Consider the following 72,089-nt stretch of genomic DNA (forward strand, 5'->3'; position numbering starts at 1 on the left):
GCACAGCATTCCCTGCTGCCACTTAGCGGCCACAATGCGGTAGTGAAGGCAGGACGCAGCGCATACGCAGTAAAGCCGTACGACACAAAGTGGGAACATATGTGCAGTACAGCCGTCTGGCACAAGGGAGCGTGTGGGTAGTACTGCCGTACGGCAGAAGGGGTCAGCCATGCAGAGCACCGCCGTGCGGCCCAGTGCTCACCGCTGCCCCCTAGTGACCAAAACACGATGCTGCGGGCAGGATGCAATGCATGCGCAACAGGGCAGTGGGGCTGGGGGGGTGGCCATGCGCAGTACCTCCGCTGTCCACCAGGGAGCGCCCCTGCGCAGCCCCGCCATAGGGCACCAAGCTCACTGCTGCCCCCTGGTGGTCAGAAGGCCGTACTGCAGAAGCCGGAGGATGCGCATGCACGCTGCAGCCCAAGGGCCCTGGGGAGGAGGGGGCGCCCATGTGCAGTACCACTGCTGGGCGTCAGGGGACGCCCCTGCAAAGCCCTGCTGTAGGGCAGCAGGCAGCAGGCACCAGGTTCACTGCTGTCCTCTGGCGCCCAGAAGGCCGTACGGAAGAGGCCAGACTTTGCGCGTGTGTGCTGAAGCCCCAGGACCCCGGGGGGGTGGGTAGAGCATGCTCAGTACTGCCACCAGGCTGCAGGGGGTACCCCTGCGCAGCCCTGCCACAGGGCACTGGCCAGACTGCTGCCCCCTGGCAGTCAGAAGGCAGGTATGGTGGCAGGTATGCACAGTACTGCCACGGGGCACCAGGGGACGCCAAGCGCAGCCCCGCTGAAGGGCACCGGGCTCACTGCCACCACCTGGCAGCTAGAATGTGGTACTGCAGGCCGGAGGCCAGGCATGTGTGGTGTAGCACCAGGGCAGCAAGAGGGGGGAGCCCATGCACAGCACTGCAGCACGGCACCAAGGGGCACCCATGTGCTACCCTGCCACACAGCCCCAGGGTAAAGGCTGGCTCCTGGCAGCCAGAATGTGGTATGGCTGGTCAGAGGCCGGGCGTCTGTAGTGCAGCCCTAGGGCAGCAGGGGTGCGCCCATGCGCAGTACTGCTGTAGGGCGCCAGGAGGCACCCCTGTGCAGCCCCACCGCACAGCCCCGGGCTCACCGCTACCCCCTGGTAACCAGAATCTGGTACTGAAGGATGCAGCAACACAGAGCACTGGGTAGTGGCGCCCATGTGTAGTACTGCTGTAGGGCACCAGGTGGCAAGCAATTCCCTAAGAGCTTTAAAAAGAGCCACAGTTTTCCCTCCTGGTCCTTTGGGCGTGGAAGTAATCTCGGGACATATGGAAATTTTTGAGGCTAGTGTTGTGCCAAATAAGGAAGTGTGGTTTTGAAGCTGAAGGGGCCTGAAAAGCCCACAGCCCAAAGATTTATGGGGCCATGCAAGCAGATCCCAAAGAGCTTTAGAACAAGCCACAGTTTTCCCTCCTGGCTCTTTCGGCATGGGAGCAATCTCCAGACATATGGAAATTCTGGAGGCCGGCCCTGGCGGAACTGAGAAAGGGTGGTTTTGAGGCTGGAGGCGCTAGGAAAGCCCGCAGCTCCAAGGTCTGTGGGGCCATGCAAGCTGTTCCCAAAGAGCTTTTGGAAAAAAATGGAGGAGGACAATTATGAAAATCCACAGGATACAAGAAATATATGCAAGAAATTAAAATTTATTGTGGGAGACAGATAGAGTGAAAGGTTGCAAGTTTTATTTAAAACTAACAGGGATCAAGAAACATAAGCAAGAATTAGAAATAATGAGATGGAAAGTAAGAAATAAAGTTTGAAAAGATATCGGGTACAAGAGAGAGAGTCAAGCATGAAAACAACAAGGACAGGGAGCGTAGCAGAAGTCATCTGTGGTGGATTGACCTTGGCTGGCCCCTTCATACCCACCCAGCCACTCTATCGCGGCCCTTCCTCAACAAGGCAAGGGGAGAAATTAAAATCAAAAAGCTTGTAGGTTGAGACAAAGACAAAGAGATCTCTTGTCGCCATAAGAGCAACAGACTCAATTTGGGGAAATTAATTTAATTTATTGTCAATCAAACAATGTGAAATATAAACGAGTTTAAAAAACACCTTCCCACCCCCCCTCTCTTTTTTTCCGGGATCATCTTCAGTCACAACTTCTCTGCTTCCTACCCCTGGACGACATGTGGTGACAGGGACTCGGCGTGGTGGTCAGTTCACCTCGTATTGTCTCTGCTGCCCCTTCCTCCTCGCACTCTTTTTCTGCTCCAATGGGGGGGCCTCCACGGGTTGCAGGGACTTTCTGCTCTGCTCTCGGCCAGCGTTGCTGATGGGCTCGGCTTTGACCAGCGGCAGGTCCCTCTCTGCGCTGGCCGTGCCTAACGTGGCGAGAGTTTCAGGTGTCTTCTCCCCCAGCCCACCCCTGCAGCCCCTGCCCCCGCAACTCATCTAACAAAACCTTGTCACTTAAACTCAATACAACAGCGATCGGCTACAGGGCAGAGAAGGTGGAGGTGAGAAACAGGGAAAGAGAGCCACAGGGGAAAGAAAACAGCAACGGGCTACAGACCAGACAGGAGGACGCAACAGGGAGCCAGACAGAGAAAGAACCATGAAGGCAAAAATTATCGATGGGACAGATCTTTTAATATGATAACATGGTTTATATAACAGAGTAGATACAGGGTTTTATTTTGAACTTTTATATACACACACTCGTATTTTTCAATATGTATAAAAATGAGAAATTGTTCTTTATTTCAATGCCTCATGCCCATATAGGCAGGTTTTATTACTTTTTTAAACACACATTCCCCGCATGAATTTTCAGGCATTTTGCGGCTGTGCACTCCGTTTTTGAAAGCGCACGCACCATTGCCCCAGGAAAAAACCATACAGACAGATAGTTATAGCACAGCCTTTTACTTGACCACATTTTAGTAGATGACGTGAAATTGCAGCCCGCCTTCACAGTAACCCCCTTGCTGTCACTGTGGTGCAGGGGATAAGCAGAATACAGTTTTCTTGTCCTCTTTCTGTGGCTATGTGCATAACACAGCTGACACACTTGCAAGAAGCAGTGTTGTCTTAATAGCCTAACTTAGCCTTGAAAAGAATCTTTCCTTCTTCTTTCATCTGCCTTTGGTTCCCGTAGGCCCTCACAATGAAGGTTTCAATCAATTGCTGTTAACATAAATTTGAATTCAAATATTTGTGCTATTCATGGTGAAATGCCCATTCCGCTAACTACTTGTCCGTGTCATGGCTCTCTGAATCAAAACGAATAAACGACTTGACCAAGTATTTTGCACAGCCCCAGGTCATAAAGAGCAGCCCACTGGAGCACTGACCATATGCCATATGCACAGCAGATCTCGTCCAGGGCTTCAGCAGACAGAAAAATAGTTTCTGCCAATGCAAGACTTGATCCGGCTTTAGAAGCCTTTCAGAGTGTCATCTAAGTGGGAGGCAGAGAGGTAGATAAGTGTATCCAAGTAAGATGATTCTTGTGATCCAGAGAGTGAAGCGCAGGCTGCTTGCAGATGCATTAGCCAATCATTCTGAATGTTTTTGTCCTCTTTCCTGAGTAGTGTGGGGAAATTTGGTGTTGTACTTAACTCCCATTACCCACCTCATTGCGGGTATTTAAAAAACAGGCAGCGGTGATGCTGAGGGATATGGTTCCATGGCAGAGTTTCCAGCTTTAGGTTGATAGTTGGACTTGATGATCTGAAAGGTCTTTCCAAATCTGGGCAACTCCATGACTCTGTGATATCTCAGTAATGGGACCCCCTCATTTCTCTGTCACCACAGCTCCTTGTTCCCCTCCACTCCCTGGACTTAAAGGTCGTGGACGGTGGAGAAGCCACGGGACTAATTTGTAGAGAGCAGACAGGCCTATGTGCTCCCACAGTCACCAGATAAAGCGCTGCTTCATAAGACCCAGTGGTGTTTCTTATGGTCTCATGTTATCTGACAGAAAGCTTTCAGCTCTTCTCAGGCTCTTTGCTGTGCCTGAGCGATGCATTACCCTAGAGCCTGCTGATGTTATACTTTGACCTTTTTTCTAGCCAATGTAACGCAAAAAGATATTCCGCTTCCGCTTGCCCACCTTTCTGCTCTGTGGTTGTACAAGTCTCTCGATTGTCCTTGCGCTGTTCTTTCTGTATCGGCGCTTTGTAACTTGCCCTCCTGACTTCTTCAGCCTTCTCTGTCACATGCCACTTTTCCCACTGCAGAAGTCACCTTCAACGCTATGAAGCTCTTCTTATGTGTACCATTCCGTCACAGCTCCAAAAGTCGCGTTAGAGCAAAAGTGGACAATCGCACACTGCAGTCCGTCCTTGTGGGCTCTGTCAGCATGGCAAGTACTCACTCTGGAGTGAAAAGCTCTGACCACCAAACATTCACCAACGGGTGCTTAATTCTCTGGTTTGCAACTGACTGCCTGTGTTAAGCCTTGTTCGGGATAAAAGGATAGCAAAGACACTGTTCAGTCACGGGACTCACAGGGACCAGAGGGAGTTTCAGACCTCTCTCTGAGAGGTCTCTGAGGGAGACCTGAGGCATGTTAGGAGAAGATCAGGTTCCACCGCAGACACTATGTTGAGAAAAATCTTCTGGTCCTAGGCCTTCACGGGGCACGGAGAAACACTTTGTATCTGCATAATGACTGGACTTAAGCTAGATGTTTATAAAGCACTCACGCTTCTCTTAGATGGCTTAGAACAGAGAAAGAACTTTATAGCATGGTCCCACTCTAAAATACGCCAAAGAGAGAATGAGCTCAGCTTTTCGACTTCAACAATGCACACTGCCTATCTGCTGGCATGGCTTTAGCTCCTGTTAAGTGGCCACTTATACAGTGGATTTTATGCACCACGGAGCAATGGCAAACGTTGGGCATCACTTACAACAGGAATGATGGGCAAGACAGTACCAGAACGAGTTCCCCAAATGCTTTGCATCCGCCTTCTGCATAACTGATGCTTCAAACTACATTATACAACCTAACGCCATGCTACACTGAAGGCAATGCACAGACTCCACGCCTAGAGCTCTTACTCTGTCTCAGGCACTGTAAACTGGAAAAGTGTATGTGCAAAAAAAACCCCAAGTGTTATGGCCAGATGGTCCTAACATGAAATACAGCAGAAGTCCAGTTAGGAGTCAACTGAGGGGATAAGCCCACACTCCACGGCATGCACTCATGGCACGAAGCAGTTCCTAGCACATTCTCATCTGGGGTTCAGGTGTACATGACGTACCATCTGAAACAGGAGGCCAAACAGGCTGGTTCAAAAGTTCTCCAAAGGCCAGCAGAAGAAGGAACTTTTTGCTTGGCAGAGCAGGGGTCACACCCTTCACTTCCCTCCTGTCTCTTCTCAGCCACCAGCAGCCATCCCGACAACATCCTCTCTTCACGCAAGATGAGACCAATGTATACGTACTCTTTAGGGAAAGGTAACCTGCATGCACTTATAATAAATTTACATAATATAATTATACGGTGTTATTTAAATAATGTAATAAATTAATCATAAAGTAATTGTATAACATATAAGCATCACAGATAATATGAAATGTATATCAAGTACGTATAACAAACAATATGTAATACATCATAACAAAGTTATAATTTAGGTTAATTTATAAAATGGTATCAAAGCAAGTTATCATACCAAAGCTTTGCATTGAAAATAAATAATTTCCTTACAATTGCTCAAGCAAAAAATTGCTACGGAGGGGGATAAACACTGGAAGTCTGCGGAAATTTTGGGGCAGAAGTTAGCAAGGCTCATTGTCAGGCCTTTAAACTAGATATGGCGTGGGGGAAGGGGAGACAACTGGGCCCATCAGTAATAAACCCAAAGGGGGCATGCCAGGGCTTGAAGGATGGTGGCCTAGCGAGGGCTCTCACTCTGACATTTCATTGGAGAGAAGGGATAGACACTTAGAAATCATGGAAGCACCTGAGAGGGGTCTGGTGGGAAATGGGGCCCACACCCACAAAAAGGTGCTGGAGTCATTAGCACATCTGAAGTGCATCTATACCAATGCACGCAGTATGCACAAGAAACAGGGGGAGCTTGAAGCCATGATGCACCAGGGAAACTATGACATAGTGGCTATCACAGAAACGTGGTGGGATGCCTCACATGACTGGAGTGCCACAATCGATGGCTACAAGCTCTTCAGGAGGGACAGACAGGAAAGGAGAGGTGGAGGAGTGGCCCTGTATATTAGAGAATGCTATGAGAGCTCAGAAATCGAGTATAGTGATGACGGGGTGGAGAGTGTTTGGATTAGGTTAAGGGCCGATAAAGCTGCTATCGCTGTGGGAGTCTGCTATAGACCTCCCAACCAAAGCAGTGAGGTGGACGAAGCTTTCTATAAGCAGCTGGGGGAAATCTCGTGATCACTTGCCATTGTTCTTGTGGGGGACTTTGACCTCCCGGATATCTGCTGGGAATACAACACAGCTGAGAGGGAACAATCCAGGAGGCGCCTGGAATGTGTGGAAGATAACTTCCTCACACAGCTGGTAAGTGAGCCGACCAGGGAAGGTGCCCTCCTGGACCTGCTTCTTGTGAAGAGGGAAGAACTTGTAGGGGAAGTAAAGGTTGGTGGCCATCTAGGGCACAGTGATCATGAGATGATCGAATTTCTGATTCTTGGGGAAACAAGGAGAAGGGTTAGTAAAACTGCCACCTTAGACTTCCGGAGGGCAAATTTTGACCTGTTCAGAAGACTGCTGGACAAAGTCCCTTGGGAGGGACAGGCTGTGGACATTGTCTACCTAGACTTTTGAAAAGCATTTGACACTGTCCCCCATCGAATTCTCATGGAAAAACTGGTGGTTCATGGCCTGGATGAGCATACGATCTGCTGGATCAAGCACTGGCTGGATGGGCGGTCCCAAAGAGTGGTGGTCAATGGAGTCAAATCCAGCTGGTGGCCGGTCACAAGTGGTGTCCCTTGGGGCTCGGTGTTGGGACTGTTTCTGTTCAACATCTTTATTGATGACCTTGATAAGGACAGAGAGTGTATCACCAGCAAGTTTGCAGATGACACGATGCTAAGCGGGAGTGTTGATCTACATGAGGATAGGGAGGCTCTACAGAGAGACTTGGATAGATTGGACCGATGGGCCAATGCTAACGGTATGAGCTGCAACAAGGCCAAGTGCCAGGTCCTGCATTTGGGCCACAACAACCCCGTGCATCACTAATGGCTTGGGGAAGTGTGGCTGGAGAGCTGCCTGGCAGAAAAGGACCTGGGGGTTCTAATTGACAAGGGGCTGAACATGAGCCAGCAGTGTGCCCAGGTGGCTAAGAGGGCCAATGGCATCCTGGCTTGTATTAGAAATAGTGTGACCAGCAGAAGGAGGGAGGTGATTGTCCCCCTGTACTCAGCACTGGTGAGGCCACACCTTGAGTATTGTGTCCAGTTCTGGGCACCTCAATACGAGAGAGATATCGAGGTGCTGGAGCGAGGGCAGAGGAGGGCAACGAAGCTGGTGAAGAGCCTGGAGAATAAATCTGATGAGGAGCAATTGAAGGAGCTGGGAGTGTTTAGTTTGAGGAAGAGGAGGCTGAGGGGAGACCGCATCGCTCTCTACAACTACTTGAAAGGCCATTGTAGAGAGGTTGGTGCTGGTCTCTTCTCACAGGTAATTAGCGATAGAACAAGAGGGAATGGCTTCAAGCTGCAACAGGGTAGGTTTAGGCTGGACTTAAGGAACAAATTCTTCACAGAAAGAGTGGTTAGACACTGGAATAGGCTGCCCAGGGAGGTGGTGGAGTCACCATCCCTGGATGTGTTTAAGACTCATTTAGATGTGGTGTTAAGGGATATGGTGTAAGGGAGAACTTTGTAGAGTGGAGATGATGGTTGGACTCGATGATCCCAAGGGTCTTTTCCAACCTAAATGATTCTATGGTTCTATGAAGTGCTGGAGCGTGTCCAGAGGAGAGCCACCAAGCTGGTGAGGGGTCTGGAGACCAGGTCATATGAGGAGAGGCTGAGGGAGCTGGGCATGTTTAGCTTGGAGAAGAGGAGGCTGAGGGGAGACCTCATTGCCCTCTACAACTACCTGAAAGGATGCTGTAGAGAGGTGGGTGTTGGCCTCTCCTCCCAGGTGAATAATGACAGGACCAGAGGAAATGGTGTGAAGTTGCAGCAGGGGAGGTTTAGGTTAGCTATTAGGAGGAATTACTTTACTGAAAGAGTGGTCAGGCACTGGAACAGCCTGCTCAGGGAGGTTGTTGAGTGCCCATCCCTAGAGGTATTTAAGACATGTCTAGATGTGGCACTTCAGGGCATGCTCTAGTGATGGAGATTGTGTGTGTGTGGGGGTTGTGTGTGTATGGTTGGACTCGATGATCTTAAAGGTCCCTTCCAACCACGAAGATCCTGTGACTATCATCCCCCTTGACGCAGCACTGGTGTGGCCACATCTGGTCTAGTGTGTCTGTGTGTGGGGCTCTCTGTTATGAAGGAAGGAGGAGGAACTGGAGAAGCTCCAAAGGACATTGGCCAGGATGGGGTTTGAGGCCTGTGTGGAGAAGCTGAGGGAGCTGGGCTTCTGTACCTGTTGAAGTGAAGGACCAGGGCTCTCTAGCAGTAGCCTGCACCTGCTTGAAGTGTGGCTTCAGAGATCATGGAGATTTTCTTGGTAGTGGGAAGAGAAGGAAACCTCAACAAAGTGCAGCTTGGAAGGGCCGGACTGCATGTGAGGAAAAAGAAATCTCACTCAAATGGTTGCACTGTGGTGCAAGAGGTCACCCAGAGGGAGTCTGTATTAGCCCATGGCTTTGTGTTTCAAGGAACAGCCGGTGAGAGTGGAGAGACATCAGAAAAGATATGGAAATGCTGGGGTGAGAGCGATGTGGGAAAGCACGATGGGTGTCTGCAGCCTGCAAGGAAAGAGGCGCAGGCATGGGGCAGTGATGGACAGCCTGCAGTGGAGGTGGCCCAGGGCTCTGGCAAGGCTAAAAAGCCCAACAGCACCAAGCTCATTTTCCCCTTGGCTATGGCAGTTGCCTCTGCCACCAAGGCCTACCAGAAAAAACTTTATTTTGAAGCTCTGGGCTTGGTTTCTTCTTCACCATTGCATGGGGAAGCCAGGAGGTGTTGCACAGTCTCCCTACACTTGGCCTTGCTCACCCTCACACCCCACTACCCCCAGGAAGAGCCCAGAGCCACACCTGAGGGGCAGGATCTGCCTTCCCAGGGCCTGAGGGTCAGGTTTGACCTTTCTGCTTCATCAAACAAAGCAACAGTTTTCTCCGCATTACAGCCACCTGCACAGTGCCTTTGACTTCCTGCAATCCCAGCCTCCAGCTATCTCCTCTAACGAGTCCATGGGGAGACTTTGTCAGCAGTGGCCCTCAGTGGGGCCCATTAATGCTTCAAGGTACTTTGAGTTTTGCTTCTGACTTCTGGAACAGTTTTTTCAATCTTCTCTCAGTATCTGAGGTTCGTGGACTCAGAGCTAAATACGCCATGGGGCTCATTAAAGTACAGAAAGCCCTAAGAAGCTGTTTCTCTTCTTTTAATTTCCTTCAAGTCTTCAAGACTTCTACAGCTAATTGGAGCTCTTTCATACTGTAGTTAAGAAGGAAGATTTCAAAGAAAACCTAATAATTTTTTTAAATTGTTTTAAAGGGTTTGTTTTACTTTACTTTACAGTCTAGGGAAGAGGTGATAGAAGTCTTCTGCAACTGATATTGGTCCAGAGGGTCTCCTCAGGAGGTCTGGATGGCTAGGAAATGCAGTCCCTTGAGGTCTGACACTGTATGGACAACACTACTCCTCACCGCCCCCACCCCAACCCCACCATGTCTGTCATTGCCCAGTTGGGATTTACATCAGTGTCCTTCCATCAGACTTCTCCACTGGTCTCTGCAACTGGATGTTACAGCTCCATTGCACCAGCTCCCACCTGAGCTCCTTAGAGACCTGCCTGTGCCCGGGCACAGAAGGGTTTCTCCTCTTTGCAAGCAAAGAAAAGTAAAGCCTGATCATGTCGGATCATGTTTGATAAACAATAAAACACCCTCTGCGGCCATATGCTAAGTACATGCTGCCTCTAATGAGGTTGCTTTTCTGCAAGAGGTAATCTTATGAGAAATGCTTTGGATGGATAGGTACAGAAAGGTAGATATAAACATAGTTAAAGAGTTGGCTACAGGAGACAATTAGACTACTGAAAGACAGGGAAACTTTTAACCATGTGAAGCTCAAAGCAGCAGCTGGATGGGTGACAGGAACCTGAATGAAGAAAGAGTAAGGGAAGGAGAAAACGGGAGTATAGTAGAAAAGGCCTTTCTCTAGACAGTCTGCACCTGGAAAGATGACTTTAGACATGGTCATTGTATCAGGACAGGTGAAAATGTATGAAAGATTAGAGAAATCAAATCCATCATATAACAGGCAAAATAGTGGTAGTGAAGTTACAGAACAAGATTGACATTTCTTTGGAATATCCCTTTTGAAAAGTCATTGGGTTAGCAGAGGTCTCTTGTGAGAGAGGACAAGCAAGTGTTGCACCCAGCTCTGAATGAGGCCAAAAATGCAACTCAGGGAACAACTCACTGGCTGTACAAGCTCGCATTGGTGAGCAGTGTGCCACCAGTTAGAGTCCTCTTGGGTGATATTTCTGGGCACCAAAAAGAGAAATTTGTCTTCAAATGCAGTCAGCATGGACTTACGGAGGGTACGTACTGGGACATGCTGGGGCATTGTGGGGCAGCACAGGGATGCTGGCTCCTGGGCCCTGTTCAGTTTAGTACCTGTGTCCGTGACCCAGAGAAGGCAACTCTCAGCATGTTTAACAAGAACAAACGCTGCAATCTACACCTGGGATGAAATAATGGTGGCCACAAGTATAGGCTGGAAGAGGAGTGGCTAGAAAGCAGCCCTGCAGAAAGGGATCTGGGGACGCTGGTTGGCAGCTGGGCTAATACGAGTCAGGAGTGTGCCCTGGCAGCCAAGAGGGCAACCTGCATTCTGGGGTGCATAGAATCATAGCATTGCCTAAGTTGGAAGAGACCTTTCAGATCATCGAGTCCAACCACCAACCTAACTCTGACAAAAACCATCACTAAAGCATCTCTAAGCACTATGTCTACCCATCTTCTGAATACCTCCAGGGATGGTTGCACTTCCCTGGGCAGCCTCTTCTAATGTTTAATAACCCTTTCAGAGCAAAAATTTTTTCCTAATATCCAGTCTAAACGTCCCCTGGCGCAACTTGAGGCCGCTTCCCCTTCTCTTATTGCCTGTTACTTGGGAGAAGAGACCCACCCCCACCTCTCTACAATCTCCTTTCAGGTGGCTGTAGAGAGCGATAAGGTCTCCCTCAGCCTCCTTTTCTCCAGACTAAACAATCCCAGTTCCCTCAGCCACTCCCCATAAGAATTGTTTGTCGCTGAGTTTCCTCTGCCCTCTCTTGTGTCCCTGCCCACCACCAATCACTGCCTCACCACTAACTGAAACATTAACAAGCTCTCAGGGGCTGACCATGTTTCTCCATTTACCACTCATGCATCCTAAAGACACCAGTTGAGGAAGCATATCTTGGGAAGAGGAGGACCTCCTAGAGGCACCTCTCTGCTCTTTGAGGTCTAAGTGCTTGTCAAAGGCCCCAGGAGGAGTTCACCAGGTGCCCACATTTATATTGCAGATGGTTGGTCTGCAATGGACAGGGAATGAGACAGAGAAGCGACTAGGAATGATATGGAAGGGGAGATTCAGTGCATTGGGAGTGGCTGGGGTGGAGATAATCCCAATGGATAAAGCCTTAATCAATGTGATGCCTGAGTAGAGACCTGCTGGTTAAACTAAAAGGCAAGAAGGAAATGCACAGGCAGTGGAAGCAGGGACAGGTGTCCTGGGAAGAGCATGGGGATGTTGCCCAGGTGTGCAGGGATGGGGTCAGGAAGGCCAAGGCGCAGCTGGAGATGAACTTGCCAAGGGAGGCAAAGGATAATAAGAAGGGCTTCTATAGATATGTCAGCCAGAAAAGGAAGGTCAAAGAAGGCGTACCCCTCCTGATGAGCAAGACTGGCAAACTGGTAACAATGGATGAGGAGAAGGCTGAGGTACTCAACAACATTTTTGCCTCAGTCTTCCCTGGCAACCTCTCTTCCCACACCTCTCAAGTGGATAAACCTCAAGGTAGGGACTTGAGGGGCCAAGTGCCCCCCACTGTGGCAAAAGATCAGCTTTGTGACCACCTGAGGAACCTGAGCATGCAGAAGTCTATGGGAGCTGACAAGATGCATCCCAGAGTCCTGAGGGAATTGGCTGGTGGAGTTGCCAAGCCACTCTCCATGATATTTGAAAAGCCATGGCAGTCAGGTGAAGTCCCCAGTGATGGGAAAAAGGCAAACATTGCACCCATTTTTAAAAAGGTAGAAAGGAGGACCCTGGAAACTACTGACCTGTCAGCCTCACCTCTGTGCCTGGCAAGATCATGGAACAGATCCTCCTAGAAGCTTTGCTAAGGCACATGGAGAACAGGGAGATGATTGGAGACAGCCAGCATGGCGTCACCAAGGGCAGGTCCCGCCTGACCAATCTAGTGGCCTTCTACAATGGAGCATCCACAATCAGTGGACAGCAGAAGAGCTACAGGACTTATCTGTCTGGACTTCTGCAAGGCCTTTGACATGGTCCCACACAACATCCTTCTCTCTAAATGGAAGATGTCACCAATGAGCTCCAAAAACCTCCTGAACGACTTGTACCTCACTATATTATGCCTTCAGCAGACAATGGGATAGTTTAGGTCCCCCGTGAGGACCAGGGTCATCACACATGAGGCTCCTTCCAGTAGGTTGAAGAAGGTTTATCTAAATCATCTTCCTGATCAAGAGGTCTGAAGCAGACATCCACCCACCCCAGTGTTGCCCATGTTCTTCTGGCCTCTTATCCTAACCCCTTGGCTCTCAGCTGACTCATCATCCATCCCCAGGAGGAGCTCCATGTCACCTTATCCCATAAAGCGTAAATTCTGCTCCAGGTCAAGTCCCATGGCCTTATCAGTACCAGATCCCGAAGACTCCACAATTTCTCCAGGATGTGGCATTTCTAGTGCCCTAGAACTCCTCATGCTTTTATCTCACAAGACACCCACCAATCAAGATGAGCCAGCTGCATGCAATCATTGACAGCTGATCAAAGGAGCTTCAGTCCAGAAGTTCAGAAACTCTGTGCTTTGGCCAACACAAGTGGCCAGCCCTGCATTGGGGCTGGGAGAATAACCATGTACATGAGCGTCAGCTGACACCTGACCAGCTGAGCAGTGACCCTGAGGAGAAGGGCCTGGGCACCCTGAGGGACACCATACGAGCCAGTGGTGTATGCTCACCATGGACATAGGAGCTGCATACCGGGATGCATTAGGAGGAGCGTGGCCACCCAGACAACTTGAGTTTTCATCCCCCTCTACACAGCACTGGCATGGCCCCACACACATGGGTGTGTCCCAGTGTGCAGCTCCCATTTTGGAGGAGTGGGAAGGAACTGGAAAGTGTCCAGAGGCAGTCTGACAAGATGGGGTTTGGGGCCTCAAGCCTGTGACCTGAGGGACCTGTCGTGGTGCAACTCCCCTCCATCCCCTTTGGCCGCTTGGTGTGATTCCACATCCCTGGGCCACATACCCACCTAGGAGATGTTAGGCATGAACTGCAAAACAGAAAGGAGCAGAACGTTAAAGCACTTCCTTAATGTGCCTGGCTTCCGCTGCCTCTGTCGCTTGGGACTATCGCTCCCTGACGGCCCAGTACATCTGTACCTGGGTCATGGCCCAAAGGCAGATGATACCAGAACGTGCAGATCTAGAAAGTTCTGGACTTGCACAACTGGTGGAAAGTACCAAAATATTCCATCGTCGCAGCTGGACCAGAGTAGAAAAATACCTGACAAAAGTCAGTTATCTCTGACCCTAAAGTAGCGATTCTAGCAAGACCCTTTGAGCTCTCCGGGATCCCAGCAGACTGTGACCAGCATCTCCCCTGAGTCGAGACTGTCACCTCGAGGATTAAAAGGCCATGGCAGGTCAACTCCCCATCGAGTCCCAGTTATCGCCTGCTGAGGGCTGTCCATGAAGTGTGAATATTTACTCCAAACTCAAAGAGGGAAGTTTTAACTATAGGCTAGCCTCTCTTTCATCCACCCCTCTATATACACATAGCTCTTACGAGTGTGGGTGTTCTTATACTTTACTGGATACAAAGATTTCTCCATGCACGCATAAAAAGGGGACCCATCGACTCATTGGAATTGCCCGTTGCGAAGGGACCTTTAGTCCTAAGGGCTGAAAACTGGTGTGTAGGTGTGTATGTGACACAATTCGGCTGCAGCATCTGGAGTGATCTTTGATACCTTGATCATCCCACACCTTATTCGTTCCTTCACGTTGACTCTAACATTTTTTTCAGTGTAGAAGAAAATAGCTGAATATGAGCCAGCAATGGGCCCTGGTGGCCAAGGTGGCCAACAGCATCCTGGCCTCTGTCAGAAATAGTGTGGCCAGCAGGACTAGGGCAGTGATTGCCCCCCGGTACTCGGCACTGGTGAGGCCCCACCTCGAATACTGTGTTCAGTTTTGGGCCTCTCACTACAAGGGAGACACTGAGCTGCTGGAGCATGTTCAGAGAAGGGCAACGCAGCTGGTGAGGAGCACAAGTCTGATGAGGAGCAGCTGAGGGAGCTGGGGTTGTTTAGTCTGGAGAAAAGGAGGCTGAGGGAAGACCTTTTTGCTCTCTACAGCTCCCTGAAAGGAGGGCGTAGCGAGGGGGTGTTGGTCTCTTTTCCCAAGTAACAGGCAATAGGGCAAGAGGAAACGGCCTCAAGTTGTGCCAGGGAAAGTTTAGACTGGATATTAGGAAAAATTTCTGCACTGCAAGGGTTGTCAAGCATTGGAAGAGGCTGCCCAGGGAAGTGGTTGAGTCACCACCATCCCTGGAGGTATTTAAAAGACATGCAGATCTGGTGCTTCAGGACGTGGTTTAGTGGCAACTTGGCAGTGCTAGGTGGATGGTTGGACTTGATGACCTTAAAGGTCTCTTCCAACCATAACAATTCTAGGTTCTGTGATCAGTTCCCAGAGTGAGGATTCATTCATGCACCATCAGAGGGACAAGGAATGGTGGCTGCCTTCTCCTGGGGACAGCTGCAGGGGTGTGGAACCAGTGTGCAGCCAGGGGTGCCCAGGGTGTCCTTCAGAGCAGGGTCCCTTCACCCCAGGGGCTGTGTGCCAGGACAGGGACTCTGCTGCCTGCCAGGGTCAGCTCTCAGCCTGTCAAGGCATCTCCCCATGGTGGTGTGGGGAGAAGCTTTGGGTGGAAGGAACAACCCCCGGTGGGCCATGTCAGGGTCCTCCTTGTGTCGAGAGGGTGCTGCGTGGGTCAGGGCTGCTCAAAGCGCCAGATCACCTCCAAAACACTTCCCAGAGGACTTTTCCAGAAACACATTAAGGTAGAGGCTATCTGGAAGGAAAGGTGCTCTCCAGGGTCTCTTCTTTCAGTTTCCTACTGTATTTGGGGAGCTGTGATGTTTGCAATCACAGCAATGGAGCTGTGATGTTTGCACAAGAGACTGCAACTCCTACAGTGTTACAATGGGAAACCAGTAGGTCTGTGAGGAACCTGAAAAAGTACCTTTACCCATTCCTTTCTCTACAGAAAGCATCATCATTTCTGTGATCTCATCATCCATCTGACCTGCTTCTTAGGACTTTCTGACATAGGGATGCTCCTGGGCAGTGCCCTGGTGCCAGAAGGTGTTTGCTGAGCAGAGCTGAGCACCCAGCGGGTGGGATGGGCTCTGTGAACACGGACAGGGAGGAAACGGGCACAGAGCAACAGCTCCAGGGAGCAGAGACATGGCCAGGGCATGAGAGGAAAGTACTGGCAGCGAAGGCTGGGAGGGGAATTTGGGCACCTCCCTGTCAGCCCTTCACTGAACGTGCTTTTCTCCCACCCAGAAGAGCCTCTGCCCTCAAGGCCACAGGGTGCAGGGCAGGAGCTGCCTCCCCTGCAGGCAGAGCTCCAGCACAGGACACTCTCCTGGTGACCTGTCCCTCCCTCCCTGGCCTTGCCCCCCATGGCGGAAACATCAGGCCATTTCTCCTTGTTTCTCCACCCATCCCTGCTGCTGCTGTTCTTGTTTTCAGGCTCTCTGGGGGTGGGGTTTTCAGATGCAGCTCAGCGACTGGCCCTGAAGTCCACAGGAGCAAGGTTCCCAAGCTCCATTCTAGCTTTCGCCTGTGACCAGCGCCTCCACACCCCCATGTACTTCTTCCTCCTCAGCCTCGCCCTTCTTGACCTGGGCTTCATCTCCACCACTGTCCCCAAATCCATGGCCAATTCCCTTTGGGACACTAGGGCGATGTCCTACACAGGGTGTGCTGCCCAGTTTATTTTTTTTTTTTTCCTCTTTTTGTGTCATCAGAATTTTGTCTTCTCACTGTCATGTCCTATGACCGCTACGTTGCCATCTGCAAACCCCTGCACTACAGGACCCTCCTGGGCAGCAGAGCTTGTGTCCACATGGCAGCAGCTGCCTGGGGCAGTGGGTTTCTCCATGCTCTGCTGCACACGGCCAATACATTTTCACTGCCCCTCTGCCAGGGCAATGCTGTGGACCAGTTCTTCTGTGAAATCCCCCAGATCCTCAAGCTCTCCTGCTCACACTCAGACTTCCTCAGGGGTGTTGGGGTCCTTGTGGTTGGTGTCTCTTTAGTATTTGTTTCCTTTGTTTTCATTGTGCTGTCCTATGTGCAGATCTTCAGGGCTGTGCTGAGGATTCCCTCTGAGCAGGGACGGCACAAAGCCTTTTCCATGTGCCTCCCTCACCTGTCTGTGGTCTCACTGTATGTCAGCACTGGCATGTTTGCCTACCTGAAGCCCCCCTCCATCTCTTCCCCAGTTCTCGATCTGCTGGTGGCTGTGCTGTACTCAGTGGTGCCTCCAGCAGTGAACCCCCTCATCTATGGCATGAGGAACCAGGAGCTCAAGGATGCCCTGTGGAAACTGTTTCTACCAGTGTGCTTCAGCAGCATTGAGTCTCCCCTCTCTGTTTACAAGTGACCTCATCTTTATCTTGTGGTTATTGTATCAGTCATACAGCTGTCTCAGCACAAATATTTGCTTTCTCCCACTTCTTCAGAGGGTGAACCCAGTCTGTCTCACCCAGAGACCTTCTGTCAATTAGTCTGTCACCACGGTAATGCTGGCCTGCCTTTTGGTATCTCTGCAATAAAAGGGAGTTTCCTCAGTGCCATGGGTGAAAAGAGGCCTTTTCTTCCCAAACTGGAGTGCAGAACACACTCAGGGAACTGAAGGCTGAAAGGCCTTGATGATGTGCTTGGGTGCTGCATGGACTTGGGGGATGGATGAGGGCATCCCTCATGTCTCATCGTGATGAGAAGTCATGACATGAGATGTCAAAACTGGCTCATAAGTCATGACTGACTCACACCAGAATTCCCTCTCAATTGTCAGTACATCAACGTTCAGGGATGGAGCACGATCCACGTCCCTTGCCTTTGGGGATTCACAAAGTCCAAGCCTGCTGGTGAAGTCATCACTCACAGGAGTGATGGGTGGCCCTTGAGGCCATTGCTCCTCTTCAGGAACAGCAGGGAAAGCTCTGGATGATGAAGGATGCCAGGACATGCTCCAGAAAGAGAAGATCAGTGCTAATCCTGCCACCTGAGTGCAAAGAAATAGTTGCACCTCAACAAAATAAATTACAAAAAATCCCAAACTAAACCCAGAGAACAGCATCCACCACCAGAACCATTTTGGTGGTAGTTCCAACCGCTGCAGAGCTGCAGCTGATGGCCCTGCTGTCCCTGTGGCAGGATTCCAACTGACAGCAATTACCAAGGCCCTTTAGGAAGACTGCACTGGGTGTCACCTTCTCTTAAGAGGGCCTGCTGCTTCCCTCTGGCTGCCATTAGCAGCAGAGCCCTCTGGTTCTCCAGCCCACACTTTGCCCCCTTGGACACAGGAGGGACCGGCTTTCAGCCGCTGCATTAACAGCTGCTTTTGCTGTGCTCCTTTTCTGTCTCTCTTCCTACTGCATCCATCAGGACGGGCTTCTTCTCATTCCAGACGGAGCCCAAAGCCTCAGACTACACTGCCACCCCTACTTACCCATCCTAGCATACAGTAAAGAAATAACAATTAGCAAATAGGAACTCTACCCTTAGCGCGTATCTGGCCAGCCTATAAAGCTGTAATAGATCATCCTAAAGCTCCGAAGGTATAGACCAGACGATGCTTTGATCCCATATCTGCCTACTGTATGACCTGTCCTGAAGCTCAAATCATTGTTACCTTTAGAAAAGGATGGAAGGTGAGGAGAAGTGGGCAGTAAACTACGAATGGTTGGGAAAAAGCAGCCCAGCAAGTGGCAAAGGAAGCAGCCGAGTTGTCCCAAGGCCAGCTTAGCACAAGGAGCTTTGGCTGGCGCGCTCTTGAGGATGCCAAGCCCTGGATAGGTGAGCTCACAAGCAGCGGGTGGGTGCTGCATCACTGCCCCTTTGTGACAGGGGCCACTTCTGGAAGCAAGGGGACGCACTGTGGCCCCGCAACCGCCACAGCCTGGGCACCTCGTGCAGCCACCAGCTGGCAGCTGTTGGGCTGCCCCAGGCACTGCTGGCCAAGGGCTGCTCGTCTGCTCACAGAGCTCCCGCCTCTGCCTGGAGCTGCACCAGCCCCAGGAATAAAAACCTGCCCAGGGCTTTCAGCGAGCCCCTTCACAGCTTTGGCTGGCACATTCTGGGGGCTGAGGGCTTCTTTTCATCTCTTCCCAGGTACAGGACTGCATCTGTGAGACTCCTGTAGCAAAGCACCTGGTGTCTTACAGGTTCGTTTCCAATGAATTTTATTTACCCCCCAAGACGCAGCCACAGGCTGACTCTGAACTAGTGCTACCAAAGAACCACCTTGAGCAACTGCACTGGGTGGACCTTGGGTGGCTGCCAGGCTCCCACCCAGCTGCTCTCCAACCCTGCAGCTCCAATACCCATTTGTGGGTGGCTTTTTAGCATCTTGTTTTACCCCACGACCCGCCTGGAGGGCAGTGAGTGTTGCTTCTGCCCCAACGAGGCAGCTGGTTGCTATTCCTGCCCCCCTTGAGCTCGCCAGTTGGGCCTCTCCACTTGGGGCATTCAGTTTTCTCCCTGTCCTGCGCAGGGCATCTCGTTGTGCTCCAGTCCGCTTCCCCCTTGCAAGGGGCCATTAATGTCCCGGCCACAGCGGGACCACCGAGGCTCCAGCGCCCTGGGACCAGCCCCTGGTCAAGTGCTGCCCTGAATTGTCACATCACAACCACGCTTTTGCTTCCCAGCCTCCTCTAGCACCGCTCCTCCAGCTGGCATCTGACATTGAAAAAAGAGCCTGAGCCCTGTGATCCCTCGGCTTTTATACTGAGCAAGATTCAGGTGGGATGGAGTACTCCGTTAGTCAGCTTTGGGTCACCTCTCCTGTCCGCTCCTCCCCAAAGGTGCCACCCCTCTACGCGTCTCCCTTCCGACCATCCATGGTCTGCCTTGTTTAACCCACCACAGTCATCCTTCCCAACTCTCCTGCTACCAACAGTGCTAACAGGGTGAGATTCCTCAAGGGCTCCCCCAGCTTGGCATCATCTACAAAGGAGGTGAAAGTGCATTGTCTGCCATCATACGGAGAGATAATAGAAATGTTTCATAGTAGTTGTCAATGGCTGGTCTTTTATGGATGCCACTAGTAATTGGATACCAGGAGGACTTTGTACCACAGATGACGTCTCTCCCTCATCATTCAGACAGCTTCCCACCCACCATGTCGTCCACTTCTTCAGCCCGGCTGTCAACAACCTGGCTATAAGGAGACTACAGGAGACCTGTAGTCAGAGGCCTTGCTAAAGTCCAGGTACACAACATCCCCTTCTTTTCCCTCCCACATGTCTTCCGTGATCCCTTTCTTGTCCTTCAAGTGCCTGCAGATGGCTGCAGGAGGACTTGTCCCAATCCTCCTTCCTGCCCTTTTGGAACACTGGTTTCATGTCTGCCTTTTCCAAGGCCCCAGGAACCTCTCAGATGGCTCTGGCTACAAGCCCACGACTCCAATGCGATCTCTCTGCAGCCAACAGCTTTCCCAAGCTGTTTTTGTCAGTTCCCCCCAACCCCCATCCTTCCTTCTCCTCAGGCTGTAGTAGATGATAGGATTGAGCAGGAGTGAGGTGCGTGTTGAAACAGGGGTTTGTTAAACTATGTCAGGACGGCTGTTCTGGGCATCCCACTGACAGTGAGGAGGCTGCCATAGAAAGGAGTGGCTCCAGGGAGGTGAGAGGAGCCGGTGGAGAAGGTCTTCTGCCTGCCCATGCTGGGCAGGAGAGCCGCCCCCAAGTGCAGGAACAGGAAGAATAGGTCTAAAAGGCAGGTTATGAAAACAAAGCCCATGAGGGTCATGGTTTCACGTCAGGAGAGTTTCATCATTGGTGCAAACCCACAGAATCACAGAATCATAAACAGGGTTGGGTTTTAAGGGACCTTTCAAGGTCATCTAGTCCAACCCCCCTGCAGTGAGCAGGAACATCTCCAATGAGATAGGTTGCACAGGGCCCTGACCAACCTGACCTTGAATGTTTCCCAAGATTGGGTACATACAAGCTCTCTGGGTGACCTGTTTCAGTGTTTCACCCCCACAAGGAAGAAGTGGTCCAGGACATGAGGACCACAACATGTATCTGGGACAAGAATGAAATGATTGCTATAGATGACAGAAATGCCCCCAGCCAAGGTGCAGCCTTCTTCTGGAGACAACCCTTCCAGATCCTGAGACTTGCAGAGAGCAGGGGGTGGCATACAGCCCAGTCGTCATCGTAGGATGTGGCCACCAGCAGGAAACACTCCGTAGATGCCAAAGGTGCAGGAAAGAGCAGTAACCATTGCTGTGAGCAGAGATTGTGCTGTCCCCAGCCAGGGGACAGTCAGGGTGGTGGAGCTGGAGAAGGTTTCCCAGTTTTTCAGCAGAATCCCCACAATGAGGAGGGTGTTCTAATACCACAGTCACAGGGCAGGACATGAGGAAGAGAGGAGGAAGAGATTTTTTTTCTGAAGGTTGAGGACACCTATTACTGAGGGCATTTGCTTCTCTGTTAGGTGCTTAAAGAAATTGTGAAGGACGTTCAGAGAGGTGAAACATGGAGGGTGTGTGCCTCTGACCGCATTCGTACTCCCTAAACATGCTCTGTGCTTTGTGAGAGGTGAGAAATGACATTATCTAGAGGGCAATGCCACTCACGCCTGCAGAACCCTTTCTGACTACACAGGTGAGATGCTCCACAGAGGTGCTTCTGTCACACCGTGTAGTCAAAGGGACAGGCCATGAAGAGAGGGGAGGGTGAGGTAGCACACAGGCTGTTCCTGGAGACACACCCAGCACTGTCAGGGCTCTGGCAGGGCTGTTCAGAGACACGAGTCCTTCCCTGGCATGGGCAGAGGCCCTGCAGCAGACTCCCTGGCCTCCTGTTGCTACTCCCAGAGGCCGGCAGCACCTCAGCCCCGCGCTGTGTCTCCCTGCTCGGCTCCTCTCTGAGGTGCCCCACGGCGTGAGGAATGGACACAGGGACCTGGGGTCAAGGAAGCCCATCCCAGTGCTGCATTCAGGGGGTTTCCCAGGGGACGTTACTCTCCAAATGAAGTGACCTCCAGACACTGTCTTTCCCGCAGCCCTTCATGGAACACCCAGGAATAGCTGATGGTGTTTATTCTCACTCAGGTTAATCTCACCACACACACATTATGCTCACACCTGTGGTTGTTACTAGCCAGGTGTTTGACCATTGCCCTGTGGCAGCTTCCCTGAGGTGTCCAGCACACACAGGACCTGACAAGAACCTGCTCTGCTGGTCCTTCATGTCTTTCCCAGGAGCCCTGGCTGGGCGAGGGACCTGCTGCTTGTCCCCACCCTGCACACTTTACACAATTAAGATCTACACGGGTGTTGTCATTTGTAGGGAACTTTCCTGGGCATGTTCTTGACAGCAACTTTGGGAGACGACCTTCCAAAGGTCTTTTTTCCTGAAGACCTTCAGGCATTCTCCTCAGGACATTCCCTGGTGTGATGGAGGTGCTGTTAGGGAGGCCAGCTCTGTCAGAGAATTGACCTGTCCCTGCCCCTGCCTGTGGTCACAGGGCTGCCACACCACAGCAGGAGGAGAGAGCTGCCAGAGCAATCAGGCCTTCCAACAATGCAAGGGATCAGAATGGAGAATGTGGAAATGGGAAGAGAGCAGCTCTGAGAAGACAAAGGCTGGTTCATCCTTCTCTTCTTCCTTCTCCTCTGTCCTGTTCTTTCCCCTCCACCTCTGCACACAGGCATGCCCTGCAGCTCCAGAGAGGCCTTCAAAGGAAGGATCTTGAGCAAACAAGTCACTGGAAGTTTCTTCATTTTGTTTTAATACACAGAGAGCATGGGACACCATTTACGCAGTCTGTGGGTGTCACAAATTTGCATAGATGTGTAATTAGCAACAGCATAAATAATGACATTCTTTGTGGACATCATTAAAGAAAGTAAATCAAAGAAAAAAAAAACTAAAAAAACCAAAAAACAACCATACCCACAACGAAAATTAACAAAAACTGTAGAAGACTGGCTTGGCCTGCAGAGATTTACAGTATGAGTGATTTGCAAAGAGCGACAGTTTATTGCTTCTGAAAATTATCTGGTCATCAATTTCCACAATGCATCCTTGAGCTCCTTGTTCCTCATGCTGTAGATGAGGGGATTCACTGCTGGAGGCACCATTGAGTACAGCACTGCCACCACCAGATCCAGAGAGGGAGAAATGATGGATGGGGGCTTCAGGTAGGCAAAGATGCCTGTGCTGACAAGCAGGGAGACCACGGCCAGGTGAGGGAGGCACATGGAAAAGGCTTTGTGCTGTCCCTGCTCAGAGGGGATCCTCAGCACAGCCCTGAAGATCTGCACATAGGACAGCACAATGAAAACAAAGGAAACAAATACTAAAGAGACACCAACCACAAGGACCCCAACACCCCTGAGGAAGTCTGAGTGTGAGCAGGAGAGCTTGAGGATCTGGGGGATTTCACAGAAGAACTGGTCCAGGGCATTGCCCTGGCAGAGGGGTAGGGAAAATGTACTGGCCGTGTGCAGGAGAGCATAGAGAAACCCACTGCCCCAGGCAGCTGCTGCCATGTGGACACAAGCTCTGCTGCCTAGGAGGGTCCTGTAGTGCAGGGGTTGGCAGATGGCAACGTAGCGGTCATAGGCCATGATGGTGAGAAGAGAAAACCCTGCTGTAACACAGAAAAATAAAAAAAAGACCTGTGCAACACATCCTGCATAGGAGATGGCAGTGGTGTCCCAGAGAGAATTGGCCATGGATTTGGGGACAGTGGTGGAGATGGAGCCCAGGTCAAGAACAGAGAGGTTGAGGAGGAAGAAGTACATGGGGGTGTGGAGGCGCTGGTCACAGGCGATGGTGATGATGATGAGGCCGTTGGCCAGGAGGGCAGCCAGGTAGATACCCAGGAAGAGCCCGAAGTGCAAGAGATGCAGCTCCCGTGTGTCTCCAAATGCCAGGAGGAGGAACTGGGTGATGGAGCTGCTGTTGGTCATTTGCTGTTTCTCAGACTAGAAGTCCTATACAAAAAAGGAAAAGACAGGAAAAAATAGGACAGGCTTCTTTGAGCAAAGATATTCCTTTTTTTTCATAGAAATCACCCCCAATTGAAATAGCTTTCTGTTCTCTGGTTTGTGATGACGAGTGTGTTATGAGGAGCAGGACCTCTGCCCGAGTGCTGCCGAGGGGTCAGGTTTGCTTTGCTGCAGTGGGGACATGGGAGCTTCTTTCTGACAACTCCCACGCTCTCAAGGGTTTCGGATGTAAGCCACCTTTAATGTAAAAGTTCAATATCTGCACTCAGGATTCTGCAGAGTGTGGGTTGCAGAGGAGAGGCTTAGCACATCCTTATAATAATGTAGCCTGTGTTCTTTATTTTCCACCATCGCATCTGGTAAGTGTTCTTTTGAGAGGTAGAAATCCTTATTTTGATGACTGAAAATGTGAAGAGTCTTGAGATGGGGAAGGCAAGAACTCTCAGTGGCTTAGTGCAGAGTCAGGAGAGCTGCAGCGTTCATCAGTCTTTCTCCCATCTGCCCTGTTCTTTCGCTTGTGTTGACTTGATGTTGAACTCACAAAGTACCCATTAAAAAAAAAAAAAACTAACAAGGGAACTCATACAGAAGTAGAGGAGCTCTGTTTCAATGGGCAATTCTGGGAAACCTTCTCTGTCCCAGCCCAGAGATGGAGTTTGGAGGGAGAGAGCAGGACACGACTCCTCACAGAGAGATTCAAAGGACTCTGCAAGCAGAGTGCCGACCCCCAAGGAAAGGCTCAGCCCTCCCTAGGGTCCCACAGGAGAGCTCTGCCTTTCTGGGGGCAGCTGGCAAGCCAAGAGGACAGGCAAAGCAGAGAGTCTGGGGTCCCAGAGACGAGATGTTCTGAGGGGAGAGTCAGCTCATTGCCCAGCAGACAACGCCCAGAAGACATCTCCAGTGAAAGACCAAAGGAGAGCTGCCTGAACGGCCCCTCCCCCAGTGCGTGTTGGCAGTTTCCCACAGCCCTTGCCCATGTCTCTGCTGCCTGGAGCTGCCCCTGCCAGGAGCTGCTGCTCTGTGCCCAGGTCTCCTCCCTGTCCCTGCTCCCACAGCCCATCCCACCCGCTGGGGGCTCAGCTCTGCCCTGCAGACCCCTCCTGGCAGCAGGGCACTGCCCAGGGCCATCTTTGGCTGTGCAGGCTCCCATGGGGACATCCGAGCAACCCTGATGAGGCTGGAAAAGCCATACTGATGCTGGCCGTAAGCCACGGTATGTTGATTCCCTGGTTTAGTCACCTCTTAAGAGAAACAGATTTGGAATTTCACTGCCTCATCCTGAAGTGAGAGATAAATTTCTCTGTTCCATTGCCCACCCAGACAACCCAGAGCAGAAGACTGGAAGAACAGGATCCTTCCCTTTCAGGTAGCCCCCTCCTTGCTGTGCTTTTGGAAGAGTCTCCAGGGAATGTCCTGCAGTGATCTGCAGCTGTGAGCAGCCCTCACCCATGCAGAACCCTCTAACAGCAGGACCCTGCCCTGCTGGGGGATGCTCCTTCCATGCAGAACTTCTCCCCACAGTGATGTGCTGCGCTTCCCAGGCAGGCTGAGATCTGCCCCTGGCAGGTGGCAGAGTCCCTGCCCCGGCACACAGACCCCTGGGGTGCAGGGAGCCTGCTCTGAAGGACAGCCCTGGGCACCCCTGGCTGCACACTCTGGCTTCACAGCTATTCAAATTGCCTGACAAGAGCTCCCACATTTACAGATCCCATAAGCTGTGGCTGTACCAGCTTTAGGAGATGCCTCCAGCAACTCCACCTGCATTGCCCTGCACCCGCAGACTTACCCTGTCAAGGGCTGCAAAGATTTCTCCTCCAGTGAGCTCTCAGTTGTCCTCCCGATCCTGACACCTTTCAGCTCTCTCTCTGCCTTGCTCATCTCCCTGAGACACCCTGGCAGTGCCCTCAGCCCTGCTGCGCTTGGCAGAGGAGCTGCTCCTGGGCAGAGCTGTCTCTCTGCAGCGCTGCCCGCTTGCCATGAGCTCCCTCCATCCCAGGAGCCCAGCCCAACTCAGACGCAGAGGACCAGCCCAAGGAGTTTTAATGACCCCTCTGGTGGGTTTGATGCCGAGTTCATGAACCTCAGATGCTGAGAAGAAATTGAAGGAACCTTTCATGGACTCAAAGTCAGATTCAAACTCCAAAGTTTCTTGTAGTGTTAATGGGTCCCACTGAGGGACACCACTGAGACATTGTCCCCAGGGTCTGGTTAAAGCAGAAAACTGGAGGCAGTGATGACAGGTCGGGAAAAGCAAGGTGAAGGTGGCTCTGGTGCTGAGTAAACCTGGATGTGTTTCATTAGTGCAAAGGGCCAAGGCCTGACTCCATCGCCCAAAGGGCCGAGGCCTGACCCCCAGCCCCCAGGAAGGGAGATCCTGTCCCTTACTCATTCCTCAGGGCTCTTCCTGGCACAGTGGGATGTGGAGACATGCAATGCCAAGGGCAGGGCTATGGTACGACACTTCCCAGGCTCCTGAGTATGGACAAGGAGGCAATGAGACCCCAGTGCTGGAAGGATTGGTCGTCTCCTCATAGGCATCAGTGGCAGAGACAACAGACATAGCCCAAGACACTAAGAGGTTGGCTCTGTTAGGGGCCTTTCAGCTTTGCCACATCCCTCTGTCTTCTCCACCACAGGCTGTCCTACAGTGTCCCATCACCTCTGCCTCTTTCCCTGCAGGCTGTAGTCATCCACCTGGCTGCCCCGCCTTGCTCTCACCTTCTTTTGCTCCATCCTCCCTGGTTCTCCCTTGAAACACAAAGCCTCGGGATGATACAGACTCTTTCTGGGTGGCGTGTTGCACCACAGCACTGCCCTTGCAGTGACATTTCTTTCTCTTTGTGTCCAGTCTGCACCTCCCCAGCTGCATGTTGGGGCATTATTTCTTTCTCAGGCTGTTTTCCACTACAAAGAAAAGCTCCACCAGCTCTGAAAGCACGCCTCAAGCACGCTCAGGCTACTCCTGTACTGTCCTCAGTCTCCACACCACTGAGCCCAGGGCCCTCCGCCTCTCGAGTCCTGCTGGCCACGCTATTCCTGATACCACCATTCGTTGGGCCTGGCCATCGTGTTGGTTTTTACCCAGCAAAGCGTACACCTGTCCAAGCCATGGGCAGCCAGTTTCTCCAGGAGAACGCTGTGGGAAATGGTGTCAAAGGCTTTACTAGCCTCCAGGTAAAGAACATTCACAGCCTTTTCCTCATCCACCAAGCAGGTCACTTTGTCATAGAAAGAGATCAGGTTTGTCAGGCAGGACCTGCCTTTCATGAACCCATGCTGACTGGGCCTGATCACCTGGTTGTCCTTCATGTGGCACATAATGGCACTCAGCATGATCTGTTCCATGACTTTCCCAGGCACTGAGGTCAGATGGACAGGCCTGTAGTTCCCCAAATCCTCCTTCTGTCCTTTCTTGTGGATGGGCATCACATTTGCTAGATGCCAGTCAACTGGGACCTCCCCAGTTCACCAGGACTGCTGCTAAATGATGGAAAGTGGCTCACTGAGTGCTTCTGCCAGCTCCTTCAGTACCATCGCGTGGAGTCCACCTAACCCCATAGACTTGTGTACGTCTAGCTGTTGGAGCAGGTCCCTCACCATCTCCCTTTGGATTATGGGGGCTTCATTCTGCTCCCTGCCCCTGTCTACAAGCTCAGGGGTCTGGGAACTCAGGGAACAACCGACTCTACTACTAAAGAAGGAGGCAAAGGCGGCACTAAGTACCTCAGCCTTTTCCTCATCTTTTGTCACTATGTTACCGATAAAGAATGGAGATTCTCCCGAGCCCTCCTTTTGTTAATAAAGTGTTTATAGAAACTTTTCGTATTGTTCTTAACATCCAAAGCCACCTTAAGTTCTAGTTGGGCTTTGGCCCTGCTAGTTTTCTCCCTACATAGCCTTACAACATCCTTGTAGCCTTCCTGAGTGGCCTGTCCCGTCTTCCAAAGACCATAAACTCTCCTTTTTTCCCTGAGTTGTAACCGTACCTCTCTGTTCAGCCAGGCCATCTTTTTTCCCTGATGTCTCATTTTACAGCACATGGGGACAGCCTGCTCCCGCGCTTTTAAGACTTTTGTCTTGAAAAATGTCCAGCCTTCCTGGACTCCTTTGCCCTTCAGGACTGCATCCCAAGGGGCTTTGTCAAGCAGGCTCCTGGAAAGACCAAAGTTTACCCTCCAGAAGTCCATGGTGGCAGTTCTGCTGACCACCCTCCATGCTTCTCTGAGAATGGAAAACTCCATAATTGCATGGTCACTATGCCCAAGATGGCCTCCAGCTGTCACATCCACCACAAATCCTTCTCTATTTACAAACAACAGGCCCAGCAGGGCTCCTTCCCATGCCAGCTCCCTTACCAGCTGTGTCAGGAAGTTCTCCCCAACACACTTCAGGAACTTCCTAGGCTGTTCCCTCTCAGCCATATTGTGCTCCCAGCTGATATCAGGTAGGTTGAAGTCTCTCACCAGGGCAAGGGTCAGTGATCATGAGATTTATCCCAGCGGCTTGTACAATATTTAATCCACCTCTGCATCCTGGTTGGGCGGTCTATAACAGACTCCCACCATGATATCTGCCTTATTGGCCCTCCCCCTGATTCTTACGCATCAACACTCCACCCTATTGTCACCATCATGAAACTCTTGACATTCCTAACACTCCCTAACATATAGAGCCACCCACCTTCTCTCCTTCCTTGCCTGTCCCTTCTGAAGGGTCTGTAGCCATCTAATGCAGCACTCCAGTTGTGCGAGTCATCCCACCACGTTTCTGTGATGGCGACTACATCATAGTTTTCCTGTTGCACAATGGTGTCCAGCTCTTCCTGTTTGTTGCCCATGCTGTGTGCGTTAGTGTAGACATGTTATGTTTTCAGAAAACCCATAAAAATTTCTTGTCATTTAGACAATTATTCTATCACCCAGTGACCCCTCCCCACCTGGAAAGGGGAATCAGGGAAAACAAGGTAACATGAGGGTTGAAACATAAATAGATTTAATAGGATAAGACTAAATAATTAACAATAATATTAAAGCACCAGTATTAATCCTGATACGAATACAAGATATACAAGAATTATACTCAGCCAATTCTATCAGTAGGAAGCTGTGCACTCCCAGCAGGGGACAGTAAACGTTGGACACTGTGAGAGCAATGGCTTCAGGAGGAAGGGAAGGGCTCAGGGGTCCGGCACCAGGGCAAGGAGATTCTGTGGACCACAGCCATCAAGGGAAAGAGAAACGACACAGCAAACTTTCTAATTTATATCGAATGTGACGTTCGTGGTATGAAATAATCCTGTTGGCCAGCCTGGGTCAAATGCCCAGGCCTCACTCCTCCTCATCCCTGCACCTGTCAAGGCTTGAAAACAACAAGACCTTGAATCCCATGTAGCCTAGCTGGCTATAAAGTAAATACTTTCACAAATTCAGACACTAGAATCTTCTAAGAGTGCAGTTTTCCTAGGCATTAGGAGAGAAGTTAGTCCTGTGTTGCTCAACCCAGGACAAGAAGGACTTCAGCTGGGCTACTGGTCCTGCCACCTCTTTGCTGGAAGAAGGCTTAACTTCTACCTGGCCATTCCCAGGCACAGCCATAGTTTCTAAGCCATCAACGATCCTTGCCTCTCTGCTGCTGGATTCATACCCTTCCCCCTTCAGATCTAGTTTAAAGCCCGTTCGATGAGCCCTGCCAACTCCTGTGCAAGGATCCTTTTCCCCTTTTGAGACAGGTGTACCCCGTCTGTCTCCAGCAGGCCTGGTGTCATGTAAACCATCCTGTGATCAAAAAAAATAAAGTCCTGCCACTGGCACCAGGCTCAGAGACAAGTATTGATCTTCCAACTCTTCCTGTTGCTTTCCTCATCTTTTCCTGTGACTGGGAGGACCAAGGAGAACACGACTTGTGCTTCTGACCCCGCAACCTGTTGTCCCAAAGCTCAGAAATCTCTCTTGATTGCCCTTGGGTTTCTTGTTAGCATATCATCTCTGCCTGTCTGAAAAATTAGTAGTGGGTAATAATCTGAGGGGCTTACCAGGGAGGGAAGCTTTCTTTCTATATCTTTAACCTGGGCCCCAGGGAGGCAGCAGACTTCCCTGAGAAGTGGGTCAGTTCTGCATATTGGGCCTTCTGTTCCCTTCAGGAGGGAGTCACCTACAACAATGACCCGTCTTTTTTCCTTAACTGAAGATGTTTTGGTGCGAGGTGTAGTCTGACTTAACCTTGGCGACACCTCTGTGGACACTGAATTATCTTCCTCGTCATGATTGAGTTCCCCTTGCAGAGCCTCCTACTTATTTTTCTAGTGTACCTGGGAAGGTGGGGGAGTTACTAGGGAGACACGCCTGCTTCGCCAGGCAGAAACATGTTCCTACAGCCTCCTATCGTCTAAGTTACCTTGTTCGGCTAGGCAGAGAGAGGACAGGGAATCGTCTGTCCATCATGTGGACTTGCGTACGTTCAGGTTCCTCAGGTGGTGGAATGCTCGGTGTTAATCTGCCTTTGATCCCGCTCTGTGCATTCCTGACTCCAGACCTGGAATCCAGCTCCTGTCCATCATTGAGTCCAGTCTGGGACCTCCCCAGTGCCTGCCGGTGACGTCATCCTGCTAGCTTGATACAGTTTTCTATATACTGTATCTATTTCATTATTTCCTCTTTATTTTATTATGAATATTTCACTAAAGTAGTTTAGTTCCTTCTAAACTCATAAATCTCTTTATCTCTCTCCTTCCTCTCCTCGGAGTGAGAGCTGGGGGAGAGCATCTGTCGTCCGTCATTGGCCAACCCGGCCTAAACCAGGACAATACGGAAACACACTTCAGTGCTGCATATGAATTTGGGCTCAAAAACCCCACTGAGCTAGTTTTCCAGAGACAGTTTCAGAGTGGCAAAGCAGATTCAGCACATAAATGCTTGTTTTTACTGGGATAGAGTTGATTTTCTTCACAGTAGCTGGTCTGGGGCTGTGTTTTGGATTTGTGCTGGAAACAGTGTTGATAAGACAGGGATGTTTTAGTTATTGCTGAGCAGCTCTTACACAGCACCATGGCCTTTTCTGCTCCTCACACCAGCTCACCAGCGAGTTGGCTGGGGGTGCACGAGAAGTTGGGAGGGGACACAGCTGGGACAGTGGACCCCGACTGACCAAAGGGATACCCCGTACCACGCAGCATCATGCTCAGCCATATAAATCTGAGGGAAGAAGAAGGAAGGGGGGGATATTTGGAGTTACAGTGTTTTGTCTTCCCGAGTAACTGTTTGGTGTTATGGAGCCCTGCTTTCCTGGAGGTGGCCAAACACCTGCCTGCCGATAGGAAGTAGTGAATGAATTCCTCATTTTGCTTCGCTTAATTGTGCGCCTTTTGCTTTACCAATTAAACTGCTTGATCTCAACCCAGGAGTTTGCTCACTTTTACCCTTCTGATTATCTCCCCCATCCCACCAGTGGAAAGTGAGTGAGCGACTGTGTAGTGCTTAGTTGCCGGCTGGTGTTAAACCGCAACAAACTGAATCTCCACCACTCTATGGGACCCCATTCTGGTGCTGGACTGTCCTCCTGGTGACTTTTTTTATCTTTTATATTTATGTCAAGTTAGTCAAGAATTACACAACTCAGAGCAAGACATCATAGCAGGGGGAGATGCTTTGAAACCCTTCATACCTTTGAACATTTTTAAGGTGATTCCATGCAGGGACACTGCAGAAGATAGCCCATGGGGTCTAGCAAGCGATTTCTCAAACCTGAGGCTGGTCATGTTTCATCATGTGTATCAATTTCTGGGCATCATTGGCTACTGACCATACTTTGACTATTTCCCTTTAACATTATTTGGTCAGACACAGCTTGAAGTAGCTGTTTGCATTAAACTACTCAGGGGCATTGAAGATGCTGTAGAGTACAAAGATACCGAGTTGGGACGCGACATAGGAGGAATGCTTCAGGACACCTTTCCCCTTCTTGAGGAGGATGAAAGCCAGGCTGGACACATGGTTTTGTTTCAGCAGATATCAGATGCCTTTCTTTAGGCAACCAGGTACCCCAGTGGGACTTTTGGGACTATTTGAGAGCATTTTACATACTCTGTAGTATCACTTTGTCCATAGGAGTCTCTTCAAGGCAATTCTCACTTCCTTATTCCTCAGGCTATAGATGACAGGGTTAAACATTGGGGTCACAATTGTGTAAGACAGGGCAAGGTATTTGTTGGTGTCTACAGAATCCCTTGACCGTTGCTTTAAGTAGACGACGGTGGCTGAACCATAGAAGAGCATCACCACTGCGAGGTGTGAGGAACAGGTGGAAAAGGCTTTGTGTCTGCCCAGAACTGAAGGTATTTTCAGAATTGTCCTGATAATTTTAATGTAAGAAATAACTATTAAGGAGAAGGGAAAGATTGCAAATACCAGAATGATGGTGTACAGCGTCACTTGGTTCCAGAATGTGTCTGCACAGGCCAGCTCCAGCACAGGGGGCACATCACAAAAAAAGTGATGAAGGTCATGGGATGCAAAGAAGGGCAAAGTGAACACCCAGTAGGTCTGTCCTACTTGCACTGGTACAACAGCCACCCACGACCCCACCAGCAGTCTGATGCAGAGACCCCTCCTCATGAGGAGAGGGTAGTGCAGGGGCTCACGGATGGCTATGTAGCGGTCGTAGGCCATGACAGCCAGGAGAAGGCACTCGATGCTGCCCAGCAAAACCAGGAAATACAGCTGGGCAGCACAGCCAAGGAAGGAGATCCTGCCATCCTCCAGCAGGAAACCCACCAGCATTTTTGGCAGAGTGACTGATGTGTAGCAGATCTCCAGGAAAGACAAGTTCCTCAGGAAGAAATACATAGGGCTGTGGAGGCTTGAGTCCACCACTGTAATGAGCGCAATCAGGCTGTTCCCTGTGAGGACCATGAGGTAGATGACCAGCAATACTGTGAAGCACAAGCCCTGCAGGCTGGAGTGGTCAGAAAATCCCAGAAGAATGAATCCAGATCCACTGGTGTGATTCTCCAGGCCTTTTCTTTGGGGCATTTTTCCTGCACAGAGCGATTCAAACAACAGGCTCTCAGAGGATGCTGGTGGCCTGTCCACCATCACAGACACTTCAACCCTAGAGAAAGACTACAAACATCAGCATATGTGCAATTGCAGGATTAGGCGAGTTTGACCAAGGTATGCACGAGTGTTTGGAAATCTAATGTGGGTCGCTTGCGGAGGGGAGGTTTATAAAGAGAGAGAACAGAGTCCTTGAGCCTGAATGACTGGGTTGTTTTTGTCATATGGGTAAAAGAAACTTGACTTTCTCCTTTAGAGCTGATTTTATTAAATAGAACAACTAGTGGAAGATGAGAGAAACGGAAGAAAAGAGACAAATACTAATGCCTTTAAGAACAGCCTTACTTACGTTCCTTGTCCAGATTCCATAAGAGGTGCATTTAATGTAAGAACATTAAGAAGGAATAGGGATAAAAGGGGGGAAGGATGAAAAAGGGGAAGACAAAGCATGGCAAGGCGAGGCAAGGAGAGGCAAACAGACCAAAGCAAGGCAAGGTATGACTTGATTCTTAGACCTTAGTGAGAGAGATTAATCCCAACGCTCCTCACGTGGGAGAGCTCATCCCCTGACGCTGCGTCCACACACAAAGATCTGGAAGACTATCTTAGATCTGAATCATCAATTTTTACCTAGTGAAGGGTGAATCCCATCAGAAGTAACAGAGGCTTCTCTCTGCCAAAGAATCCAGTGACACTGATGCATCCATGGCACATTTTAACAAGACAAAGAAGCAGCAGTTTATGCTTAAATTACCAGTTTTCAGAGTGCTAAAAGACATTTTTGTGCAAGCAATCAAACTGCTTTATGCAGCTTTCAATCATAAGGAGAAGAAAGTGATTAAAAGCATGTGATATCCCCATGACACCCAATTTTCCTGGACAGGTCAGGCGTCTATAACTTCTGAATGAGTCCTGAATAATTCAGCATTCCCAAACCTGCTGCTCTGTCACTTGGATTTCTGACAGCTTACAAATCCAGCTGAGGGCCCATTCATTCCAATCCCAACCCTGCAAGCCCTTGCAGAAGCAGAGCAGTGCTCTTGCTGCCTGGGGAACTCAGCCTTCCCTTCACATTGCCCCCCTTCCCAGGGCAGAAAGGCTTCTCACTGGGCACACCTGAAGGGCATCAGCTACAATCAAGCAGCACCACAACAGCCAGTGGCTTCTTATGGAGAAGGGTCTCAGCTGAGAGATGTTTAGGAATCTCAGCTTGAGGTTCAGGCAGAGGGCTGAGGGTGATGACTGTGTCTCTCCAGCTCTCCCTAACTCCCTTTGAGAAGTCTTCTTAAGCTCTGATAAGAAGGGCAGCAAGTCATAAAGCATGTGACAAAAGCATTTGGATTAGCCAAGCGAAAAACATAGGGCAGTCTCCTCCACAGAAATTCAGAAAACCACGGGGCCCTAATAGTTTGATTCTTTTTCCAAGGCATTCGTGCCTTCTCCCTGTGAGTTTTGTCTATCTCATAGAGAGATAGATTTCAATTCAAAATTTCCAAGATACTGTTAGGGTTTGCGTGAGGGAAAAGTCACAATGATTGTTTTCTAATCTATCTACTTATTCATATAAATGTACACAAAATTGAAATGCTTTATAAAAAAAAAGAAAAAAGCAAAACTGTGTGATGCCCACTTTTATTTTAAATTAAGTCTTTAACTCAAAGCAACCATTTGACTGCAAATTATCCACATACCAGCATTTCCTGCTTGTTTCAAAACATCCTCAAACATACAGCCTGTTATTTTTAGCTCTCAGATGTCTCCGCGCTTGGCAAGATCGCAGGTAGAGCACAGTTCAGGCCAGCTTTGCTCACGGGGAACTGCCCGAGGGCGACTTCTGTGGTGACTCTCTGACGGGCAGCGTTTCTCAAAGCTGAAGGAAGCCCATTCCAGTGAGCCCAGTCCAGCTGGACAGAGGACTGCAGCTGCTGCTGGCAGTAGCTGTACTGCCACGCTATGTCAGCGTTTCAGGGCACGCCAAAAAGGATTTACCGTTATCAGGAGCCAACAGGCAGGAACGCGCTCCTCAGTCTGTGATGCTGCAGGAGGCAGCGGTGGCCCCTTTTCCTCTCTGTCATTCCCCTGGAGACCACCTGGATATTGTTCTCTGGACACCTCTCTGCCACTCTCACCTGGTCACAAGTCAGTTCGTAAGCAGCCTCAGGACAGCAGGTGAGCATGTTGGTGCTGCCACTGCTCTTCCCCAGACACCCACAGCACAAGGAGCAATTTTATAATGACTGTCAGAATCATGGGTGTTAGCCTGATTAACAACTTCCAGCATAACTCCATGCCTTTAAAAATAGAGAAACTGAAAAATGAGATTTAGCTGCTGAAAGGGAAACTGCTAAACTTGTGGAAGGGGAATAAAAAACAAACCCCAAAAACCCAGGGAAGCAGAAAAGAAGCCAATTCAATCTGGGTTTACCTCAATGGCGCAGCAACAGAAAAGGCTTCTCCACAGCTCCACTTCTCTGTGTTCAAACCTGTGCCTGTGCCCCATGTTAGACAAAGTTTGCCCTGAGAAGCTGAACTCACACTGTTCCTGCTGTCTGCATGATGGTTCACATCCAGAAGGGGCCTGGAGACAAAGCTTGTATTTGAGATGCGTGCATGAGAAGGAAAAAAGGACTGGGTCATGTCACTACACTGTAAATCTCTGTATTTGTGCAGATTCATTTCACCCCAATGCCTAAACCAGTGAGTGATTCTTACCACAGCTGCCTTGGGTGGCTCTGTAGCCAATAGCACAAATAACCCCTTCCAGTGGGAAGTACCTCCTGCCCTTGTGTGAGGTTAATGCACTCCCTGATTTCTCTGAAGCCCTACATATAACCCAACAGCCTCCAGTCTCTCCTTTTGGGTTACCCAACAAAGTCAGGATTAGGACAGTAATGCCATCTCTCACCAGGACCAGACAACTGAATAGTCAGAAAGACTATGAAGAACCTGTGCTGTGGCTTGGAGCAACCAGGCGCTATAGGGTACTTTCCTCCAGTCAGAGCTGTAAGATTGAGATTGGGGTCAGTAGAGCTACTCCAAGCGGTCATTGCATGAGAAGTATGCCATCCACAGCCTCGATATCTAGGTAACTCAGCTCTTGTCAGAGTCAACAGAGAAACAAGGAACATTGTCTATGAGAACTGAAAAATGGTTCATCTGACCCAAGGGTCTGACTTGGGTGACACACAGTGGTGCCTCCAGCCTCCAGATCATGAGGAAGCAAAAGGCAACTGCTCAGGCCTTGAGCCAGCACTGATACCAGATTTCATTCCACACATGCTGTTGGCCATGTGAAATGGGTTAAGAAAAGTGTTAGGTGAGGGTTAGTTAAGGTTCACGTTCAGGTTTAAATTAGAGCTAGAGTTCGGATGGTTTAGGGTTAGATTTCAAAGAGGTTGGGGTGCGGTTACAGTTAGAGTTGAGGGTTATGACCTGGGGTTGGGACAGAGCTAGGGTCAGGCGATGATTAGGGTTAGGATTAAGATAAAGTCGGGGTTATGTTTAGGGCAGGGTTAGGTTACGGTTCAGGCAGGGTGGGGTTAGGGTTAGACACCTGCTGGACAGTGTGCGCCTTCCCGTGCTCCCCTTCCAGTGAGTGCCACGGTCATTAAAATCCCTGGTAAGACCTGGTGATTCTTTGGGTTTCTTGAATAAGCCTTTCTCTGCTTCCTTACCCTGATTGCAGGTGCTTTGTCTCCTACCAGGATGGCACACTAACAGGCCTCTCCTCTGATCCTCACCCACAAAGGGCTCACCCAACCTCTTGTACATCCTATAGAGGAGCTCCATACATACAGCAAGATCCTGCACATGGAGGGCATCTGTTTCCTCACCTTCCTGGCCTGTCGCTCCTGAAAAGCCCATATGCACCATGGCAGCACCACTAGTGTCACATCCCACTCTCAGGAAAGAGGGGGGGTAAGTGACTCAGATTCGTAAATCCCCAGTGGCGTGGACTAAGGTGAGATAGATCTCAAGGTCCGTATGCAAACATTTATTAGTTTCCCAAAATGATTAGTATAGGTCTTAACCGGTCCACGATAATTAGTTAGGTATATGACAAATTATGGCAAGTGGTGGAGTATACAATGTGCTAGTTAACAGCAGATAGACAACAACTTATGACAAGCAGTACTTAAGGTCATTACTTAACTCTAACCATTAATTACTCTAATTGCTACTTAAAAACTCCAAGAGAAGAGAAAAGAAAAGATAGCGGGAAAAGATGAAGAGTTCACCAATCCCAGTTCCAGCATTGAGCCTGCCAAAACTCAGGGAGGGGAGGGGGATCTTATAGGAGTGCTTTTCTGTAAATCCCCCCCATCATACTCATCTTCCTCCCTTTTTATGTTTGCTGAATTAGCATGGCCTGCCCCACTCGTTATGGGCAGTTCCATCTCAGATGTCTTCCCCTCCCAGGTGACATGTAGCATGATTTGGGTGGGGAGAGAAGAACTATGGTCATACATGTTTAGCCTGATCTCTACAATCTTCATTAGCATATGCAGGGTGTGCGCTTTCATATGTATTTCATGGATAATGAAGCAAAGGTCACTTATCAGACACAATGGCCTTGAGAACTGAGAACTAGCAAGCTCACCACATGAGTGACGGTGGCTTCACAAGACAGTTCTCCCACACTTTCAGGTGCCAGGAGTGTGAGCCTTATCAGTTCTTTGAAGGCCAGGCCTGCATTATTCATTTCCTTGTAAGTGTTGGAGGCATTCCATTGAAGGCTTGGAGGGCCTTCTGCCCTTCGTCAGGGAATTTATAGTCCATCTCTTACAACTAGCAGCCTGAGCTTTCCCAGCACTCCTCACCATTTATTCCACCAGTGTCAAAACTCTGTGGTAGTACATGGGACTCCAGCTCCTCTGGTCTGTGCCCCAGGCTGAGGGTGTTGGTGCACTTTTGGTCTGCATCCCCTCAGCTGTAGCACTGGGGCCAAGCTCAGCCTTGTCACAGGCAAACCCAGGAGCAAGTCCCCAAGACCCAGTACGTGCAGTGCTTTGCATGAGACCAGAGACGTGCTGGAGGGGACGGAGGGCAGCAATGTGAAAGCACCAAAGGAGAAAATCCTGTTCCCCAAAAGGCCAGAAAAGCAGGGCTGGGCTCCATAGCCCTGGTAGGAGAAGGCTTTGCTGCTCCTAAAGGTCTGTGGTGGAGGGGAAGTTGATCTCCAGGAGGACAAGGTGCTGCTGAAAATGTCCTTGGGTGTGAAGATGCTGTGATCGAGGAGCACTGTGACAATCAGTCGCCTGTTCCTTGATTGTATCACCAAGGGGCTCAGCAAAGGATTATTGGAAGAACGAGCAGAGTTTGGGAGCAGCCAAATGGGTTGAGCCCTCGGTGTGATGGGCTTCTCGTTCATGACCTGCTCTGCATCAGCTGAGTGGAGGTGGGTCAGACTGGGCCTCACTGCAGTGGTGGGTTTCAGTTGCTGATCGACAGAGACCAAACCTGCCTGGGCTGCCACATAGGCTTGCCCAAAGGAACCAAATCTGCAATGCTCTCTGGGTTGTCTGTCATGCATCTGCTCTGATCAGGAATGGCTTTCCTGTAGGTGCTGTGCTGTCTGTGCCAACAACCTGCAGTTGTTCTGGAGGGCACTGGCATCTCAGGTGGCACAACAAGCCCTATGTGGCCACTGAGGAGCTGTCCTGAATTAGGTTGAGCAACGGGGGAATGTCCATGAGATGTGTGCCATTACAGTCAGTGGAGATCTAGGAAATACAGCTGGTGGAGAAGAGAAAGAGAGGGACTTAGCTGCATTTGGTCAGCTGACTACCTCTGTGGGTGCTGTGGATGTAAGGAATAGTGAAGGTTTTAGCTATCCTAAATGTCACATCTTCTTTCATTTCCGTCTACCAAAGGAATTCCTCACCAGGCTCCGTGATGGTGCCCCCCAATGCTGCCTTGTGTCTCAGCATTACTGCATTAGAGCTTGCAGTCACCTGCACATATCCTGGGCAAACTCTGGTGTCACCTCAAATATCACCAGGTGTTCCCACCTGAACAACACCCTCACTCTCCACTAATTAGCAAGGGAGTGGACACAAACAGCTCACTTGCAGGTGCTCATTTTGTGCACACCTGAACTGAGGCAAGAAGAATCCCACCTCCTGTGGGTTTGTGGCAGGAATGGGAGGGAGCTGAGTCCCCTTCTGGCCCCAGGGCTACAGATCAGGATGAGATGCTTCAATTAACTTGGCTGAATTCCTTCCCTCAGCAGGAGGCACAAAGGCGATGACTTCCTATCCCTGTCTGTGTGTCCTGCAATATGACAGGGAAAGAAAATATGATTCTTGAGACTCCTTGTTTTCCGGATATGTGAAATGAGAGTGCAGGAAGGAAAAGCTTCTCCCCAGCTTAGTGATGACTTTATCTTGTTTCCCAGCAGGTTCCCCTGGAGCCCCAGGGACACCTGGAGGGAGCCCCAAGGGGGCAGAGAAAGGGCTGCCTTGGGCTGGTCCTCTGCTGCTGAGCTGGGCTGGGCTCCTGGCATGGAGGGAGCTGATGGCAAGCGGGCAGCGCTGCAGAGAGACAGCTCTGCCCAGGAGCAGCTCCTCTGCCAAGCGCAGCAGGGCTGAGGGCACTGCCTGCAGGCACCCGAGAGGAGCCAGGCACAGAGAGGATAAAGGCAGCTGGGAGTGGGAGGAGAGTTCTGATCTTGTTCTTGGGGAAATCTTCACACCTGTTGACACAGTAAGTCTCTGGCTGTGGGGCAATGCAGGGGGGTCTCCTGGAGGGATGTTCTAGGGCTGACTGAGAGGAGCTGTCAGGATGGCTCTCCTGGCTTCTCTGGTGTGGAGAAGGAGGATGTGCTTCCGAGCAGGGATGCCCTGCTGCACCATCGCAGTGACAATGAAGGAGGGCTGCCTTCTGCGAGGGACTGTGCCAGGGTTTTGAAGACAGGTGGGTGTGCAGGCAGGGGTGCCCAGGGCTGTCCTTGATGTTGCCTGGGGTTGGCGTGGCGACCTGGTTCAGGAACGGCACGGCGACCAACCATAGGCCGCTCGGTCCATCAGCTCGCAGACACCAATGTGGTGGACGGCAAATGGCGTTTATTAGTACGTGACGCAGCCTTATATAGCTCAAGTTTACAACGTCACTTCCGTCTGCTCACATAATAAACTAACCACTATTGGGAGAGGGGCTCTATCTTTCCATACAGCGCGATATCTTCCGGCCGCCAGACCCTAACTGCCTACATTTCCCCCCTCCCTATGGATAACCAAACTAGCTAAAATAGAAAAATAGAAAACTTGAATAAAAAACATAAGGCACAGTGGACAGGTGGAAATTAGGGAGTAACTGGTAATAACGGGGTGTAACTTGGGGTAACTAGGGATAACTGGGAGTAACACAAAGTAAACACATTCTTAAAGCAGTTATCGGCGTTCTACCAACAGAATGTTAACCTTCTCTAGTCGGCTTTTCACAAACGACACGAGCCTATTTAGTATACAGGGTCCAAAGATCAGTGCCATTATGATCATTGCGATCGGCCCTATCAAGGTAGATATCAGGGTGGTTAACCATGGTGAATGGTTAAACCATGATTCAAACCAGTTTTGTTGTGCCTCTCGTTCCTTTTTCCGTTTTTCTAATCCTTCTCGCAATTTGGCCATAGTGTCTCTCACTATTCCGGTGTGGTCCGCATACACACAACACTCTTCTTTTAGTGCAGCGCACACTCCCCCTTGTTGTAAAAACATCAGGTCTAATCCTCTTCGATTTTGTAACACTACTTCAGATAATGATCTAATTGATTGTTCTAATGCGGTTATTGATTGTTCAATTCTAGCCAAGTCCTCGTCTACTGCCACCCTCAAGGCATTAAATTCTTTACTCTGTTGCACCAAGGATGCTACTCCTGTACCTAGTCCCGCACCTCCTATGAGCATTAGAGTAGCTACCGTTATTGCTCTAAAGGGTTCCCGTTTTGACAGATGATGTTCTGGGGTGATGTGTGAGTCGTAGACAAAGTCGTCGGAATGGTAAAAGATCTTAGGGACTATAGATACCTGGACACAATACTCTGAGGATTCATTAAACTTTTCCAGCGACAGACAAGGTGTAACTCCAATAGTAGAACAAACCCACTTGGCATTTTGGGCCGGTATTAACCACTTTGCTGGGGTCTTAAGTTGTGTATTATTAATACATAGTTGTTCTTTGTGCTTTGGGACTTTGCCTACACACACGCCACTTCCCACCACCTGTGTCAATGTAATGCCTTGCTTTTCTGTGTCCCATATGCACTGGGCCGGATTTGTACCATTTACCTGTATAGGTATGTCCCTTACCCCTACAGCCTCATAAAAATGTGGCTTTATTCCGTAACACAACCAGCAATGTTCCGTAAGGTTAGGGTTAGTTTTGTTCAATACTTGGTAGCTAGCTTGCATCATTTTCCAGAGGGGATTTCCATGAGGGATTTTGGTGATGCGTGTCGCTACAGGTGTGGTAGTATATTTTTCTGTTGATGTTTCCTGGTTGTTGGTCTCTTTAGTCATGTAATCTTGACTGGGGGTGGTCAGAACTACTTCATTAACAAATGCTTGGTTGGAGCCTACTGGCAGTGGATCGTTCGGGACAACCTCCTTTTTTATGAGGATTAAGCCACCCTTGTCTGTCCCTGGTTCTGTGTACCTTATTCCCCAAATTCTCCCAAGTAACCAACTATCCTCTTGGGGCTCAGTAACATTTAAGAAGAGGTATCGGCAATTTCCACGTCCTTGCCATGCCTGTGGTGGAATGCACCCATATGGACCCCACTGGACTTTTAGGTATCTGTCTCTACCGCTACCCGGTATCCAAGCAGGGGCTATGGTCTCACATCCCCAATGGCTACAATACTATTGGTTAGGGTAGTTACAATACCCCTTCCCAGGATTCGAGCTAGGACACATATAAAATCCTAGGTATTCCCAACATCGGTCTCTCGGGACAAGCTGGCACAGAGAGGCATTAAAACTGGGCGCGCCTGATGTTATTTGAGTTGCGATAACTTGGTGGTCCTCTAGTCGAAGGAAGGACCATTTAAATGGCTGGTGGTGAAGGTGACCTGATTTTACCTGTCCTATGGTGACAAGGTCTAAAATCAAAATCACACAAAGGCATCGCAGTCGTCGCTTGGTTTCTGCCAATGCGGGGCTCCCAGGCTTGGATAGGGCGCCTGCTGGCTTGTCAACTTCTTTTGCCACTGGGGTATATGGGTTACGGGGGTGTCCAATGATCCGTTCCTGTAAACAGAAACTCACAGTTTTCATTAATTTCGTTAGTCTTATTCTGAAGGTCCGGTTTAATAGACTTAAGCGGACACCATTTAATTCTGCCATCTTTTCTGACCGCAGCATACCCTCGGCCTGTCAGGACTAACTTCCACCCTTGTTCCCAGTCTCCCAGCTCATTTCTAACTATGACCGACGGGCCTTCTTCTAGCGCTCGAGTGGCCCAATGTTTTTGGGCGGGGCTGTTCACGTCCTCTCCTCTGGGGAACTGGTTTAGTGCTAATAACGCAGTCGCTAGCAAGCGCTCCTGGTCTCCTGAGGGAACAGTGTTGGTAAAACCTTCTGTTTTTGCTAGTACCTCCAATTTAGATTTCAGAGTTTGGTTTGCTCGTTCTACTATGGCTTGTCCTGTGCTATTATACGGGATGCCGCGTATTAGAGTAATACCCCATTTCAGAGCGAATGCTTGGACTGATTTAGATACAAAGTTCGGACCATTGTCTGTTTTGATTTGATTAGGGACACCGAGCCACACCATGGCTGTCAGCCAATGTTGGGTTGTTGCTTTGGAGTCGGTTTTAAGGTGTTGTGTAGCTACGATCACCCCGCTATATGTGTCTACGGTTACCGCTAGCCACGGTATCTTTCAACCAGTTATCTTTCAACCAGTTATCTATCCACCTTACTGTCCATTCATCTAGCCCACTCTTCCTAAGCTTCCCTATGAGGATGCTGTGGGAGACCATGTCGAATGCCTTGCCTAAGTCAAGGTAGACCACATCTACCGCCCTCCCCTCATCTATCCATCCAGTCACGCCATCATAGAAGGCTATCAGATTAGTCAGACATGATTTCCCCTTGGTGAATCCATGTTGAGTACTTCTGATAGCTTTCTTTTCCTCCACCTGCCTTGAGATGACACCCAGAACGAGCTGTTCCATCATCTTTCCAGGGATGGAGGTGAGGCTGACCGGCCTGTAGTTCCCCGGCTCCTCCTTCTTGCCCTTTTTTGAAGACTGGAGGGACGTCGGCTTTCCTCCAGTCCTCAGGCACCTCGCCTGTTCTCCAGGACCTTTCAAAGATAATGGAGAGCGGCCCAGCAATGACTTCCGCCAGCTCCCTCAGCACCCTCGGGGGCATCCCATCGGGGCCCATGGACTTGTGAATATCTGATTGAGCTAATTGATCCCTCACTCGATCCTCCTCAATCCAAGGGAAGTGTTCTTCTTTTCCCATTACTTCCCGCAACGCCTGGGACTCCTGAGGGCTGGGCCAAGCAGTAAAGACCGAAGCAAAGGCGGCATTCAGTAACTCCGCCTTCTCGACATCCGCTGTCCCCATGGCTCCTGTCTCATTCAACAGTGGGCCCACAACTTCTCTGCTCTTCCTTTTGCTTCCAATATACTTGTAGAAGCCCTTCCTGTTGAGCTTGACATCCCTGGCCAGGCTTAATTCCAAGGCGGCCTTGGCTTCCCTTGTTTCATCCCTGCACGCTCTGGCAGCATTCCTGTAATCCTCCCAAGGGGTCAGTCCCTTCTTCCACGTATTGTAGACTTCCTTCTTCCACTTGAGCTTTTTCAGAAGCTCCCTGCTCAACCATGCAGGTCTCCTGTGTCCCTTGGCTGATTTCTTTCTCTTAGGGGTGCACCGATCCTGAGCTTGGAGGAAGTGGTCTTTGAATACCAACCAGCTCTCTTGAGCCCCTTTGCCTTCCAGAGCCCCAGCCCACGGGATCTCTAAAGGCAGTTTCTTGAAGAGGTCAAAGTTAGCCCTCCTGAAATCCGAGGCTGTAATTTTACTTCTTGTTGTTTTGTGCGTAGTACCCATGATCCTGAACTCCATCATTTCATGATCACTACAACCTAGGGTGCCCCCAACCTTAATGTCCCCCACCAGTCCCTCTGTGTTTGTCAGTACCAGGTCCAGGAGTGCTCCTCTCCTTGTTGGCTCCTGCACCACCTGTGTCAAGAAGTTATCATCAGTGCACTGGAGGAGCCTCCTGGACTGTGCGTGCCTGGCTGCGTGGTCTGCCCAGCAGATATCGGGGTGATCGAAGTCCCCCATGAGAACCAAGGCCTGCGATTGCGAGGCTACCTTCAGCTGTCTGTAGAAAGCCTCATCAGCTTCCCCATCCTGATCAGGTGGCCTGTGATAAACACCCACAACAGTGTCCCTCATGTTTGCCTGCCCCTTAATCCTCACCCATAAGCTCTCGACCCTCTCGTCATCCGCCCCTAGTGAGAGCCCGATGCATTCCAAATGCTCTCTCACATGGAGTGCAACTCCACCACCACGCCTCGCTGGCCTGTCTTTCCGGAAAAGGACGTAGCCACCCATGACAGCATTCCAGTCACGCGAGCTGTCCCACCATGTCTCAGTAACTGCAATGAGATCATGGCCCTGCAATCGCGCACAGATCCCCAGCTCTTCCTGCTTATTCCCCACGCCGCGTGCACTGGTGTATCAGCATTTCAGAGAGGGAGTCGTGTGTGTAGTTGTGACCCTTGAGATGTGCTGTGCCTTCTGGCTACCAGAAATACTGGCACACTGGCCCACGAGCGCTGAGCAACTACGCCCTGGCAGCTCCCCAGCAAGCCCAGGACCATCCCCACCCGCCTTCAAATCCAGTTCAAAGCCTCTCAATGAGCCCTGAGAACTCAGGGAGTTACCAGGGATTCAGGGAGTCATACTGGGAGCAGCGGGACCACACTGGGAGCACTGGGGGGAGTCAGGGGGTCATACTGTGAGCACTGGGAGCACTGGGGGGAGTCAGGGAGTCATACTGGGAGCACTGGGAGTGCACTGGGAGCACTGGGGTGCGTCAGGAGTCATACTGGGAGCACTGGGAGTGCACTGGGGGGAGTCAGGGAGTCATACTGGGAGCACTGGGACTCCACTGGAGCACTGGGGGGAGTCAGGGAGTCATACTGGGAGCACTGGGAGTGCACTGGGACCACTGGGGTGTGTCAGGAGTCATAGTGGGAGCACTGGGAGTGCACTGGGAGCACTGGGGGGAGTCAGTGAGTCATACTGGGAGCACTGGGATTGCAGCGGGACCACTGTGGAGGGTCACGGTGTCATACTGGGAGCACTGGGACCACACTGGGAGCACTGGGGGGAGTCAGGGAATCATACTGGGAGCACTGGGAGTGCACTGGGAGCACTGGGGGGCGTCAGGGGGGTCACACTGGGAGCACTGGGACCGCACTGGGAGCACTGGGGGCAGTCAGGGGGTCACACTGGGAGCACTGGGACCGCACTGGGCGCACTGGGGGGAGTCAGCGGGTCACACTAGGAGCAGTGGGACTGCACTGGGAGCACTGGGGGGAGTCAGGGGGTCATACTGGGAGCAGTGGGACTGCACTGGAAGCACGGGGGGGAGTCAGCGGGTCATACAGGGAGCACAGGGATAGCACTGGGAGCACTGGGGGGAGTCTGGGAGTCATACTGGGAGCAGTGGGACTGCACTGGGAGCACTCGGGGGAGTAAGTGGGTCACACTGGGAGCACTGGGAGTGCACTGGGAGCACTGGGGGGGGTCAGGGGGTCATACTGGAAGCAGTGGGACTGCACTGGGAGCACTGGGGGGGGGTCAGGGGGTCATACTGGAAGCAGTGGGACTGCACTGGGAGCACTGGGGGGAGTTAGGAAGTCAAACTGGGTGCACTGGGACAGCACTGGGAGCACTGGGGGGAGTCAGGGAGTCATACTGGGAGAACTGGGACCGCACTGGGAGCACTCGGGGGATTAAGGAAGTCATACTGGGAGCACTGGCACCGCACTGGGAGCACTGAGGGGAGTCAGGGAATCATACTGGGAGCACTGGGAGTGCACTGGGAGCACTGGGGGGAGTCAGGGGGTCACACTGGGAGCACTGGGACTGCACTGGGAGCACTGGTGGGAGTTAGGGAGTTATACTGGGAGCACTGGTACAGCACTGGGAGCACTGGGGGGAGTCGGGGGTCATACTGGGAGCAGTGGGACTGCACTGGGAGCACTGGGGTGATTAAGGAAGTCATACTGGGAGCACTGGCACCGCACTGGGAGCACTGGGGGGAGTCAGGGAATCATACTGGGAGCACTGGGACTGCACTTGGAGCACTGGGAGGAGTCATGGGGTCATACCGGCAGCACTGGGAGTGCACTGGGAGCACTGGGGGGAGTAAGTGGGTCACATTGGGAGCACTGGGAGTGCCGTGGGAGCACTGCGGGGAGTCAGGGGGTCACACTGGGAGCACTGGGACCACACTGGGAGTACTGGTGGGAGTCAGGGAATCATACTGGGAGCACTGGGACCACACTGGGAGCACTGGGACCGCACTGGTAGCACTGAGGGGAGTACGGGAGTCATACTGGGAGCACTGGGACAGCACTGGGAGCACTGGGGGGAGTCAGGGGGTCACACTGGGAGCACTGGGACTGCACTGGGCGCACTGGGGGGAGTCAGCAGGTCACACTGGGAGCACTGGGACAGCACTGGGAGCACTGGTGGGAGTCAGGGAATCATACTGGGAGCACTGGGACCGCACTGGGAGCACTGGGACCGCACTGGTAGCACTGAGGGGAGTACGGGAGTCATACTGGGAGCACTGGGACAGCACTGGGAGCACTGGGGTTAGTCCGGGAGTCATAGTGGGAGCACTGTGACAGCACTGGGAGCACTGGTGGGAGTCAGGGGGTCATACTGGGAGCACTGGGACCGCACAGGGAGCACTGGTGGGAGTCAGGGGGTCATACTGGGAGTACTGGGACCGTACTGGGACCACTGGGGGGAGTCAGGGGGTCATAAAGGGAGCACAGGGATAGCACTGGGAGCACTGGGGTGCGTCGGGAAGTCATAGTGGGAGCACTGGGACAGAACTGGGAGCACTGGGGGGAGTCAGGGTGTCATACTGGCAGCACTGGGACCGCACTGGGAGCACTGGGACCACACTGGGAACGGGCTATGCTGGTCCATACTGGGATCACTGGCCCGTACTGGGATGGCTGGTGCGCACTGGCCCGTACTCCATCTCCCATCATCCCCTGCGCCGGAAGTGGGTCCGGTTTCCAGTTTGAGTGGTTGTTGCCCCAGTGCCCGCTGGCATCATGGCGGAGCTGGGCTTGCCGGGGGAGGAGGCGCAGGTCGGGTGGGACGGGGACACCCTGGGGACACACCTTAAAGCCCTGGTCCTCGTCCTGTCACTGCAGGCCTTGGTACACAGTCTCTCCTCGACTGTCCCATGAGCCTCCTTTTTATGTTGGATTCCTGCAATAAGGTCTCCCTGGAGCCTTCCCTTCTCTGTGCTGAACACCCCCAAGTCTCTCAGCTTTTCTCCATGAGAGGTGTTCCAGCTTTCACAGCATGTTTGTGGCCCTCCTCTACACGCACGCTAACAGGTCCGTATCTGCCTTGTGCTTGGCACCCCTGAGCTGGACGCTGTTCCCCAGCTGGGGTCTCACGACAGCAGCGTAGAGGAGGAGAATCCCCTCCCTCCACCTGCTGGCCACGCTTCTTCTCATGCAGCCCAGGATGCGCTTGGCTTTCTGGGCTGCCAGCGCACGTGTCCAGCTCATGTTCAGTTACTCCAGCCCCAGCATCCTCACGCCCTTCTCTGCAGGGCTGCTCTCAATCCCTTCGTCAACACACTCCATGAGTCTCCTGCACTGCTTACAGCTTCGTGGGATGCTCTTCCAGCAGCTGCCAGGGTGACTGGAGTCCCCCAGTAGATCTCAGCCTCTGAGTGTGGTGCTTCCTGGAGGTGAAGTAAGAACGCTTCGTCAAAAGGCTCCTCTTGCTCGGGTGGCCTGTAGCAAACCCCAGCCGTGAGGATTCCAGCTGCACAAGGGTGCTCAGCTCCTCCTCTTTGTTCCCCAGGCTGCGTGCGTTGGTACAGAGGCACTTCAGCTGGGCCACTGACCATGACAACTTCTTTAGAGGAACACAGCCCCTGGGATTGGCTGCCTGCCTCCTTTGGCCCAGGAAGTGCTTGGATATAAAACTATAAGATTGGTAGGCAATATATACATCTAGAGGAATGTATCTATGAAAGGAAGTGTATAATTCTATTAATGAATTTATTTATTCATTTATAAATAGATACACTACTTATATATGTATTTCTGTATATGCATATACGTTTTGATATAGGTCGACATTCATACAGCTATAGAAATTAAATTAATAATTTTGAATCGAAAATCTGGAATTACTGAAAATTTGAATTGTCATTTTGAATTGAGTAAATCCCCCTTCAATAAGATTTAGTGTAGTGAAGAATTAGAGTTTAAATGTGAACGGAAGCAGAAGGAAAAGGCCCGGTGGGGGTCCCCCACTTTACCAGGCTGCAGAACAAGCCCTGACAGGGTGGGCTGGGGGGAATTCAAGAGGGCGGAGGGGTGCCCGAAAGGTGGTGGGGCACGGACACGCTGGAACATGCCCAGGGGCTACGGCCCCCTTCTAGGAGGGGTGAGCAAGTGACGGAGAGGGGGGTCAGTACTGGCTTGGGTCCCCCCAAAAGACGAGCACGCAGCAAATAGATTGGTATGTGCTTGTGAGGAGCTGCTGCCTGAGTAGCCAACAGGCCAAGAGGAGGCTTCTGGTCTGTGTAGGAGCTTGTGAGGAGTCGTATCTCAGAGGTGAGCAGACAGCAAGCAGGGGGAGATGTGGGGGTCAGGTCTCTGGTGCCTGAGTAGCTGATAGAGCAGGAGCAAGGCCAGGGCTCCTGTAGGGGCTGGTGAGGTCACTGGTGCTGGTGTAGCTGATAGGAGACACGTGGCTCGGGCTTGTCCTTGGGATGTCACTCTTGGCTGAGTAGCTGATAAGGCAGGCCCAGGTGCACAGCTCGTGTAGGTGCCTGTGAGGTCACTGGTGCCTGCGCAGACGACAGGCCAGGAGCTGTCACCTGGCTTGCGGATGTCTCTGCAATGTCACTGGTGCCTGAGGAGCCCAGGAGAAACATGTCTTGTGTTGGGTGTTTTGAGGTCCCAGGTGCCTGAGAAGCTGGTAGGCCAGGACTAAACCCCCATCTTGTGTAGGTGTTTGCAAGGTCACCTGTGACTGCTCAGCTGACAGGCCAGGAAGAGGCCCATGGGTTGTGTAGGAGCTGGTGAAGTCACTGCTGCCCGCGTACCTGGTAGGGCAGGAGCAGGAACATGGCCTGTGATTTCCCCACTGCCTGTGTAGCTTTTAGGAAGGAGCCGGTGTATGGTTTGTGTGGGTGCTTCTGATGTCATTAAAATGGACCTTTCCTTGACAGAACACATCAGAGGTTGACTCAGCATCAGAGCCATCTGACTTTAACTTCTCAAGTGGTTTGTTCACTCTCCTCACGGTAACTGAGGTTCATGGGAGTCAGCACCAAATACATCACATGGTCGTTAAAATGCAAAAAGCTCTGATGAGCCATGCCTTTCCCCATAAGATTCTTCAAGTCTTGTACAGCTGGTTGGAGAGGTTTCAGGACTTTAAAGAGGGAGATTTCAATGAATATCCAAAGGGAAAAGGCTTTTTGGGATTTTTGGTTTGTTTTTGCGTTCTTTTTTGGCAGCTGACAGAATAAGTGTTGCCAACATTCTTCAGCTGATATTCACCCAGGGTGCCTCCTAAGGAGCTCTGGACATGTAGGAAAAGCTGTCTCCTTGATGGCAAACACTGTACAGACAGTTCCTCCTCACCGCCCCAACCCTGCCATTTCTCTTCATGGCCACCTGGCCATGATTTTAACATCACAATGTTAAAATCTAACCTTTTCCCAAGGAAGTCTGTAGTTGCACGTTACAGCTCCTGGGCACCACTTCCCACCTGGAGAACTGGCTGCACACAGGCACGGAAGGGTTTTTCTTAATTACGCGCAAACAAAAGTACAAAGTGATGCAGTTTCATAAAAAGTATAACACAGTGCTCCAGAGAATGCTAATTTCTTGTCCTGAGGTTAATACACTTCCTGAAAATGCCCTTTTTGGCATCATGGGAAAACATCTTCATTTTATGAAACGTATTCAATCATCTCGGCTGGTGAAAATGTGCTCTTATTTTTTTAAATGTGGAAAACAATTCCTCAGCTTCTCAGGCAGACCTCAGTTGCTCGACGCCCCAGTTACCTGATGCATTTGCCTGGGACTGGCAGCCAGCACATGAGAGCTGAGGGACACCAGAGCCCCCAGCAGCTGCACAGGGGGGCTGGGCAGAGGGTCTCAGGGCCTCTGCACTGGCAAGAGGCACCTGGGTCCCTACAGCTGAGGACATTTGTGTCCCGTTAAATGCATCCCACCTGAAAATCTGAAAATCACTTTCCCTTCCAAATGGAGACAGCACACAAAATCGCCCCTCTAAGTCTGCAACATTAAAACATAACTAAACCAAAGAAGGAGGATGAGAACAAAAAGGATTGTAATTCCAAAAGAGTAAGCTCTTTTCTCTCCTTTAGAACTTGTTCTTACTTTCTTTTTTGTTTCATTTTGTTGACATTTTCTAAACATTTCCCTTATAATCAGACCCAGCCCGTTACAAAAGACACCCGTCTGTCCCACACGGAGCCCACTGCATCCCAAAACACTCCCTGCCCAGGACTGGCCAGGTCACTCCTGACTGTTTGCAAGGAGCGAGTTGCACACTCAAGAGCTCTCGCCTGATGGAGGGAAGCAGGGGCCCAGCTTCAGTGAAATGCTCCGAATAGCCAAATCTCATCACACCTGTGTTACAGGCACTTCTCAAAGGAGTTTTTAGACCATCCAGCCACAGTTCCTTTCCATTGTCTGCAGGAAGTTCTGTCTCTGTGTGAGAGAGACAGGTACGATTGTTCAGCAAAAAACATTTCTTACTATTGACTTGGATTCTGAGGAACTGCTCTATTTTTATTCACATAGTTTATCTCTCTTCTCCTGTGTCTCTGTCCCTTCTTCTCCGTCTGCCTTTCCTGCCTTTCCAGCGCTCTCATCGGAATGATTCATTGGCTGGCTGAGTTGCTTAGGGAAGGAGAGATCTGTGGGTGTCATCTAGTCCAAGCCCTGTGCTCAGTGCGGAGGCAACTCCATGAGGTTTCTCAGGCAGGCCCCTCAATTTGACATTGTCCATCAGTGTGCTGAGTCCCCTTGTCCAGACTATGAATCAAGTGGTTAAACTGTGCAGGCCAGGTGTTGGTAACAGAGGGACGTCACAAGGAACCAGCATTTTTGGCCTGATTGTCATAGCCAACTTTCCACCCCGGCTATGGTCCATTTCTCCAGTGCAGGTCTCACCGGTTTGCCTGCAAGGAGACGAGGGGTGACTGTGTCAACGGCCTTGCTAAAGCACAAGTACATAAAATTCCCTGCTTCCTACTTGTGGATGCGGCCGTTTATCTTGTTGTGGATGGCAATCAGGCTGGCCGGGCAGCTTGCTCAATGCATGCTGGCTCTTTCAAATCTTGCCCTTTGTATGCTTGGGACTGGCGTGCAGGAAGATTTGTTCCATCGCCTCCCCAGGGGCTGAGGTGAGGCTCACCAGCCTGTACTTTCCCAGGCTGCCCTTCCTGCCCTTCTTGAAAACGGCTGCCCTGTCTGCCTCCCCGGTCGTCAGAACCTTCCCTCATCACCCTGACATTTCAAAGGCCATAAGAGCAGCTTTACAATGACACCAGGCAGCTCACCCAGCACCCTTGGGTGCATCCCATTAGTCCCCACTTCCCCTGTGCCAGCCCTGCCCCGCTGCCCCACATGCAGCCCCACAGCCTCTCTCTGCCAACACCACACAGGGCAGGGTGCATCCAGGGCTGGGAAACATCTCTCCAGCATGGTCCCTACAGCAGGCCCTTGTCCCACCACGGTCCTCCTGCTTTGGCAGGGCTCCTGAAGCACCCAGCCCCTGCCCAGCCCCAACCACGTTCCACGCAGAGCTCTCAGACAGCCCTGCTCTGGGGTCTGCTGGGGTCTGGATCGGGAGAGAGCCCAGAACTGACAGGCCCAGCAGGAGGAAGGAGATGGCTACAGAGCACAACTCATCCATAAGCTGGGGATAGCAGCCAGAGCTGGAAATGGTTGGTGTGAGAGGCTGGGGGGGTACAAATGCCCTGGGACACCTTCCCAGTCTGTCCCTGTGAGCAAGGGCATGGACCAGCCTGCTCTCTCCTGTGCCCGTGTGTCTCAGCTCCCTTCCCAAGACCTGGCTCTGCACAACAAACCCACTGGCGTGAGTCCTCACCCTGCACATTCACACAGCATTGCTGAACACCGGTGTATTCCTCTCCCAGGAACTTTCTAGCCCAGTCCAAACCCTCCCAGATCTCCACACCTCCTTTGCCTTCTCCCTGGTGCAGATGAGAAGAACAGCCCAGTCTGAGCTACATGGTGCTGCAGAGCTCTGGGCATTCATATCATGCTCCCAGCCCCTCCGAGGAGCACAGAAACTTCCTGGGTGCAGAGAAGGGGTATCAGCCTCCCCACTGGCCCCAGCGTTGGAGGCTGGACATTGCCTGTACTGAGTCTATACTTTGATCCCGTATCTACCTACTGTACCATCTGTCCTAAAGCTCAAATCGTAATTACCTTTGCAAGCGGATGGCCGTTGAGGAGCAGTGGGCAGTAAACCATCACTGGCTGGAAAAAAGTAGCCAAGCAAGTGGCAAAGGAAGGAGCCGAGTTATCCCGAAGGCCAGCTCAGCCCAACAAAGCTCAGGGAGCTTTGGTCCTCCCTGTCTCCCTCGCAAAGCTAGAAGTGGCGCTTTCACCATCAAGCTCCTGTGGGATAGAAGGCAAACTTTTCAGGCAGCAGCTGTGTCCTGCCGCGTAGGCTCTGAACTAGCCCTGCTGAAAAAGCTGACCAGCACATTGGGCTACAAAGAAGAAGCTCCTCAGTAAAGATGGCTTCTGAGACACGCGCAAGAAAACTTGACCAGCAGTGAGCTCACCTATGCAAGTGGGTCTGTTGTTACAAGAAACCAGACGGAAATGAGCTGAAAGCCACCAAGGTGCAATGAAAGAGTGCAAACTCAGCTACTAAATATGAATGAAGCGTGCTTGCAAAGCGGGTCACGTCAACAACTCCTCCAAAGTGAACAGTAACAGGCGACCTCATGGCCAAAGCCAATAGGTTTCCTAGACTGTGACAATGCATATGTGAATTGCCTTAGGGTGGCACATAAAGGAGCAAGAATTGTAACACGGGGTCCTTCTCAGGCTCCCAGCCGAGAGGCGCCTTTACGGCTGGCAATAAGAAGGGGGTTTAGCTAATGTGTTATGTCTGCTGCCTTCTTCCCTGTACCCACGCAGGAACTAGAAGAGAAGAAAAGTGTGAGCGTTTTACCGTTTCTGTAGAAGTTCAGCTCAACATTTAAACAGCCAAAGCTCTGAAGAGTTACGCTGACCCTTACTTAGGCACTTCTTTTGTCTCCCTTTGAGAGATAACTAAGCACATTCCCTCCTAGCCACAGTCTAGCATCCAGAAGCATTCAGAACACGCAGACAAACCTCCACCATTTTTTCAGGGATGTTTCGAGTCATGCGATACTTAGTGCAGGAGTTCACCAAATGTCACTAAACTCAGAGACTTTGACCCAGCCAGCCACAGCCACGGAGCTTCAGCTCACCATCTGTGTGTCAGAGCCATCAGACGGACGACCCCGTCCTCCTTGAGACACCCCTTGGGGCAGCCGAACCCAGCACCGGGTGGCTGGATATGGCCTTTGCTCCATGGGAGGCGCTTCCTGGGAGCAGGATCTCTCACTGGGGCACTGGGAAGCCCTCCTGAGGCCTGCATGCCTGAGAGACGGCTCTACACTGCTCCATCGCTCACCAAAACCAGGGGCGGAGGAAGGCTGCCCTGGTGCCCTCCAAAAGAATCAGCTCCCCTGGGCTCCTCTGCGGCCACCGGGCACCTTTGCTGTCAGGCGGCTCTCCGCGCTACTCTGCCAGCTTAACCAGCATCTCTTGCTCTCCATCTCTTCCCGCTCCTCACCAGCACTTCTCCTCCCCCCGCTCCCTGACCAGCTCCCCCCTGCTCTCCCCGGCCCTCTGGCCCTTCCCACCCCTCTCCCCGCACCCCGCCACCCTCTCCCAACCTTCTCTCCCTCCCTGACCTCCTCCTCCCGGCCCCAGCCGTGCTCCAGGGCCTGGCCCTGGGCGAGGGCAGCCCCGGGGAGGCAGCCATGGTTCCCGCGGGGTCAGAGGGCAGGAGGGGGCGCCCCGGGGCACGCTGGGAGTTGTGGACCCGGCACGGGGCTCCCGGCGGCCATCTTGTGTCGGCTGAGGGGAGGCTGGCACAGGCCGACAGGACAGATCTGCAGAGCCGGGAGCTGCGGTGAGTCCTGGGCCCTTGGGCTCCTGTCAGCCCTCTTCTGGCTCCCTGTTCCTCCCTGCCCTTCCCCTTTCCCTCTGGGTCCTGTTTTTCACCTCCCTGTACCTCCCTTCCTCTCTCCTGCTGTGCTCTGCTCCCTGTCCGCCCTTTCTCTTCTCTCCAAGTCCCTCTCTCTCTCTGTCATCCTTCCTCTCCCTCTACTTTCCCCGTCGCCCTTCCTTCCTGCTCCCTGGGCCTCTTGGTTTCTCTCTCTCTCTTCTGCACAGAGGCCCCAGGCTGAGTGTGCAGCTCGCACTGTGCAGTGAGGTCAAACCCATGTGGCTACTGGACAGACCTGTCTCTCCCTGCTGAGCACAGAGTAACTAGGTTTGGGGTGTTTTTAGCTGCCTCAATTAAGCAACTCCAGTTAGATAGGATGAACCCTGGCTTCAAAGTTTTACTCTGTGACCAGTTAATGAAGATATGCCACTATTATGTACTGGTAAACAGTGGGTTCACTCATTTGTCTTCCTGTTATGTCCACAATGAACAAACAGGCTCTATTAAGACTAGCTATATAACACGAGCTTTACAAACTAGCTTGACTAGTCCCTGTGAGCCAAATCATGCTTGCTTTACTTACAGGATTGTCCCCCCAATCATTCTGCTTGCGTGAGAGGCCCTTCAGATGAGCTTCTATTTTTGCATTTTCTCTGAGCTATGCCATTAGCTGGGATTTGTTTGTTAAGTGGAAGATTAATGTCAGGCAATTTTAACACGTAATCTGATCTGGAATACTTGTTTACTGGAATTGTTTACCCAATGGTAGATCGTGGACAAGATCAAATCATTTATTGTTCTATTCAAAAAAAAAAAAGGTTCTGAATGTGAATGGAAAACCGTTTTCTGTATTCACTTACCTTTCTGTTCTGATGTATTTACTGATGACTGTCTTTATTCCCAGTCATGGAATTCATAGAGTCGGTTCTGTGTGAGTAGCACGCAGTCAGTTTGGTTTGAACTAAGCCGTGGGCAGAGCACTAGCGTAAGGTTTGGACCCAGAAATGTGCACTCTTGTGGGCCTTGTGTCAAATCATCTATTTGTGCACAGAAATAAACCACACAGAATCATTTTCTAAAAAATTTCAGGCTGCTCTTAGTTTCACCTTTGCCTCTTCTCCGCTAATCAACATTATTTTTCTTGCTACAAGGTGTACAAGGAGTTACATTCTGGGTAAGAGCTAGAGTCAGGGGGATTTGTGTTTTCATTGCTGTTTTGCCCTCAGAGGGCTGCTGAGAGTCATGGTCACCGTCTTTTCAATCTTCTCAACCTCTCCTCTTCTGGGGAGGAGCAAGTAAGCGAGCCAGTAACAGGATGTCTTTTTAAGGGAAGAACCTTAGTTGAAGACAAGAGGATGTATTTACACTGAGACTGACACAGGCCCTTTTCTGTGCCTTCATTAACTTAAACAAAGTCTGAGCTGAGCGGAACAGAGCATGTGCCTCTCATGTTCCTGCACAGGGGCTATAGGGTAGAAAGGCGTGGAGTTCACAGCACCAGGAGGGACAGTGCCTGACAAGAGAGTGGGATTTTCCTGAAAAGGGAGGAATGAGCTGAGAAAATAAATAAAAGTGGAGGGAAGGATCGGGCTACTCCCACAAGAAACCTTTCCCTTTTGTCAGATCTACGGGTGCAAGTAAACAAAACCCAGATCCTTCGGCAAGTTGGAAGGCACCTTGTGACCTTTCACTACCACAAGTTTTATGCACAGTTTTGACTTACTTAGGGGGTGGATGATGAGAGGGAGTAGACAGCTGAGATCAGATTTAATTTACTTATTAATTACTTGCTAAACTTTGTGTCAATTAAGAAATAGCGCTGTTGTGAAGACAGAGGGGTCTTGTGGCCAGAGAGGAGGCTGCTAAACTAGGTTGATAGTCTCTCCTAATCGGTCTTCCTTGTCCTTTTCTCCTTTTCACTGATTTCTCTGACTCTTCCTTGTGCTGCTTCCCTCTTCTTAAAGCAAGGATCATTTGAATTCATATTCTTGCAATGCCAGTACCTCTTTCTGTGATGTTCTTCAATGGAAGGGTTTGAGGCAAGTGACAAATACCACCATGAAAAGTATATATGCAGTGGCGTTATGCACATGCCTGGAATACTGTTGCCATTTCTGTCATTATAGGTACTAGATATGGGGAGTGTCTGTTGCCAAGATCATATGCATAGTTAGCATCTTGTATTTTGCCTGTAATCAATCATCCGTCCTACGAGGGTATTGCATGGACCTTTCCAGTGCGTCTCTAATTGTGGTGTTTAAAGCCTGGGTAGCTCTCTGTTGGAATGGGAGCCATCACTGGCAGAGCAATAACTACCTTTGTTTGATAGTATTTGCGCTTGACATTAGGATGAAGGGTGTTTGGCATTTCTCGCCAGCTGGATGTGTTGGAAGTGTGGACAGCTGTAATGTGGTGGTGCAAGCATAAGAAACTGATAAGTCGTTTTGTTTGTTATAGCAACTGCGTGGGCTGATGGCTGAGCACAAGCCTCATATAGGTAAGATGGACAAAACTGGGCCTCAGTTGCTGGAGCTGAGCCCAGGGGAAGGTTTTTCTATCCAAGTGGAATATGTGGCAGCACTACGTATCAAAGGCACCCCATAACCTATGGAGCCAGAATGAGAGGTTGTAATGACTTGCATTTTCTTCCTTTTAAGTTCTAAAACACCTCATCTCATTCACTGAAGTACGAGTACAAGGAAGCCCACTGAATGTACCAACAATTTTAAAATTTAATATATATCTCTCCTAAAATTAGACCTGAATAGTGCCAATTTAATTTCTGTCTTTACCACTTTTGTAAGGTTTTGTTGCTGCAATCAGTTTTCCAGAAGTCCGGAAGGTGGGAAGGCTACTTATCTTCCATAACACATTTTGCTGGCTCGTATGATATTCGCACTTCTAACAAAAACACTGAGTCCGTAACGTTTGTCACAGTGTCTGATTTGAAGTGGGTTGTGTGGTGGGAAAAAGTCATTACATTCGCATTGCCTGTATTCCTTTGAATAGAAAGGATGTAGCTATGTGTTCCCATCAGGCAATCTTGTTTTGCTGTGCTCTTTCTGGCACCTTTCCCAAGTGTAGTCAAGAGTGCTTTTTGTAGATTGCGGAGGGATCGTTAAATGCACCCAAGGTTTACTAATTTCTGTAAATTGAAAGGGGCACGGTGGTTAGATGTTTTTAGGAGTCTCTAGGGATCCAAAAGCATATAGTAAAGGCTATCTTTGGACCTATACCAAAGGGTGAACCATGTTACAGAGCTGTAATTGAGTTTCTGGACACCTCCCTGGGCTCAGTCAACTGCGGGTCAACATAACACACGCTGTTGTGTGCTTTTAGTTGCAGAAAGTAACGTTCCTTTACTGCAGTAACAAGCATCACCTGGGCACTAACAGACGTCTTTTTGAATGACCATACATATTGAATCTTAACCAGTGGTTATATGCCAGTGTATTGGTCCTGATATGAAAAAGTATGTATTTACTACTCAGGTAAACAGCTTGCTAAAATGATGAAATGGCTCATGAAAGAGCCAACGAGTCATGGCTCTCCAAAATAAGGTACAACCTAATGTATGAATGACACAGGACTACAGGCAAGTAGATTCTGCTTTATGTATAGTATCTTCAGATGGAACGTCTCAGGACTGAAACCGGACTTCATAGTAAAATTCTTCAATCTGAGAGGAAGTACCATTTTGCAAAGTCATTTTTGTAATGTAGATATTGAGAGAGGGGAAGAACCACGAAGGGCAGTATTGCAAGTGGCACATATGTCTGTTGGCTAGAGATGTTAAATATGTTAATTTTAAAGTACATTTTTCCAAGACAATTTCAAATGCCATTTTTCAGTTGTTTTTTTTTTCCTAATTTCTCTGCCACTTCTTTCTGTCCTTTACCACCCTACCAGTTTCATGACAAGACAGATTTGACTCTTGAGAGTCTGAAAGGCACAGCTGAACGTCTGAGGCAGCCACCTTCAATCTCAGCAGAGGTTGAGAAGATTAAAGAGCAAATCAGTGAAGATAAGAACGTGTCAGTGGATCTGGAAAAACTTCAGCCGGTGTATGAGACGCTTAAACAGAGAGGGAAGGAAATGATTGCTCACTCAGAAGGAGCCGATAAGGATATATCTGCTAAAGGTAATAGATGGAGGAAAGTTTCACGTAGTGGAAATGCAGCAAGCTGCAGCATATAAAAATCTTCATTTCTGATGACCACTGATCTGGGGATTGTGTTCTCCTGGAGAAGCTGGAGAAGATGTATAAAAGCAAAGTATTTGTTTAAAATAATTCATTGTGGATATGACCTTTGTTTTATTTTTTAAGGTTATGGTGGTTGTTTCCACTTAAGGTTATGAAGCGTCCTGTAAAGAAACAATTTTACAGTCTAAATTTTAAAAGATACCCATATGTTTCTGCTGTAGAACTGTAGAGAGATTTTTGGCCAAGAATCGTTTGCCAAGGTAGTAATCTAGTTCCTCCGTTGTTTAGCTGTTCAAGATAAACTAGACCAAATGGTCCTCATTTGGGAAGACATCCAGACCTTGACTGAGGAGAGGGAGGCCAAATTGTTTGATGTAATGAAACTAGCCGCAAAGTTGTGGTGTAGTCACGTGGCTCTTGCAGCTGCTATTAAAGATACTCAGGAGCTCATTGGAGAACTGGAGGGACCTGGAGTTGACCCATCTGTAGTCAAGCAACAGCAAGAAGATGCTGAGGTCAGTAGAAAGTATTTTGTTGACTTAAAGTATTTTATTTACGGTATGCGGAGAAAAGACAGAATTACTATGAAATACCACAGGAGGCTATTTTTTTAGAGACCAAGAGGGATAATTGTGTAGGAATTTACTATAGTGATATCTCAAGAGTCTGTGGTAAATAACATGTACCAGTTCTGAATTGCAATGAGCATGCAACATGTGCCTGTCCTTATATTTGTGTATCTGCTTATAAACACGTATATAATAAGCACGTCACTGAGACTTCTGAAAGTGATACGTACTTGAGATTCCCTGAGTAATAGATAACATCTAAATGAAAGGTGTACGCATGTATTGTGCTCTATGTATTATGCTCTAAGCCTGTAATTATTCATGCTGATAGTTAAAGATTTGAGGGTTGACTGACAACCTCTGAAAAAGAAAACACTGATTAAAGAAATCTAATTGAAAACTTCCTGTTTTTTTTTTTCATCTCATGTAAAGTGACATTAAGCCATTGTTCTAATTTAGACTGGTGTCAGTTGATTTCACTCTGACCCTGCAAAGGGATGCTTGTGTTTTAAGCGTCAGATTGTAAGTCCAAGGGACTTTAAAGAAACCACAGGCCGAATCCTGCCATGTCCTATCTTGAAAACAAGCTGTATTAGTTTAGAATGTATAGACAATTTTATTGTATTGATTTATGGGTTAAAAGTTCTGTAAAAGACAGAAAGGTTTTTTGTGGAAATAGTCACTGATTACTGCAATAGATGGCTACTTTTTGCAATAGGAATGCTGGAATAAATTTGAAAGGTATCTGGTTTATGCCAAGTGCAACATCTTGACTGAGACAATCCTGCTTGGATGGCTACAGAGTACTGACAATTTCTCCAGTGTTCAGCAGTGTATGTTTCTTTTAAGCTACCTTTTTGATAAGGATGCAGTTCCAAATGATTTAATACTATTTCCCATATTGACTGTAATCCGTATGTTAAGAAAACTATTCAGTATCAGTATTGAATTTTACAGCTTTTGTCATCGAGAACATCGAGTGCATTCTGAAGGAAAGTAACTATGCAGTGATAAGGAGAACAAGAGTTTTAACATGGAATTAATGTGAACTATTCATGCTTAGTTTATTGGTGTTATTGATGGGTGAATAATCAGTGAACGCACATTATACAGCAGCAGTAACATTCTTTTCTCCATTGGAGTAAATTTCACCTACTTGCAGCTGAATTCTGCCTGGGATGCCTTAAGCAAAACAAGGAAAGAACGGGCAGATAAGCTTGTTGAAGCTCTGCAGGCAGCTGTTCCATACCAAGAAGGACTGCAGGTAAGATGGTGTGATACACCTAACCCAATCTTGAGTCAATAGGACTTAATGTGGTTGTAGTAAAAAATGTTACGTGATTGGGAAGGTGACGTGTCACTGATTATAGCGACTGTTTTCTTCAGTAGGCAGATATTTTTTCTCGGGGTTGGTTGGGTTGGAGGTTTTTCTTCCATTAAAGACTAAATCTGTTCTTTTCTGCATGTAGTTGTTCACATACTCCTCTATATATAGATTCGAAATTGATGTCCCCTTTATTGGTAAGACACAAGTTTATAGTAATCCTGCTCACATTTCCTGGTGGCAATCAGTACGTAACATAGTAGGCGAGTTGAAGGTGTGACATGTTTACATGATCCAAAAGGAACAGAATACAGGTCCGTATACTCACCTGCAGCTGTTTTCTTTGAGTGGAGGACAGTGAAAGAACTTCAATTTTATTCCACCTTTTTTATAAGTCAAATATTTCAGTTTGACTATTTTAAGCCCAAAATAGTAACATAATGTTACTGGACCATTACATGAATTCTTAGTGTAATTATACTAAGAATATAGACATACTGGAGCATCATACTAATTCTTACCGTAATTTATCCAATCATAATACTTTGGAAGATGATTCACCTTTAAAATCGGTAGGTAAACTTTCCAGCAGTTTTTTAAGATATCTTTTCTCTATATGCGCTGTATTTTATTTCATTTTTTTGCCTATTCTTTGCAAGTTTTGGCTGAGTGGCAGGCCTCATGTCTTTTGTCAGTGAATGGCTGGAAGATGGAAACAGTAGTAGGGTTTTCATGGTCAGATTTTGCAAAGCTGTCTTTTTGCCCAGTGGAATTACTGTCTTTCTTGGTTCATTAGATCTTTAAAAACAGAGTTTCACATGACACTGAGGGCAGTTGCTTGTGTGTTCGGTGCAGACCAAGCAGCAGAACACATCTTAATAATAATGCAACATCTTGTTTTCCATGTTTTTTTCTCCAAGGTCTCTTATTTTCGTACTGCACAGAGGTTGACTTGTAGGGTTACATTAGGAACATTGCCGTTGCTTTAAGAGCTTTGTATTTCCTGGGGCTGCACATTGTACATCCTACAATCCTTGGTACTTTGTACAAGAACTGTATTTAACTGCCACCTTACGCTCATTTCAATAGACAATATTAAAAGTGTTGTGGGCAGATTGTTAGCTACAGCTGCCTCACCCTGTTGAGCGTGTTGGGGGGGTTAGTTCTCCTTTTCCCAAGGAGTTGTGTAGCAGTGGGCAGCTCTGAGAAGCCGTCCTAAGCCCTTCTGCGTAATGAATCACAGATAACAGGCAGGAGGAAAAAGGGCCTGGCAGAGGTATTTTTTCCTCTATGTAATTAATTGCCCAGAGTGCTATAGGTGTTCTTAATCTTTAACTGGAGTGTTCTTGAGGTTGTTCTGCATTATATCAGGAGTAAGGGAAGTACCCACAAAGCCTCAGAACTGCGGAGACTTCATTTGTTTTTTGAAGTTCCAACTGCCTTATCCTGAGGAGATTCAGTCAAGCTCAGGTATTGGCCATCACTGTCTAATCTGTACTGAATGGGTCGTGTTCCATCTTCCTGATACAGATACCGTTATCCTTCAACAGAAGTTCTTTTGTCATCATCATTTAAAGTGTGTTATCATTCAGCTACCACCTTCCATCTTTGCTCCGAAGGAGTGCAGAACAGAGTTTGTCTTGTATTTAACCTTTCGGGGTATTCATAAAAATTGCTGATTTTACTCCAGAAGTAGAGTACTAGTCTGCATGAATAGTACTGGCAGGATATCGCTGCTGATAGGGGTTCAGTCTTGCAGCATGTACATTCTCGTAACCATTATGTGGAATACTTTAGTTAATACTGGATCCCTTGTATTGCAAAAACCCCTAGGTTCCGCTGAAGAAAGCTGTTTGGTTTTGGTTTGCTTTGTTTTGTTTTCAAAGCGCACAGCAATCTTGTTCTCTGGAGTAAAAAATTCTGGTATTTTACTTAATGCAACTTTGAAATCTGACACTATTTCTCTGCTCATGCTTCAATTTCATACTGTGATTTTCAGGCAATGTTTGACTGGGGGGACATTGCTGGCAGCGGGTTGGCATCTATGTCCCCAGTTGGAACAGGTCTGGAGACAGTGAAGCAGCAAACTGAGGAACTTAAGGTATGAACGAGCAATTTATTTCATTTCTGTTTTCATCAGTCTGCATTTTTCTGCGGTGTTTAGTATTTTTCTGTATTTTTCAAGAGTCAAAAGCAATTTTCAACTTCTAGTAGAAAAGAATCTGTATGAAAATTTCAGATAACATTTCATTGCACACTTTTCATTTTAAAATGTGTTTAATTTTAAAATCTATTCCAAATTTTGGTGAAAGTACATTTTATTTTGTGACTATGTTCTGACAGCTGAGAAATACTTGTAGTGGCATTCCTTGTCTTTCACAGGCTGTAAGGTTATTATGTGCAGGGTTCTTTTGCTGTGACTTTTACGTGTTCTGGTTTCTACCGTGAACAGCTTCCTTGAGGCTCTGAAAGAATGCCTCCACAGCTTCACTTCTGCAATTACAGGCTTTACCTAAATGCTCACACAGATCACAACATTCCCAGTACATTAGTAAGCTGAAAATCAAAATTTCAGGCTAACTTAGACCTTCAGAAGCCTGTCTTTGTGGATCTGTGACATGAGTACGCTCCTGACGTCGGTAGGCTGTTATGCGATATATAAAAACCAGGGATGTGTAACGATCAGGTAATGTCCTTGGTTTCATGGCTCGCTTGTACTTTTTTTGGCTGTGGGCAGGTTGTTTAGTCTATCTATTTTATGATGTAACTTCAAATGACCCATAATCTTACGTACTTCAGAAGAACACACCTAGGCGAGTTGTTCAGAGTGCTGTCCCAGTTGCATGTACCAGAGAGGGTGTTCTACTGAAGAAAATTTGCTTTCAGGTCTTCTGAAAAACAATTCTATCTGAAGTTTCACGGATGGTATTATCACAACCCCCAGAGCTAGAAGTGACCCCAGATGCATTCTGCCTTTTGTACAGACCAGAGAGATTGTTGGAGAATACTTTCCTATTAGCCATCTTTGCCATTCTGTGGTCACAGTTAGCAATACCTGCTAGAACATTAAGACACTGCAGCAGATTCTCAGTTTGCTGCGACCGTCGGGGTGATCGGTGTCTTACAAGCATTTTTACCCTGGATGACAATCCCCCAAACGTACGAAAGCTGAGAAGGATGCATTGGTATTGCAAATACTGCTGTACTGTGCTGTATTCCAGAAGGTCATTACTTGTGATAAGTTTATGTGTATTCTTTTTCTATTTACCGTAGCAATTTAAGACAGAAGCTTATCAGCAGCAGATAGAAATGGAAGGACTGAGGCATCAGGCAGAGCTGTTGCTCCAGAAGGTAACAGAAGAGAGTGACAAGCACGCAGCTCAAGACCTTGTCTCAGAGCTCAAACTAATGTGGGAGAGCCTAGAAGAAAAAGTCATCAATAGACAGGTAAATAAACTTGAAGGTGGGGGCTTTCTTCATGACTTAGGTTTTTGAGAAAAGCTTCTTAGTGTGTATCATGTTTGCATCAATTTACACATTTATTCCTTTTGGTTTGGAAATTACAGAGCTATAATCCAAAGGGAAACTTTGAGGGACCTGCTTCAGCACCTGGAGGTGCACAAATCTATGGGGCCAGATGGGATCCACCCAAGGGTACTGAAGGAGCTGTCGGAAGTGCTCGCCAGGCCACTTTGCATCATTTATGAGCAGTCCTGGATAACCGGGGAGGTCCCAGCTGACTGGAGGTTGGCAAATGTGACACCCATCCACAAGAAGGGCCGGAAGGAGGATCCGGGGAACTACAGGCCAGTCAGCCTGACCGCGGTGCCTGGGAAGGTCATGGAACAGATCATCCTCGGTGCCATTGCACGGCACATGCAGGAGAACAGGGTGATCAGGCCCAGTCAGCATGGGTTTGTGAAAGGCAGGTCATGCCTGTTGAACCTGATCTCCTTCTATGATAAGGTGACCCACTTAGTGGATGAGGGAAAAGCTGTGGATGTTGTCTGCCTGGATTTTTGCAAAGCTTTTGACACTGTTTCCCACAGCATCCTCCTGGAGAAACTGGCTGCTCATGGCCTGGACAGGTGTACTCTTCACTGGGTAAAAAACTGGGTGGACAGCCATGCCCAGAGAGTGGTGGTAAATGGAGTTAAATCCAGTTGTTGTCCAGTCACAAGTGGTGTCCCCCAGGGCTCGGTGCTGGGGCCGGTTCTCTTTAATATCTTTATCAATGATCTGGATGAGGGGATCGAATGCACCCTCAGTCAGTTCGCAGACAACACTAAACTGGGCAGGCGTGTTGATCTGCTTGAGGGTAGGTTGGCTCTGCAGAGAGATCTGGACAGGCTGGACCGATGGGCTGAGACCAATGGTATGAGGTTCAACAAGGCCAAGTGTCGGGTCCTGCACTTGGGTCACAACAACCCCATGCAGCGCTACAGGATTGGGGTGGAGTGGCTCGAAAGTTGCCCGGCAGAAAAGGACCTGGGGGTGTTGGTGGACAGCCGGCTGAATATGAGCCAGCAGTGTGCCCAGGTGGCCAAGAAGGGCAACTGCATCCTGGCCTGTATCAGGAATAGCGTGGTGAGCTGGACTAGGGAAGTGATGGTGCCTCTGTACTCGGCACTGGTGAGGCCCCACCTCGAGTTCAGCCTTCAGTTTTGGGCCCCTCACTACAAGAAGGACAGTGAGGTGTTGGAGCATGTCCAGAGAAGGGCTACAAAGCTGGTGAGGGGTCTGGAGGACAAACCTTATGAGGAACGACTGAGGGAGCTGGGGTTGTTTAGCCTGGAGAAGAGGAGGCTGAGGGGAGACCTTATCACCCTCTACAACTACCTGAAAGGAGGTTGTAGAGAGATGGGGGCCGACCTCTTCTGCCTGGTGACAAGTGATAGGACAAGAGGAAACGGGTTCAAGTTATGTCAGGGGAGGTTTAGATTGGATATTAGGAAACAATTTTTCACTGAAAGGGTTATTAAACATTGGAACAGGCTGCCCAGGGAGGTGGTGGATTCACCATCCCTGGAGGTGTTTAAAAAAAGGGTAGATGTGGTGCTTAGGGACATGGTTTAGAAGTGGTTTTTGTCAGGGTACATTAATGGTTGGACTTGATGATCTTAAAGGTCCCTTCCAACCTCAGCGATTCTATGATCCTATATATAATATAATTTGAATTTTAGAATTTATTGAGTTGCTTTTGTGGTTTTTAAACCCTTAGCAGTATTTTTTGTCACTTCCTCTGTCAGCAGTGCCATCTTGAATCATTATTATTTCATTTTGATTAGTTGATGATATCTTAAGTAGCGGTTGAAAACATGTTTATATGTGCAAAAGTAATATTAGCTGCTGAACTGAGCAGTTTAAAAAAAAAAAAAAGACACAACTTAATCCTTAACTGTTTCAGTGCTCTTTCCTTAAGTTATCAAAGTGAGAGATTTAAAGATGCAGTGCTTTGAAGTGTATTTTTTTTCCTAAATGGAATCATTTCACAACAAAGAAAAGGTTTTAAAGATCATGCAGCAAATTGCATTTCTATTGAAATTCTGTTGTAAGTGATAAAAAACTACTGTCGTATCTCCGACGAGAGAACCTTCCAGCTTAACTCTGCTCTGGCTACATGGGGTCTCTGAAGGTTAGGGATTTAAGCCTGGCGTGTGAGGCTTTACAGGGGAATGGCAACCTTGGCTCTGAGTATGAAGCTGTTGCTTGTCTTGGATGACTGTTTCTCCCTGGGTTTATGATATCAGATGCACGGACGCTGCTCTGGATTGTGGTGACTAATGCTAACATAAGCCAATTCAATAGCATTGTGAAACCATTTCCTTGTTAATTTTATTTTTACTCTAGCGCAAGCTGGAAGGTGCCTTGTTCGCCTTGGGGCAGTTCCAGCATGCCCTGGATGAGTTGCTGATGTGGCTGACGCATACAGAAGACTTGCTGAATGAACAGAAACCTCTGGGTGGAGACTCCAGGGCTATTGAAATTGAACTTGCCAAACATCATGTATGTAATTATGATGAGCATTAACTGAAATGTTCCTTTGATGTTTATCTGAGTGATGAGTCTTGTAGTAAAACTTAGCACTCCATAAATAATTCTCTGGAGATTTTCAAGATGCAGAGTATAGCTGAAACGCAGGCTTGGATTAACTAATATTTTTCCTCTTACTCCTCCATATTCTTTCCTTCCTTTGCGTGTGCCATGCAAGTGACATAGGTTTTAGCTAAACAGAGCAACTCACCCTAGTCTCCACTTTTATTCACCTTAATTTGACCCAGGGAACTTAAAAGTTATTGAACCTGCTGCTGTCCCTGAAGCAGTAACCTCCTTGATTAGTTCTGTTTAAGCCAGGTCTCACAAAATGTATGCGGCCATTACGCATCTCTCGTTCTTGTTTCTTCCTTCTCAGAAAATAGCCATTTGCTGGTTTGAATTCTGCAGAATTTTATCCCAATTGGATCCAACTAACAAGAAGAATGGAAAGCTTCTCTGAAAATCTCAGCCATCTTTAGGAAGGTGTCCATGCCCCCATCTTCTTCCTCTTGTTACATACAGTTTAGGGTTTTTTTAAATATGTTTTTTAGTATTTTTACTGATTATTGTGCCTGTGGAGCCCACGGAAGAATGCTTCTGTTGTGCCTTTTATTTTGAAGAGTGCCTCCCAGGAGCAAGAGATCTTCTCTGCCTCCTTGTGTGACTTGGTGTGCTGTCCATGATGATGTGTTGTTCCTAGGCCTGAAGATTTCAAACTAACCTCCTAAATCCTCTCCTTTACTTTCAATCTGCCATTTAATTTTTGGCCTGCAGATGATGTGAAAAGTATTCAGAGTCCCTTTTGGATGTAGAGAGAATTAATAGAAGTTGACGGGACACGGATAATTAAGGCATTTTCCTTGTTTGTGGTAATGCAGCTCTGCAGCTGCTGAAGCCTTTTGTGTGGTCGGTTGGAACTTGAGCAGAGAAAATACCTACGTGCCCTGTGCAACTACTGTTAGAAACAGGCCCTCAAAAAAAAATAAAATCATAAATCCAGCGTCCGCTCCACAAACCTTTTATATTCTTATCTAACGGAAGTGGTTTACTCTGAAGAAGCGTCCAGACGTCGTTTGTGGCTTCATCTGCCTTCAGTGCTGAAGGAGTTCAGCAAACACATGAATGAATCTGCCTCCTTTTTGTAAAACGGAGTTTATGGGTTAGGAAGTTCACACAGTAGTGCATCCTGTGGTAGCCTGGAAAAACATCCATCTCTGGAATAACTTTGGCAAGAATAGACCTTGTTCCTAGTGAGCCTCATCAGGAAGGACGGGAAAAGATGCATCTGCTTCTGTGAATATCCCTCTTTTTCGCCCTGTTAGGAAAATAAAATAACGAATACCTTCCAGTGCTTAGCTTAGAAGAACTAAATCAAATGAGACGCGCATTTATCCATTTATGTGGATCCAATTAGGAAGTGTGTTCAGTGAAGTGGAATGGAAAGTGAATCATCAAGTGAGGAAATTGCTTTTTGCGTTTTTAGATATGCTTACCTGTTGTACTTTATACTTACCCGTCCGTGGAACCTGCTTCCAAAATCAGGTTGTTTACCTTTCAGCTCTCTGGGAGGTCTGCAAAGATTCGATTTAACCTGTGTGGCTTCACTAGTGCAGCCACTACACAAAAAATACTTCAAGCACCACGTGGTCCTTCCCCAGCGATGGTAAAAGAATACAAACAAAAAATCCCACCAGATGCAATCCGATCAGGGTATGGGCTCGTTATCTGGGACAGGAAGGAGTAGTTTGAGGAAGGTCAAGTACCCTGTTTGTTTTGTTTGAACTGAGTGAGACTTAACCCATTTTGTCATGTTTTAACAGGAAAGCGTTCCCCAGCACCAGGCACGTATCTGTCAGCAGCCCAGGCGCAAATGGAAACCCAGAATCCACGGGCAAACCTTCTAGTCAGCAAATGGCAGCAAGTCTGGCTTCTGGCCTTGGAAAGAAGAAGAAAACTGAAGGATGCTTTGGACAGACTTGAAGAGGTCAGAAAAGGAATATATTTACTTTATGCATAATTTTGTTTACCCTGGGTTAAATGGTAAATACTGTCAACGACTTCCACATTTGTTGCATTCTATTGTATGATGCAGCTAACTGAAAACATTGCGATACACAGGGTCCCACCCGCAGGGAGGAGCAGAGGGGACAGGTGACCCCAAACTGACCAACAGGGTATTCCATCCCATCTGCATCACGCTCAGTATAAAAGCTGAGGGATGAAAGGGGCAAAGGGGGCTCTGGCTTGTTTTTTCTTCAATGGCCGATGTCTGAGGGGGACCCTGTCTGTTCGTCTGCCTTTGATCCCGATCCGAGCACTCCGGACTCTAGTTCCGGAATTCAGCTCCTGTCCGTCGCTGAGTCCAGTCTGGAACTTTCTCTGTGTCTGCTGCTGACGCCATCGTCATCCTGGGAGCTGGATATGGTTTTGTATATATTGTACACTTTTTTTCTTTAATTTTTATTATTCTATTACTATTTACTATTTTCTTATTTATTATTATTTTCATTAAAGTAGTTTTGTTCTTTTTCTAAACTCGTAAATCTCCTTATCTCTTCCTCTCCTCTCTGAGGAGAGAGTTGGGGGAGGGCCATCTGTCGTTCTGATCGGCCAATCTGGCCAAAACCACGGCACATTTTTACAGAACTATTTTTACAGTCAACACAGAGTACTACAGCGGTAGCTGAAAACATAAAACAAGTGTTTTTGCTGATCAAATGTGCAAGAACACGTCCCAGTGAACGGGTGACTATGTCAGTTCTATTGAGGGAAGCATCCCATTTATTATCGGCACATTTTTTAGTAAGACTGTGGTTAGGAATAAGATCCGTCCTGTAAGGTAGCAAGTACCTTCCCCTTCACGCTGGAGTGCGTGAGTCTGTCATGGCTGTTTCCTCAGCTGTGCCTGTTAAGTGTTTCCGTGTGCTCAGGATGCAGTCATTGGTGCTTGGTTGAGGATTTCTGCTGATTTGCAGGATTGAACTTTGGTGAAAGTTTATCGTGTGGCTGTTGGTTTTCCTTCTGTTTTGAGTAGGGATGCACATGCGCTGTTATTAAAGCCATCGCCCAAGAGATTCTGCATCAGCCAAGTGACGTGTTCCCAGAGCTTCTCTGCGGGGTGCCAGTACTGGGAAGTAATTCCCCAGGCCAGCGATGGGTGGGCTGTTGGAGTTGCTGATGAACTTCTTGGAAAAAGGGACAAATTAGGAAGAGCAGAGCATTCCTGGTGTGTAGAATGGCTAGGTCCCAAACAGCAGCTGTCAGCGTGGCACAGAGATCAAGAAACGTTATTCTGCAAGGATAAACCATTGAAGGTTGGAGTTTTGCTGGAGCTACAAAAGAAGACCGTGTCCTTTTATTGCATCGCTGACAAAGAAGTGCTTTTGCACACCTTCGGAATCAATACCTCACCTCCTCTTTACCCTGCTTTCTGGCTATATCGTCTAGAAAGAAATGTATCTTTCAGTCTAAGTCAGAAAAGTGACAATTTTGTCTGTGACTGCAGAGCTTCTGTACGAGCTTCAGTGTCTCGCACAGGAATTTACCCAGGAGTGTGTAGCAACCCAGGCCTTCCTGGGAATCAGCAGCTGATACTTGGCTTTGCTTTTCTTCCCGCTCTGCTCTGCTGTAGCTGAACACTGAACTGCTGTCCCCGAACACCCTGGAAGCACTCTGGACTAACTGCGCGTCTGTAAGATGCCAGCGGTGCGTGTGTCAGCTTCTACAAGAGTGGGGGTGGCTCTCTCAACGTTGCCAACAGTGAATGCACAGCTGGTGGCTGCTGCCTCTTGTTAGGGCTGAGGCGTCCCTTCCTGGTGCATCTGGAGCAAGAACAGGGCCAGCACGATGAACTGCCGGGGCACCTCTAGGTTTGCACGTACAAACTGCTGCAGTGCTCAGGAGCAGCAATTTGTTGCGCTTTGATCATAAATGACCGTGCCATGTAAAAGGGAGTGTGTTGTGTCGCTCCTGGTGTTCCTGTGCATCGGAGGCGCTCACTTGGCAGGCGCAGCACTGCAGCCAGCGCCGTTCCATTACAGCGCTTGAAATCTGCATCGTGGCTCCCAATGGCAGAAAGCTGCGTCACCATCCCGGGGAAGCCCAGAGCAGAACTCCCGCGCAGAGGCGACAGGAGCCCACAAGCCCACTGCCTGCTGTATTTCCCACTGGGCTCTGAGGGGGGAGAGCAGAACTGGGGGCTGTGATTTGTCAAGGGGATGCCCCCTCTGTCCCTGTGACCGCCGTTCATGGCCCAAAACAAAGGGGAAAAAAACCCAACAAAAAATAAGGTAAAGGGCTTTTTATTAGTCAAATAAGAAATCACTTTCTGGAGAGCAGCTGTCCCTGCCCAGCTGCCCGGCTCCTGGGTCTGTCCCGCGGGGGCCTTGGTGTGTGAGGGAGGTGGCAGTCGGACGAGTCGCTCTTGCTCTCCGCTGCCTTGTGCAGCCTGGGCTGGTGCTGTGCTGGCCCTGTCAGGCAGCAGGGGTGGCAGGAGAGAGCAGAGTGAGCTGGGGTGGGGGCAGTGGGGGGGACACGAGTGGGGAAAACCCAGCACCTCGTGGGTGCCCTGCCCTCCCTGCTGCCCCTTCACACCCATGGGATCCTCTCCCCAAGCCAGCCCCGGCCGTACCCTCTTTGTCTGTGAGCACGGGACTGTCCAGCTGCTCCCTGGACATGCAGCCGTCCTTTGCCAACAGGTCCACCACGTTGCACTGGGAATGAGAGAGCGGGCTGGCTGAGCCACGGGGCTGAACTCGGCATCCCTTGGCAACCCTCCCACAGCCAGCTCTCCCTGGGGAAACTGAGGCACAGCCTCAGTGGCCCCTGCCGTATCCCTACCTTTGCCATCCCTACCTTGTTGGGGAGCAGGAGCGGCTGGAGGCGCCGGGGCAGCTGGAGGCCCTGGCGGCGCTGCAGCGGGGTGGTGACAGTGTGGCGGCCCCCGCAGCTCCGCGGCACGGTGGGGTACTTGACCTCGGCTGGCGGCTGCCTGTGGGACGGGGTACGCAGATGCTCAGTGCTTGGCACCGTGGCAGCCCGTGCTTCAGCCTGCTACGGCAGGAAGGGGGCCAGGGGCTGCTCCCCGGTGGGGTCTGTCCCTCCCGGCTCCCCTCTGCCTGCTGCAGGAGAGCCCCCGGCCGTCCTGCTGGATCTGCTCTTTCCCCACAGCCCCCGGGAGCTGGCCGTGGCAGTGGCAGGTCCCTGCACCCCACGCCAAGGACAGCAGGAGGCAGGAGCTGGGCTGTCCCGGCTGCAGCGCTTGATTTCAGCAACTTGTTTGGGAGAAGGAACCTGACCTCCCTAAGCCCAAGGTCAGGCTGAGACCAGACACAACTCATCACACATGGCTTCAGCGCCTTTGAGACAGAGACTTGGGCCAGACGGGCAGCGAGGGGGGGCTGTAAAACCCCACAGAGGCGGGGTAAGCACAGCTGACCCTCTGCAGCACAGCTCTGCTCCCCTGCCCTGCCCAGGTCTGCCCGGACCCCTGCGCCCCTACCTGGGGAAGAGCTCTCCCTCGCCGGGGCCAGGCCACCCTGCACCCCAGTGGGACAGGGATGGGTCCCCGTGTCCCCTACCTGTGCTCGTGCTGCTGTTCCTGCTCTGGCTTGAGAATGGTACGGGGGTGCTCGGCGAGGCGGGGGGACAGAGGCGGCAGGGATGGGATGGTCACGATGTGCCTGGGGAGGGCAGGAGCCGTAGATGGGTGACGCGGCAGT

Source organism: Rissa tridactyla, chromosome 12 (assembly GCF_028500815.1).
Source record: "Rissa tridactyla isolate bRisTri1 chromosome 12, bRisTri1.patW.cur.20221130, whole genome shotgun sequence".
In the NCBI taxonomy this organism is placed as follows: Eukaryota; Metazoa; Chordata; class Aves; order Charadriiformes; family Laridae; genus Rissa; species Rissa tridactyla.